This window comes from Corvus cornix, chromosome Z, assembly GCF_000738735.6.
Source record: "Corvus cornix cornix isolate S_Up_H32 chromosome Z, ASM73873v5, whole genome shotgun sequence".
Classification (NCBI taxonomy): domain Eukaryota; kingdom Metazoa; phylum Chordata; class Aves; order Passeriformes; family Corvidae; genus Corvus; species Corvus cornix.
In genome coordinates, this window is record NC_046357.1 from 10,658,047 (window position 1) to 10,708,883 (window position 50,837).

Below are 50,837 nucleotides of genomic sequence, written 5' to 3' on the forward strand. Positions count from 1 at the left end.
GGCTTTGCTTTTCTAGAAACTCAGAAACATGGACCCCATCTCCCAGTTTGCATTCAAGGTGCTGTGTTACTGGGTGATACCTGAATGAATTCCTTATTCCCAAGTTTCCAAGCCCTGCCTGCCTCAGTGCAGATCTGACTTGCTGTGGCCAAGAACACTGACACCAGCCAGGGTACGGCACTTTCACCTTTCTCTAGTGCTGTACTCATAAATCTGGCAGTCATGGAAACAAGTCATCAGAGATCTTGCAAAGGTTTTAGAGGGTTGGTTTCTTGATAAAAAATCACCACATTATTTTCCTGCAGTAATGGGAAGGTTTGCCCATGTTCATTAAACACTTGACCCAAAATCTGAACAAACTCCTTTTCCATTGTGTCATGTATCTGCAACCCCATAAAATACATCTCTGCTTTTCCTCCAATTATGTTGCAGTGTGTGAGACTGCACTGGTCAAGACCAGAGGACCAGCTGGCCCAGGGACAAAACAGGTCTCCGGGTGGGACCGTCCCCTTTGCACAAGGAGCCTTCCCACATCTTAATATATTAATATATGCTGTTCCAGTGTTTTGGATTGGCCCGCTGGCCTCCGCCCCTTTATACCTTATGTGGTCCCTATCTAGAAAGTTTCCTTCTCCTAGTTCTCCCACTGGTCTCTGCTCTCCTGCCCACCCCTCTCTCTTCCCCATTGGTTGTTGTACCTTTGTCCTGCCCTTACCCTGCCTCCTGGCCCTCAGTCCATTGGCTCTGGTTTCTTCCCACCCCTTCCAGCCCCATATAAAAGTTGTACCCTTGTCCTTCATCTTGTCATTTGTCCTTGGATCCTCTCTGTGTGGAATACGTTCTTGTTGCTGGAACCTCTTACAAGAGAACCTTCTCACCTCTTCTCCCCTGATCGCCGCATTGTGGATGTGTGAGTGGCTGCACTATCTCAGGTGTGTGTCTGCGCCTTCATTTGGCCCCAGCGCCGAAGCAGCTCCCTCCTGTTGGGTACGCTTTTGGAAGGCCACAGCACTTGACCACCTCACCACGCCGGCAGCACAATAACAGCATTGAAAAACAGAAAGTGTGAAAGCTGCTGGAAATACAACATTCCGGGTATACTTTTACCTTCTTTAGACTTTTTTACTCATATAGAGTCACTGCATGTGCCCGAAGTGGCCAATACATTTTAATAATCCCATTGGGATTGCATCAAGAAAAAGTGTCTGTTTTTGTATTTTAATTGAAATGAAATATGCAGTTAACAGTGAATACAAACAGAGAATGTCTGCAGTCTATTTTCCAGGTTATTGAGAAATGTGCATTTGTCATCTGTTGACCTTTCAATCCTCTACTGACTGTTACCATCAGCACTGAAATAAACTTTAAATAATGGAGAAATAAAATTCATTTGGTTTGACAGTCAAAAAAGCAAATCCCGGTAGGAATCATGGGGGAAAAAAAAGGAACAAAGTAAAGCACATCATCCAGGCATCATCAATACTGAGTGGAGTTTTGTTAGCCAGCATTAAGGAGCATGTGGCAGGCCTAAAAAGAGTCAGTGAGGGCAACAAGGATAAGCAAAGTTGCAACAAACTTCCAGCTCAGGAAAGATGAAGTCAGGACTCCTTGGACTGGAGATGACGCTGTAGGAGGAGGTGTCATAGCTGGCTATAAAAACACGAGTGGCATGGCTGCAAGTGGTGGCCCACAAGCAATGGGATGAGACATCACCTGAATCTTTCCAGAGGCATGTTCAGAGCAAACGTAAAGAGAGGATTGCACCTGCTGGGTAGTTATACCACAACACTTCTTGCCATGGGATGCTGGGATGGGTGTCAAATGTTTTCATCAGCCCAAAGGAACATTAGGCAGGTTCACAAAAAATAAACTTATTGAAGTTTGCTAATACAGAGACAGTGGATTCATCTCAGGGAATTCCTATGCTGTCAACAGTTTTGTGTGGGGGCGTGCTTAGGAGCAGTTGTTTCCTAACAGTAAGAAAAGATATTACTTTTGATAGTAAATAAAAAATAATCTTTCACAAAAATCAAAATCTGATTGCACTTTTCTAGTGATAAATAGAAAAAGTTAGTTCATGTTATATACATGTGAAGGTAAGCTCTGCTTGGATGCTCCCCCTTGAGCACCCTGCTGATTTGTTGTCATAGGGTCACAGATACTTCAGTTTCATTTATTTCCATGTTTAATCCTTCATAATACCCTTGACTAGACAGGATTATCAGGTGCTGAAAACATTTTCTGCGAGGAAGGGATCTTGTTGTGTCTTCATTCATCTATTTGATGTACTGATTTTCATAAGACTGCCTGGATATTCACATGGTCCGCATTTCTGTAACAGTATTTTTGTAGGCTAAATATTTGTGCATGTAATTTAGAGCAGAGTGGAGAGCCAGGAGTGCTGTATTAGCTGTAGTCACAGCTTGTACAGGGCCTGGTATCAAACCAACCCTCATGTCTCAGCTCCAGAGTCCAATCTAACAAGATACTGAGTCTTTCTGCCCCTGTTCAAGGAAACAAGGGCTACATTAGCCTTTTCCAGATGAAAAGCAAGCTTCCACCTGGAATGCTTTGGGGTGATTAACTACGTAGTTGTACAAACAGGTAATCATATCCATGATTCAGGGACTTGGGCAAAATAGCAGCGCTGCAATTAATCAAACACTTTAGAGATGAGTTTGTTGCCTACTTGAATTATTGCATCACTAAAGCTCTAACATGGTCAGATCAGGTGTTTTTTTGTAATATGAGGATTATTACTCTGTACATCTGTTTGTGCAGACAACGCAGTCTGCAAGAAAATCAGGTAATCTATATTCTCCTTACTTACACAGTTAAATGTGCAAGCTAAACTTGGCTGAACCTTTTTTTACATCTGCATAATTGGTCTGTGTGTAGTGGGGAAAGCAGGAGGAAGCTTTTTCAAAAAGCTTCTTGCAAAATCCGACATTACCACTGTAAGAACTGACCACGTAGTCTGAACTGTGATTTTAGCTTGCAAGCTCACAGCTGACAGAGAGGTACGGGCTAGGGCCATTAGCTGCCCCCTCGCTGAAAAGCAGCAAGGCCAAGCTTGTGTATGTCATGGCTCCTGGAAGCTAATGGGGGGTTACACCACATGTTGCTAGCAAGTGCTGAAGTACACTGGGTGTTTCAACAAGGACTAAGGCTCATTACATTTACTACAGAAGAGGAGCATGAAAAACCCAGCCAGCCATTACAGAGTACTTAAGAAACAAGAAATTTAGGCTTTTGGCTTTTATTGGCAATAATTTATTAAGAGCTGGTGCCCTGGGCTACCCATCCACTCTGTCCAGAGACAAGGAGATTGGGTAGGATCTCAGGTTTCTAAGGGTTCAGGTAAATGGTTCTAGCATTATAATATTTGGCTGCAGTTTAGCCTGATTAGGATGAATTAGTGACTTAAAATCAGAAAAATGAGCAGATGAAAGCAAATGCAAATCCATCCTTCTTGGGCTGTTTGCTGATGAAGGGAATAAACATTGCTGCTGCTGCTGCTGCTGCTGCTCTCAAATGTCTGTCATTTTCCCTCTGCTTTATTTTTAATTAAACCTGAGTCCTCAATTAGGGCTAAAAGGACTTGACAAAGATAAATGTAAATCAACAATTTACGATGAAGCTGCTTTTCAGCTTTCAGGGCTGTTCTTTCTGTACGTTTCAAGCATCAGTTGTGCAAAGGCTGCAGTTAACAAATACGTATGTGTAAAAGTGCTTTCATTTGCCTGTAATCATAATGTTTATCAAAGGAGAGCTCTGAGGAGATTTTTCTCTAATGTTCTCTTTGTGCAATAAAGATCTGCTTTTGGATTAAATAAATACAGCTCTTAGAGAAAAAAACCAGCTTAGTTTGAAAGACCAAGTTATTGATACTGAGAACTTACATATACTTTACTGAATTATTCAGTGAACCTCCTGCTACTTTTTTTTTAATTGGTCCTTTTCCCAGACATTCAGAAGAAATCTCTTGACCTTCAAGAAAAATTAAATAAATAGCTTAGAGAATTATGCTGACAATTTTTGTAACAACTTCTACTTCCATAGCATTGAGTAGAATAATAGACAATTGGATTGGAATATCTCACTTTGCATATCAAACAAAATTCTTGGACCTGCTACTGCTGTTAGTCACTCTTTTCTTCTCTTCCTTGGGCATGATGGACAAAACCAGGACAAAAACCTTATGCTGTTAACCAGTGGTGTGTCATGGCAATGTTTGGCAGCTCCTATTACAGACTTTTAGCATTGCCTAGGTCAAGTGAGTGCAGAAAAGTGTTCTAGTGGAATTCTGTGGGGCAAAATATCAGTATTAACTTCTGGTCTGTTTTATCTGATGGGACCCAGTGCATGCTCAGAAATAGTTTATTAATGAATATAAATGGGAATTATTTACAGGTTTTAGAAGCTCTCTCCTACTTAAAGGCAAGTGGTAAATAATGTAACATTAATGATCTGAGTGCCATTTTGATGCATTTGGAATTTATCCTACCGAGTTTTAGGAACTTTGTCAATTTTTTTTGAAAATCCATGTAAAGGAGCTGAACCAAACTGTATTTAAAAATATTTGTCAGTAAATACTTTTTAATTTTATTTTTTATATATTTTTACTGTCTCTGAAAAAAAGAAGCAGTGATTCTGCCCTGTAAGCATCATGCAGGCATAAGTGTGAGCACTTTCATGTGAGTATGCACTTAAAGGAGAGAGAGGACCTCCTTCAAAGAGGAATTGTCCTGTGTTTTTATAGTTTATAAGATTATGTATTAATTAATTGGGGTTTTTCTGTTTTGAAGCTTGTTTCCAGAAACATGTTTTTTCAACACGAAGTTGCTAATCTCTCTCATGTTAGACAAATATCTTTGTGGTGCAGGATCACTGGGCTTCAGCCCCAGGCAACTCCCCAGGAACAGGTCTATGTGCCAAGCTGGTCTGAAGCTCTTCCATTCTCTCCTCCTGGGGCTCTTGTGTTGCATAGAACACTGAAATACTGATGTGGAAAATAGAGTAACTTGATTTTAGTCCATACTCTCCTAAAAATTGGGTAAGCTGGAAGGGAACAAAATGGTTTGGGGACCTTCCTGTTGCTATTTTTGTGATTATGAAGGGGATGGGTAGCTTCAGATGAGTAAAGGAGAAGAGAGGACAAAACATGTTGGTCTACTGTTTTTTTCTCATACATCTTTCCTTGAATTACTGTACAAAACCTCTGGGGCAGATGGCTCAGAGCACCTTCCAAACAGAAAACCCTCTGCAAGCAGATGTTGATTCTGATATGTATTTGCATATATGCAGGTGTTTGGGGGTCATGTGGCATCATTTAACAGATACTTGTCTTGTGGTTGCCTCTTACAGCATTTCTGGTGTAGGGTTGTGCCCTGGTTATGCTCTTTTGCCTGTTCTTGGGTTTTTTTCTCCTCTGCCCTGGAGCTTGCCTCACAGGCATTTATACCTCTGCAAAGTGGATAGGTAATACGGGTGCTTGAATTTGCAAACACTTTGTATTCATTTGGAAAAAGCATTAAGCCTTGGGGATGGGAGTTTCTCTGTGGATGAAGTAGCTGGGACAAGAGTGGTGGAGGCTCGGGGTCCAGATGCCAGCTGCCCAAGGGTGAGACGAAACAGCCTTCCCATCTGCCAGCAGAGGCTTTGCATCATTTGCAAAGGATATTCCATTTTAAAGTAAAATATGACTGCCAGTTTCTAAGCCTTCAAGCTGTTTTCAAAAACAGCATTTTTGACTGTTGTATCTAAGCTATGTTATTTGAGATCCTGTTAATTGCTTTTTTATGCTTGATGGAGATGGCTCTTCCATTTCTTCACGGTGTCTCAAAGTTTGTCTTCACAGGTGCACCTGGCTCTCCTGTCTGGGTAACACCTGCCTGATAGTTCCTAGTCATGTCAGGATATAAGCATGGCTCCATAGCAAGCCCCTGTGTCGCTGCTGTGTGTTCAGATGGCAGATAGAATACTTCCTTTGAAACACTTTCTCCATGCTACATTGATCCTGTTGCTTTGAAGGTGATGAACTGTGCCATTCTGACCATAGTTGTGTGCCACTGAAAGAATTTTCAGGAAATTCAGGAGAGATGTCTGACTCTGTAATAAGCTCATTCTTCAGGCTAAACTGGGGTTGTGCAAATCTCAGCCTTTAAGGACCCACTTCTTGGTTATTACAAAATCCATGTTGCAGTTACTGAAGCAGCATATGTACTAGCTTATTGTCTGGGTCTCATCTGTGTTTATGTCTCACTTATGTTTAATCAAACTGAATCCATTACCCTGGGAATCAACAGTGGTTCAAAATACTCCTGGTCAGACTGAGCTTCATTTCCCATGGAAAGATTGTTTCACCAGTATTGATAGTTTTACAGGTATTTTGCAGTGGCTTGTTGTGAGCTGAGCTGTCCTCAGGCACATCTACTGGTTCTTCTGTTTTCAAATCCCAAGTTTAGCATGGACTTTTTCTTAGTGGGGGAAGGGAGAAGAAAACATCTACTTTCAGGACAGTGTCCCCTCCTTCCCCATCCTCTCCTGACCCAAAACTGTGCTCGTGAAACCTAAATGCACTGACTTCTGATAGCATTTAGAGGATCTGGGTTGCCTCAGTCTGTGATAATTCCTTTCCCAGTGTTGCTCAAGGATGAAATCGGGTGAAAAAGGGTTTTTGACAAAGAGTGTGTAATGTGGGCAGCCGTGAGACTGCAGGCACAATTTACCTTAGTGCCACCAGCCAGACATTGAAACGTGTTTGTGTGGTACTTTGAACAAATCAAGACTTAAATCAAGATGAGTTGGTGCTTTACAGCAGTCAGCAGCTGACAAAATCCTACATTAAGACTTGCTTGTCTTGTCCTGAAGTCCAGTGTTGCTCTGCAAGTGCTCACTGCATTATTTCCAGTGCCAGCCACTGTTCAGGGTTGCATGACTTGTTCTGTAAGTCTCTGGTGCTTGATTCAGCGGTGTTGTGACCTAAAAGTGATATTGCCATGACCTACAGGTAACTCTTATGCTCATCCATAAAGTCTGACCATGTGTTAGCCCTGGACTTAGCACTGTGTTTGCTTTCCTTTACAGGGAGCGATGGTGGGTCTGCAAATCACACTCCTGAGTGCTGATAACAAGGTTCTGCTGTGACTTCTTACATATCCGGCTTTCATGGTTATCCCCGACGACTTGAAAAAGATTTGTTGTTGTTCATATTTATAAATTCTTAAGTGAATAGTGCAGTGAGACTTCAAGTGACATTTAAGAAACTAAATCAATATTATAGTAGCACCTCTTCAGCATTCTTGTCTTGTGTTAGGCAGAAAAGAGTAAGCCTGGTTATAATAAACATGCATGCATTCTCAAGGCTATATTTGTATCAAGTAAGTTGTGATTCCTCTTGGGAGAATATTCAGCACAAGCTCCCTCTTGTACAGCACTGTGCTGAGTGTGTCTTAACATACTCACCATGTATACTTGGTGCTATCTTTATTTAAATCTGGTAGTCCTGAAACTCCTTCTGGATCACATAATCTTTCATTTTAGTCAGATTGTGAGGATTCTAGAAGGGACTGTCTATATGCATAGCTGCTATGAGGCATCAACTGGTTCACGTTTAATTAGATAGTTCATATTCTTTTTTTTTTTTATAGGCCATGGATCATCTCAGCTGTTTTCCTCAACTGTTCTAATTCTTCCACCAGGATTTTATGGTCATCAAAGCAGTAAAACCAAATTTCTGTCAGTAAAGCTGAATCTCAGCTAGTTCACTCATAAGGAAAAATGAAGCTGAGTTAATGTGGTGATACAAAACCCCTTTATTTACGTACCTTGTTCAAAAATAAATAAAATTCCTCTATGAGCTTGGTCATACAGAATGTGGTCCTCTTTGTTATCATATGCTTCTCCAAACTTCCTGCTCCTACTTGCTCTACTAATTCCTCCTCTTCATAGTTGTGTTACACTCACTGAATCTGTCTGGGAGACACAGAGAAGGTTCTAATTTGATTTTCTCTTATATTTTTAATAATAAAAAAAATCCAGCCAGTATGATCACAAATTACCAAAAACATTTTAAAATGAAGAGTCTTTTACTGTTCTTCCCAATGTCTGTTTATGACCTTTCTTGTAAGCATGACCTTTCTAAGCCTTGTCAGAAGGAACAGCCTGTTTATACCCAGAGATGGAACTGACCGTGGTCACAGCATTGCAGTTACACTGTGTCTATGCAAAATTCAGGTCACTGGCCATTTTCCTACCTCTGCAGAGCAGGATTAACACTACAGTGTCAGCTTGACATTAATGACTCAGATTGCCTTTAATGAAATGAAAGATATTTTGCATGACCTTGTTGGCCAGAGTGAATAGCAGAGAAAAGAAGGCAAATCTGTCATATATGTTGCCTCATTTGTTTCTACAGGTTCCCTTAGGCTAAATTACTGCAGTGATGCAGTCAGCTTTCTTCACCATCATTAACAGTGCTGAAAACCCTCTCATTATGACTGTCTTTATACTGCAAAGGTGGTGTTGAGCAAGTGTTCACGTAATGTTCTGTGTGCCTGGCAATTGCAGCATGCTGATGCTGCAGTAAGTGTTCAGCTTGTTCCAGGTTCTTTCACCAAGACTGACTTCAGATGTTGAAATGGGAACTTGTACAGCCAAACCCACCATCTTGGAACATCCTTTCATAAGTCACCATGAGGCCAACATGCAGTTTGTGGTGCCAAGTCTGTGGTGCCGTGATGGCAGTGTGGAGCAGCCTGTGAAGGAGAAACCATAGCAAGCCTCTGTGCAAATAGGATTGAGTGAGTGCATATAGTGCTGGCTGGCTGGCTGGAGAGAACGGGACTCATGGAGGACAGCGGCAGCAGGCCATTGCTGCGTTATCATCTGGACAAGGAAAGATGAGTGTTATGGCTGTGGTGGTTATGTACTGTGAATGCATAAAGAATCTGGGAGCAGGGTTGTCCATGCCCATACACTGGGAATAGGTGGATTTAGTGGAGGAGGTGTGGGTGGGAAGGCAAGGCTCGAAATGCCTGCAGTTAGCAGTGTTGATGCATCAGGGGGCCAAGTGTGCAGTATTAGTCATGAGACCTCTTTCTTGTGGAGTTAAATCCCGGAGGGCACTGTAGGCTTGAATCTTCACCAGCTTCTTCCATCAGCAGACTTCTTGCATCCTGCATCCCTGTGGTTCACAAGCAGAGAACAAAAGCCCTTCTGGTATATTCCCCTGTCCTGCACAACATTGTCTTCTCAGTTTCTTGTGTGAGTTCATACAGCTGAAGTGAGTGAAAAGGGAAGTCCAGGCTGTTCCAAAACATGTCATGAGAAGCAGGCCTGGCTGTCAGTGATGTCTTTATCCAAGAAAATTAGTAACTTGAAGATCATGTAGGGGACATAGAGATGAACAAATCCTTTTTTAAAGGAGGTGAATAAACCCCTGAGTCTAAAAATAGATGAAGGGCAAGAAAAGTGAGTGACTTGGCATAATCCATAGAAAAGGAGATGTGGGACCAGGTGTTGTAATTTCTAGTTCATAAACTGCTGTTTGGTTGTCTGACTACGCTTCCCTGTGCTGCCCTATCTTGAATTTCATTAATTTAATTACTTCAATGACAGTAGGAGCAAGACCTTAGACTAGGATTTTCAGGGACAGTGTGGGGAGTCAGAGACTCACTGCTGGTTTCCAGAACGATTTTATTGCTTTTGAAACCAATTAGAAAGGTCAAGATTTCAGTTACTTGTAAATGGTGGCTTAGGGGATTTGAAGTTCCTTTATTTGCCTCCTACTTCCTAAGCAGGAGGTCAGAAGAATTATGTGGACCCTGGTCAAGCTGTCAGTTGATTGTTGTGTTTGTTGGCACTTGCATATAACCACTGAGTTCCTTCATAAATATGTACATATACCTCCTGCAATACATTTTTAAGACAACTAAGAATAAATGTAAAACCAAGAATTGTGTGGTGGTAAGACAACAAAATCACAGTATGACCTACTGGATCCACGCCTTGAACACCTCAAAATGTGTCAATACAGGTAAGGCTGAAGATCAGACACTCAAAAATGACTCACTGAGGATCTACTGACACCTTGGGCAGGGGAAGGGACAGCCTGTGACTGCATGAATATTCACAGTGAGGGGCAAGGCAGAAGTTGGTTTTCCCTCTTCATCAGTCTAACTGTAGGGATTTCCACCCATGTCTGCTGCAGAGGAAATAGCTGCATGAGTAGATCATGCAGGCATACTATAGATCCCCCTTTATTTTCCTGTGTATGGAAGGCTTTACAGCACAGCTCAGATGTAGCCAAGCTGGGAGCTGGGTCAGCCTGAGGGTCTGCCTGAACCATAAGACGTATAATAGCGTATAATTTTCTCCCCGTCTTCATACAGGTGTTCAAGGAGTCATGCATGCAGTTATCCTTGCATAGAGGCATGCACATCAAACTTACACTGCCAGCTCCACTCTGCATGCAGGTCACATGCAGATAAATGCACATGCAGCAGGTTCAGAATGCAACTCTCCTTCAAGCATGCAATGTCAGTGTAAAGCATGAGAGTTAGGGACTCACAGCTGAAACCCTTGCCATTAGCATGCAAATGAGTTCCAGTATCATCAGAGTTCCCTGTGCTTTGTCTTACCATAAACAGATCATGAATAAAACATTCTGAGTCATGGAGAAGAGTGCAGCTCCCATAATTGCAGGTGGCTGATATAAAGGTGGCATGGCAACACCAGCAGCTCCATCCCACTGTAGGACATGAGAGTGACAGAGAAACAGTCATGGTGACTCCACAAGCAGACTTGCCTTGAGAGCCTGTCTGCCTGCACTGAGGCACGTGGACCTGCAACCATCCCAGCTCTGCTGGGGTGTTGGACTGGGAGTTTAGGTCCATCCCAAGACTTGTGTGGAGAGCTTAGAAAATGCCTTTCTAATGCAATTCCTCCATTGACATTTGGCTTTCATTGGAAAGTTCTGGCCAGCACTGAACAGATGTGCATCAACACAAAAATTCATACATGTAAACATTTATTCATGTTTGCAGAACTGCAACTAAAAAGGGGGCAAAGCTGACTTTGAGAAAAAGAATCCTTTCAGGATTTGTGGAAAGCTGTGGTCATTGACCACTTGCATTGTGCACAAGGCAAAGATGTTACTATCCAGCAGGATAGTAACATCTCTAAAGCTTTTCTACAGGGATAGGGACACTAATGGCAGAAGAAAGAGGTCATATTTAGTCCCAGGAAAAGAAAAGCAGAGCATAATTTCCAGATCTGCCCTTTGTATAGGGTTCACTCTATGAAGAAAAATCTGCTACTTAGAGGAACCTCTACTTCTGTTGTGGGTGACCTGTAAAACAGGCACACAAATACAGCATGCACACGCCTGTCATTCCAGCTGCAGTTCTCATTAGAACGATCTAACCACATACTTGTTCAAGTTATTTTCTAAACCCATCGTGATTGGTATTGTGTCATGTTTCTTGGAAGCAGCCTGCTTCAGGTCACAGAGTGTAATTAAAGGCAATTAATGCAATTACTCACAACTGCGCTACTGATAATGTTCCAGATGCCATTATAGCACTGTGCCTCCTGCTGCTGGTCCTCACAGGCTGTGCCTTTATGTTCTCTTAGTGTTGTCATTGTGGTTAAATCAGGGGGCTAAAAATGGGAATACAGTTTATTGCTCCCAACTCCCTTCTCTCTGAAAATTTCAAGTGTGCTAGGCAGAGCCTAAACCCGTTCGTTTATTCACTGACTGATGAAGAGTAAGAAAGAGAGAAGAGTGAAGACTGCCACTGAAAATTATCAGAGCTGAAAGGTTATAAAGAAAATATATGCAAAAGTGTTTTACAGTAGTCTGTTCTACAATTAAACATGTACTAAATGTGCTGATTTCTTGTAATGAGTTTTATAATTATGCAGTAACTTTTCAAAGGAACTATAACTTTAGGCAGTAAAATCTGAAAGACTTGAATTACCTGTGAACTTCAAACTTTTCCTTTGCAACCCAGCCCTGCCTTTCCCTTTTGTCTCAGTCTCTGCCAAGTAATTTACAGTTCAAGAAAGGCTAATGGAGCTATAAACAAAGCACAGATGCCTCTCACATTTCCTTTATTGTGCTGAGGTATGAAAGTAGCCACTGCTTCCAGAGAAGGGCACACGTGTAACTACAGAAATACCTCAAGTCTCCTGTTTTTCTGCAGAACAGGTACACCAAAAACCATCTTTCATCTTTGGTAGGGCTTGCTTAGGGGGCTGAAACCTACCTGAATTCACTCCCTGCCTTCTGGGTTTATTTTTGTAAAGTGAGTGTCGGTCTACTGGGATGATTGTTAAACTCATTAAGTCTCTAAAGAAGGATTGACTACTGTAAGCTTGATTTCAAAAGCTGTCTCAGATAGATAGTGGGATATCTTTGGATCCCCTTGTGAGCCTGTCAATCACTGCAAGCACATTAGAGTTTAACATTTCCCACTTACACCAGCATGAAACAAAAATATCTCAGCTGAGCTGAATGATGTTGAAACAGCTTTATAGCTATGCAGTTGTGACTGAGTTCATTAGTACCAGGTCAGGGCTACCTCCTGTTCTCCTGGGCCTTTCTCAAAATGCAGGTTCAGCAGTGCTGGAGCCTGGACAAACAGCACTGTCCTGCTGCAGCTGATGTCTACAAACACAGCCTGTCTCCAGGACCAGATCCTGCTGCTGCTGCTGGGACAGGGGAATGGGGTGGTCCAGGAAAGCCAAAAGCTGTGGCAGAGAGGGCTTAGTCCATCTTCCTTCTTCCCATGGGGATGATTGCAGTAAAGGGAAGTCTGTGTCCTCGGAAAAATGCAGTAGGATCCATATAATGCTTTGTTTGAAGAAGGCTGAGTATGAGCAGATGCTGGTAGCTGATGGTCAGAATCACTGGAAGCAGGGTTTTTGATGCATTGAGGGGTATTTCAGGACATGAGTGCAAATGAGCAGAGGTCAGCAGCCTGTGCATGCACCTGGGCAGTTCACTCCCCTGTTGGCTGAAGCTGTGTTTGCTGGCTCTGGGGCCTTGCAGGGCAGGCAGTGCTGTCAGACACAGATAGGCTCTGTGCAAAGCTGAAGCTGATCTTCAGCTCTTTAGTAGCTAGCAATGTCCTGCAATGTATAGGCTGGGTCACAGATGTACCAGCCAGAGCAAAATCTTTCCAGACCAACAGCATTCATGAGCCCTGATGTTAACCATTTTCATCTCAACCGACAAGAGCCATGGTTTGACTTTTAGATCTGCTCAGAAATATCCCTGGTGAAAGCACATCAGAGTTGCAACAGAGACCTTGGGACCCCTTACAGCTCAGGGCTCATTTCATGCACTCCTCCCTGACACCAAATTTTGACTGTTTGTTCCACTGAGAGTGTGGCTCACAAGCACTGTGGAGAGCAGACATTTAGATGGGTGGTATGAGTATAAAGGGAGGTCAGAAATCAGGATCCTAAGACAGGATTTAGTAGTTCTAATATTAAAAGGGAAGCATCTTCTACCAACATATGGCATTGTTTCATTTCTGCTTTGTACAGTCCATACAACGCCCAGAAACCCTCAAGGCTTTCACCCTCTGTATGATTTTTCCTATCCAGATTTGCAGAGTATCAAGCATAAATCAGGTGTGTACCTACTGTTCTCAGTTTAATTTGTCCTCAGCTGCCCAACTTCTTCTTCCGTTCCCATTTCCCTCAAACCCACAGTGCTCGGGTGGACTAAGGAGTCCTCAGCTGGGCATTGGCACCCCTGGCCAGCCCAGCAGCACCATGGCACTGAAGCTGTCCCTCTATATGGGATCAGGAATGTCACCTTAAGTGTCACTGCAATGTACAAGTGAGCAGAAGCTTTCCTACTGAGTTGAATTACACTTTCTCGTGATATTTAGAGCATATTCACTACAGTGATGTGACTGTTGGGAAGGACAAGGTAAGAAATAACATACCACTGATGAAGGTGAGAGCCTTAATCCAACTGCAAATCATGGTAGCCCATTGATGAATGCAGGCTAGTTTCTATGAAATAACCACTGCAGCTTCCATAAGAGTGCTCAGTGTGCCATCATCCACTGCATCAGGTCTGTAGAGCTCTGCATCATGCATCTTTTCACAGCTATGCCACAAGCATGTTTGTTTGGAGAACGTCCTTGCAGCCATGCCTCCAAACAGAGGAGATCCCCTATGAACAGTGGCTATAGAACAGCCTCCATTTGAACCTCCTCTGTTTTGTGGGAATTGGTGTGAGGTGTGCCAGGGTTGCATTTCAATTGGTGCACATCCTAGTTGTTGGGGAATATGAAGACTAGGAAGACCTGCAACTTGAGTGGTTCCTGAATCCTTGAATCATCAAGTCTAATCCCATCTTCTGGTGTCGGAAACTGAAGATGTGAAATATTACTTTTAACAATCAATTATATGCTTTGATCTCTATCCACAAAGCCATTTACTAGTCAAATTTCTGCTGAGTTGAGCCTTTGCCTTCATTTTGTTATTGTGAGGCTCCTGAACACCCTGGTGCAACCTGGCTGATGGAGCATACAGATAAAACCAGAACAGCCAGAGCAGTCTGACACATCCTTAATGTCACCTCACTCTGCACAGGCATTTACAGCAATGCTGATGTTTTTTGTCCAACTCTGAGAGAAAGAGAGTATAAGGAGGACTTGTGGTCCTAGCGAGAGGAAGGGGAACTGAAGGTGTACAGGTGAGCTGTTAACAACCGTCTCTGGTCAATCAGTTCTGCTGTGTGGACTGGGGTTTGAGCTACAGCTCTGAATTTTCTTTGTCTGCCTCTGAGTCACTGCCAAACACTGACAGGCACCTCTGATCTTGATTTGCCACAGAAAGAAACAAGCTGTTTGTTCTCTTGGCTCTGTAATGTATTTTGGATTTGACTTAGAAAGTTCATCTCTGGTACAGAAAGACTCCTTCATCGCCTAGTATTCGTGGGTTTTTTGTGATGATAAAGTTACCAATCATACAGAAACTTCAAAAAAATTATCCGTGAATTGCAGAGATGAATCAGCAGAGCTCTTGGTAGGTGTCAATTTACAGGCCTTGCCTAGTGATCAAATAAACTAAAATCTCTTGCCCCATTACTTCTGATTCATCTAGTTTCTCAGTGGGTAGTTATAAAAAATTGCAATTTAAAATATTTATTGTATCATTGTTAAATGCATTTTGTAGTTTATATTTTGTAGTTTGATTTCATCACAGAAAAGCTCTGAAAAACTTTGTCTGTTGGTGCTCCCTACTGGTGAAATCTGCCTTCGGTAGAGCTGGAGGAATTTTGCTAGTTATTGTGTGATTCCACATCTTAATTGAATTAAGTCACCCAAAAAGCCTCTTTGGAGGTGTAAGGTCATTCACACATTGCAGGTTTGCAGGATTAACATTCATATGGCACGGGGCCTTTATGATGTGAAAACTGTACATTGCAGGAAAGAAAATCCTTTTTCCCTCCTGGGCTTTGTTCATGTCTGCCCTTGGTGTTAATGTGCTACATGAACTGTCCTAAATAAGATGAGATATGCCATTCTTGCTCTTTTTCTCACTCTGTGTCTGACAGAAAGCCAGACACCAATGCAGTGTGCCTGGCTCCCTTTCCACAAGCGTGCCAGGCTGGGGACAAAGCACTTGTGGGAAGGACTTGTGCACGCCAACTCTTGCCTGCAAAACAGCTGTACACAGCCACGAACCACAGATCTGTGCCCCATGGAAACTTCTGCTAATCCTGGGCAAGGCTGACAGGTTCAAATTCTGCAGAGAAAGGAAATTTGTCCCATGAGAGGCCCTGGAGGAAACAGCAGAGACCGAGAAACACCACTTTCTGCATAGAGGCAGTGAGTTTGAGCTGGGAATGGGTACACTGGGGAAGGAGCACATGTTGGGGGTACACCCAGTTCCCTTCACCTCTTCCCAGTGAGGTGGCCTTCAGGTCCTGTTTTAATCAAACAAGGTGACTTACTTTGATTGATAATTATCAGACTTGTTTGTTAGTAGTTATCATTGTTTATCAAGGATCCTATTGCTTCGTACTGTTCCTTTTAAAGCTTTTTCTATCTTTTTTTTTTCTGTCAGGCAGGATCTTATCTTCCTATCTTCAGTGTTTTCAGCAACATGTTACCTCATTCAGGAAGCTGAGATCTACCAGCAAACTGTCTGGGAGTAAATTGAAATAAGCCTGTGGAACCCGTAAAGGAAAATTTCAATTTCTAGTAGTTGCCTTATGTACACACATTACTGGACCTTCCCTCCCCAGGCAAGAAAGCCCAGCACAGCAGATGGCTCCTGCAGTTGCCAAGTGTATTTCCAGTGGCCTCGAACAGAGCCTTTCTCCCATGCACTTTCCATGACTTGGGTCAGCTTCTGGGAGATGGTTCCCAGGGAGCATCCAAAGCCTGTAGGCAGGCAATACACACCCTGTATGCAGCTTCCTTGCTGCAGACAGATGTTGCTGATAATATTGGTGAAATCAGCTGTGGCACAAGCTGCTACCTCCTGAACTCTAGGTATGCTTGCAGGTACACCACCATCTGAACAGAGCAGAGCTGGTTGTATGAAATGACAGGTATTTTTTCCTGTCTTTTATCTAGAATAATTGTTCAGCTATGGGGTACAAATGCCTCACAGCTCTGTTGTCCCTCCTGTTTGACAGCACTCCAGAAGTAGCATTTCTCACATAACTAAGCACAGATGCAGTATCCAGCACATTTTGCTGGGCGATGTTTCAGCGATTCCAAATCTGGTCTTGTTCACAGTCTCAGACCTCAGCATCCATCTCTCACTCCAGTGCTCCAGTGCCTATAGGCACCAAGAGTTAATTTGCTGAATGACTTGAACAGTGGCGGGGAGTAATTTAGGTGGCAACTGCAAATGGGAGACTGTGGTCTCACACTGCCATGTGACAGACACCATCTGTAGGATAAAGTGGTGGTGCAAGCTCATGTGCAGTGATGCTCGTGGTCCAGCCATGAACCGTGAGCCAGGTTGATGAAGCAGAACAAGAGAATGTGGCCAAAACCCTGCCATCCCTCCCCTGCATTCACCCATCGGTGGTCTTCCAATGGTGGCTGCTGCAGGCTCCTTGCTGTGGTGCAGGTGGTGCTCTCTACTGCAGTCAGTACCACCAAGGATGAGTGGCTCCCTTCTGGGACAGACCAGCTCAAACTCTTCATTCAGATGGTGTTTCCTTCTCCCTTGGAGGCTGATTTGGAAAGCAGGGTGCTGTGCAAATGGTGGCTGCCTTCCCACCCACCCTTCATGATGAGGTGAGGTGGCTGAGCACTGAGTGAAGATGCCTGCATGCAGTGTTTCTGGTTGGTTCCAGTCCCCTCTTTTACTCATAAGGTGCTGCTCAAGCATGGAACCTGGGACTTAGTTCCTTCATAATTTTGGGTCTTCACTGTGTGATAGATGAAACCCACTTTTTGAGCATTCCAGGCCCTGGCAGAAGGGATTTTTTTTTTTCAGGGGAATGTGTTTATGCTGTGATTGTGCTGGGGCAGGCGTGTAGTCTGTCTGAGCCATTGCTGGGTACTCAGTGGGGATATCCATTGTGGCTTCTCAAAAGTGAAAAGCTTTAAGTTAATTTCCAGGTAACCTGTGGCTGAAGAAGTGATGAGGCCATGTCCTGAAAACGAAGGAAGGTGTTGAACTGGGGTTTCCCTCCTTGGCTCCAGCCCAACCATTACCATGAAGTGTGGTGGTGCAGGTAGCTCCGGCCACTCTGTCTCCTGAGGAGACCTCAGACAACCAGCTGTGGTAGTCAGCAACCCAAGTTTAGCATGTAACTTTGCAGTCATGCTGAAAACCCATGATTCCTTTGTTCTGCTGTTTCCATGTTTTCCCCTGATTGGTTAATGTTTTTCCCTTCTTGCTTTATATATGAGGTTGTGTATATTCATTTTCCAAGTTTAATATGTATCAGTTCTAGAAAGTTCTTTGTTCCTCGATGCCCCATTGGTTCCTTCCCTAAATCCCTCCTTTGTGTTATTTCCATTGGTTCCCTTGCACACAGCCCTGCCTCCTGTCAAGTATCCCATTTGCCGTATCCCTTATCCCCCACCTTTCCAATCCCCACTATAAAATCCCTGGACCCTTTTCAGATCGTTGGCTTTCCATCTCACGCCCCCATTGTCTCCTCTCAATAAACCTTCTGCGCAGAAATTACACGGAGAGTCCCCTCTCTCTTTTGTTTTTTGTCTCTGCCTGCGTGCCTTCACACCCTGTTCAGGGAAGGCTCCCTTGGGTGAGGAGCGCACCCTCATCTGCCTGCGCTTCTGTGTGTGTGTGCCTGCCGCAGGGCAGTCGGGTGCGGCTGGACCTCCGGCCTGTCCTTGAGCTAGCACGCAAAAACCTGACAATGGAGTACAAGCAAGAGGGCTGAAACTCAGCAAAAAAGGTTTGTGCTGAGTCTTCTTGGTGGTGCAAGCAGTGGATGTGCATTTCAGAGCTGAATACCCTGAACTGTGCCTAATCCAGGGCAAAACATCTTGAACATATTTTCAGAAGCAGTGGCTAGTTCTGCTTCCTGCTGCCCTGAAGTTGCCTTGATCGGACTTGCACAGACCCCCACACTCCCCAACCTGATGAAGTCCTTAGTCTTACTACTGATGCTCCAAATACTTCCTATTGTTAATTAAACTCAAGGAAACAGAAAATTCTGCATAACAGAAGTAATGCCTGACTTTGTTCATTCTAAAAAGCAGCTGGATCTGCTTGTCCAATCCTTGGACATAAATTGTTTTTCTCCACAGGTGCTGCTGTTTCACAGACTCGTCCATGCTCATACAACCCCTCTTCTCAAAGCCTTGACTCTGCTGTTCAATCCCATACCTCTTTCAGCTCTGCAGTGGCAGCCTGGGAGGAGGCAGGGGCCTGGGATCCATGGTGAAGCAGAGTACAAGCGACAGGTGCCTGGCTGTAAGTAGGGCTGCCTGCCACCACTGTGCTATGCCAGTGGCACTGCCACCCCTGTCCTCAGACAGCCCGGTGAGGGACAGCATATATAAGATGTTTTATGGTTCACTTTTCTTATTGCCACAGGATGTGTCAGAACAGCTCAGTATTGAAGCCATTCAGACTGCCTTTTGTGCTTACAGGTGTCTTCAATATCCCTTCTCATGGGGGGTGTATAGGGAGGAAAAACAACTCTCTGAATTATTAAATTAAGTTCAAGGTGTATTTTCCTCCCACTCCATCCTGATAGTAAATTTTCGTCTGCCATGTAGGGGTGAAAGATTTCTCCTGTGCTTTGTTTTCAGGAAGATTTTGAGGGGAAAAAATGCCTAGTGAATAGTACCACTTAAAGTTCTTAAAACTCCAGATTTCATCAGAACACAGACAGCTGAAGCTGTGTCTGTAAGATCAGTGTGAGATGAGGGATGCAGTGCATAAACTCTTGCTATTCATTATCTGAAGAACTGAAGGGTGGTGGTAATGATGCCATGAAGATTTTTGCCTTTTCTTTTCTATCCCTTTTATACCTTTTTACAACTTCTGTACTCTTAGTGCTTTTTGCCTACATTCTTGCACTTGTTTGTTCAGCTAAGAGACTAAACATTTTAGAAGCTTCGTAGCTAGGGATCAGTGTGCCCCAGACGCCAAGATCCTCTCCAGAACACGTTCTGTAAATGAAGATAGAACCAGCCAGGGGAAGGTTCCTTGGGGAGGGGGGGCTCATTCAAGCCTCTCACTGGGGAATTTTTGATAGATATGCTAATTAGTAAAACCTATAATGTTATACCAGATCTTTTGGGGGTGCATTGTGGTGTGCATTTCAGTGCATTCGACCTGGACGTGGTGCACCTAAGGATCCTTAAAATAAATACCAAGGTAAAATCCCTTTTTCCCTTCTAACCGTGTTTGACTCTTGATTTTAAGACCAAGAAAAGGCATCAGCGACAGTGCACAGCTACAAATTTTATGGAACAGCCTTTCCCATGTCTGTCCACAGGGAATATGGGAAACACAGTGGAATGCCATTTAAGTTGAAGAGCTGTTTTATTTCTGTTTTGCTCACCTCTCAGAAAATGTTGTGGTGTTGCCCCCTTCCTTCTGTTCTTTCCCCTTTGCAGCAGTTCTAGATTTTCTCCCTTGAGCAGAGGTTTACACAGAGAACATGGGCTGCTGTAAGAGGGGAATTAGAGGTTGGCTTGGGAGAATAATGAACTTTTTCTGAGTATGAGGAATTAGATACAGGGTGAAATAGATGAGACATGATCTTGTGAAACCCAGCTAGAAATCCTACAGTATCAGACAGAATACTCACTGAGTTTCTTTGAGGTAGCATTTCCACATTCTTTGAAAAATGATCTTTTGTACAGACATTGCAGCAGAGATGAAGAGATGTTATGTTTGTTTTGCTGGATAAGTATTTCTTGCAGAAATAATGAAACTGAGGCCATGAATATGTGCATAGACATTTCCAAAGCCTGGGGGCAGTAAAATGGCATCTACACACTGACCTCTTTGGGCTGTTCCCAGTTTCATTCCAGTGTTAGTGCTTTGGTCTTCAGGGAATAATGCTCCAAAACTTGAGACCGGAGACTCAGTAAGAGACAGCATTATATGAGAATATCTTTCCATGTTGATGCTTTTCCACGTGGAAATCAGTTGTAGAAGGTAACCTGATTTGCACAAGCCATCATTTGCCATGTTGCTGACTGAATTTCTAAGTGCTTGTATCTCCAGCTGACTGTCAGTACAGAAGGTGAACACAAACACTAGGGTATTGCCCAATGTTTAAGATGCCCTTGGACATCCTGTGGTGTAAGGGAAAGATGCACATATGCAAGTGCAAATCTCCATCCAGGGCAGAGTGAGTGAAACTGCTTTGAGGATATCCTGTAGACAAGACCTGTGAGATACAGGTATAAAATTGAGAGCAGTCCTTCAGTGGCAGGCAGTGAGCTGCCATGCTTGCAAAAAAATCCTTTCTTTATTCACCTTGGTGACAACATGGATGACCACTTTGTTGTTCTGGTCCAGACCCTTCATTCATCTGATCACCTTGCCAGCTTGCAGATGAGCTGACAGCCTCGTGGGGCACATCAACAGCTGCATGCAGCTTTGTCAGAAAGCGAGTTAGCCCAAGCAGGCTCTTTGCTGCTGTGGCCCATAAGTTTCAGGCAACTGAATTAAGTTCACATGAACTCTCATCTAAGCATTCAATATAGATGCAGTCTTGCTGTTCTCAAGCCCTGGTGAGAGGTCTACCAGTGCCCATCTCCACCTAATATTTCTGCTAATGCTAAGTGTGGTGCTTGTCTGTGAGCTTGTTCTCTAAGCATGAGTGGCTTTTTTGTAAGACTGCTTTTGTAAAAGACTGCTTTTGCTAATGACTGCTTTTACACCATGTGAAGCACTTTCCTTTGTAACCTTTTAAAATTTAAAAGCTCTTTAGTAACTCCTGTTTTTCTGATAAGAAAAAGTAAAAAACTAGTTTCTCAGCTAGAAGGTTTTAGCCATTTGCATTACATAATGTGAACACTGACTTGCAACTCACAGCTGTGGTTTGTTTCTGCAAGGCTGGAAGAAACCAGCATCTCCTCTTTGGGGTCTCATTGGGGCTGGAGGGGCTGCCCTCAGTGAGCTGTGAGTGCTGAGGTTTAGAAGATGCCCTCTGGAGGGTAGAACACAGTATTTTTCACATGACTTTAAAAATCCCACCCTGCAGCAATGATAGAGCCAGTGATGACTATTTTGATTTCCTGTGACAAGTTTACACAATGTCATAAGGATCTGGCAGAACATCACTTTGCTAATTGTGTGCTCAAGTTGTGTAACCACACTTCTTGCCCAAGCTCAGAATTTAAAAAATCTGCAAAAACAACTGGAAAATGAAGATATGCAGGAAGTTCTGAGGTTTGTTTTTTTTCAAGGATATAGATGACTCTGGATCCCCAAAAATTGGGAAATATGTTGTGAGGATTCTGACACCTTGACGTGTTTCTGCCAGTCCAATGGAGTCAAGGGGATTCAGTGCAGCATTGCTCTCTGGATGGAATGCATGCTGGGTATTTGGGGTGTCAGGGGTTCCATTCCATAATTTGATTATTTTTTTAGGGCACATTATTTCCTTGTTTTGTGCTTGCTATTGCTGTTCCTGTTCTGTATGAGTGTATTCTCACATTTTCTATTTTAATCCCTGCCTTGGCACATCAGTCATGAGGTGGTGCCCATGCTGAAGGACAGAGGCTTTCAGCAGTCCTTGTTTGCTGGCAGCACTTCCCCAGGGTCAGTGGACAGCTCTTGCCACCGAGGGCAAAAGGCAAAGGGCTGTAAATAACCTCAAATGTATTTGTACTTCTGTTTTCTCAGGGAGCTCCCCCATTTGTGGAGATGGTACAGCAGCAGACAGATATTTTGCCTTAGCCTGGACTCTGTCCCCTGTTTCCTTGTGAAAGCAGTAATGAATTACAACCATGAGCCTTCTTCCAAATTCTCGCTCTTGCTGTCAGGCTGAGAGCAGAGAGGTTGTGCAGCTCTCTTGGGCAGCACAAAGAGATCTGTAGTGCATTGAGCCACTATAGCCTAATGCAAATATACTTTGATTCCTCTTGGCTCATCCTGGGCAGCTGCATTTGTACAAAGAGGTGGTTCTCCACTCTTCTGTAGAACACATCTCCCTGGGGGTGCAGGTGCAGAGGCCGTTTTGTTCTGAGCACTCCTGCCATCAGATCAATCTGCCTTCATTAAAAGATAACCAAATCAAACAAAGCCTCTGGCCTTTCACTTGAAAGACTGCAGCAAACCACACCAGGGTCGCACCAGTCTGCAACGTAGACTGACTTTTCCAGTAACAGTCTTACAGTAAGTTAAAAAGGAAGATTTTTTTTTTTGGTTGGTTTCAATGCACACAGGTTACAAGACCTATGGAGAAGTGTTCTGTGGAGTTTGTTTTGTTCTATTTCTTTAAAATGTTGAATTACTCTCTCATGTGCTAATATTTGTATGGCTTCTGATGCACTGTTTGCTTGGTGTTTTGCTCACTGATCAGAATAAAGAGTGTTTTTGTATGTGCAGCACAGTGAAGGAATGAAGCAAGTAATTGTTCTGTAGGGCTTCATGTTTTTTCTAAGCCAGCATTGTTGGTGCAAGAAGCCAGGAACTCTTAAGGAAAAAGATGTAATATCTGTTCTCTTCTTGGTCCACTGGCAAGACTGCTACTTCCTCTGTCTTACCATATTTTTTATTTGATTATACTTAAATCTCTCTGAAAGACTTGTTCACTGACGGGCTTTCCATGTAAAAAGTGCTGCAAGTTCTCACTGCACAGCAGTGTGAAGACTTACTGTCTTTCCTTGCTAGGGGAGGAGGTAATGTTTTGATTTGATGCAATTCCCTTTTTTTCAGCAAAGTATACAAATCAAAATAGCACATGTGGCTAAAAACCTAAGCGAGAAAAGAATTGCACAATTAATTTCAAACTTTTTGAAATTAAGTATTTCAGGGTATTGTTTTGAAATAAATGCTTTGGGTTTTAAACTTCATATTTGGGTTTGGGTTTTATTTGGGGTTTTTTTTGAGGTAAACCCAATTTATAATGCTCTACTGTAACAGCCTGTCAAATTTAGTGTTGATTCAACCTCATGATAATGTTTACATTTTACAATTAATACATATTTTTCTGGAAGATGTTTGGGTGCTTTTTTTAGTTTGCCAAGTATTATTACTTCCTAAAGACTGCCTATAACCTTCTGTCTCAGCAAATAAAGTTTGATTGACCACTGGAGTGAGAAACAGGCTAGATGTTCTGTTTCTACTGCTGGTGGAAAATTCAGAGTAGCTTTGAATAGTGATAGTTTGCAGTTTCAACAAGCCAATCAAAACTTTGACAAGGGAGAATTCGCTGCAGTAAAATGCTTATGCAAAGGGGATTTATAGGCATGTGAAAATGAATTGGTTACAGGCTAATAGATGGAGTTGCTTAGTCTTAAGGTCTTGTTTGTTGTTTTACATACTGTATAGGAATAACTCACGTTATTGTATTTCTAGAAAATACTTTTGAGAATACTTCTAAGCAATGAAGAACAGTAGCAGATCTTTATTAGTCACATTCGAAATAATTTATAAGCAGCTTCTGAAACAGAAATAATGCACAGCTGTGGTTAGTACTCCTGATAAATAAGTGGCCATAAAACCCATTGTGACTTCTGGTCCTTAAAGTATTGACTGAATTACTGCTGTATCTATCATGCATGATTGCCCCTTTCTAGGTGCCCTGCTTAGCACCTTTGTATTTTGAAGCAGATTCACAGACTCTACATATTAGAAGAGACATCTCTGTAAGAACTCTGGCATAACTAAGTGGTAGTTTCTTGAGCTTTTGTTCCTCGTCTCTGTGATGTAGATGGACACCTTCATCATGGGCGTGACTGTACCAATGCACCTGGTCCTGCTGAGCCTGGTGATTGGGACCAGCCAGGGGTGCTACTGTGAGCATTACCCATGGGGGTCGTGGTCTGCCTGCTCACAGACTTGCAATTTCGGCACACAGACCAGGCACAGGTAGGACCAAGCCATCTCATTACTTCTGTGTTTCTTTTCTGTGAAAGTAACACTTCTGGAGAGGGGGGCATGTGTCCAAAGCTCCACCTTCCGTAATATATTGAGAAAAATTATCATGCTCAAGTGTTCATCAGATAAATAGATCATCTTTTAAGTACAAGACTTTAAAATTACAAAATTTTGTATATACAACATATATATTGTATATACAATACCATAGCCCTCTGTGAGGCAGGGAGGGAAGGGGAGGGTTGGAATTAAATGATCTTTAAGATACCTTCCAACTCAGACCATTCTAGTCCTATGATCCAGTGCCGCCAAACAAACCAATGTCTGCTGATAGATGTAGTGAGGAGGACAGCCAGGTCCTACAGTGTCCTTGCTGGCAGCATGCACTGAGCATTCAGCCTCTGTGGACACACGCAGCTGGTGTTCAGTGTCCCACCCTGGGAGCCCTGCACTGGGCACAATGCTGTGGGAGGGGGGAGCTCCAAATTTCCTCCCTGCACCATTAGTTTTATGGCAGCAGTTGAACTCAAATAAAGATTCAGCAGCATCAAATTTGATGCAGCTCTGTGGTATAATCTAAACTTGTGAGAAATCCCCTCTTTTCTTCCTGACTCGGCCTGTAACTATCCTCTGGGACATCTGAAGTGACATGAATCAAAAAGAATTGCTCTTTAAACTTAAGGCATATTTGGATTTTTCTTGTAATCAGCGTTCTGCTATTTTGTATTATCTCTCAGGGTTTCTTAGTTGGGTTCAAATCATTTTGTCAGGCTTCACCCACAGGTAGAGAACACCTACGATCTGTCTATTCTTTCCTAGCATAATTTTTTACATTTTTTCAGGCAAATAAGAATGGATGAATATTATAGCCAAAACTTCTGTGATCAGCTGTGCACAAAGCAAGAATCTCGAGCATGTAACCAGCAAACATGTCCTATCAACTGTCAGCTTGGAGACTTTGGCCCTTGGTCAGAATGTGACCCATGTGTTAAAAAACAAGTAGGTAGAAAATATATTATATGGGTTAAATGCAAGAAATTATGCTAAAGAGATCTCCTTGTTTCAACTTTACGGCAATTGATCTGGAAAATGACAGTTTAAGTTAACAAGGGAAATTGGTTATGAATTATACAGTAGGAGCTGGAGAGAACAAGTTAAAATAAGCAAACCAGAAAGGGATGATTTAGTAGAGTAAATCAATTTATGACATTGCTTGTGATGTTTATGATAAACTTGCTTCAAAGTTTCCACTGCCATAATTAAAGGTGAGTTTTTCACATAAAGAATAAACTAAACTGTAAAATGTACATGTCTGCTTAAGCAGGAGAAAGTCACAGAATCTTAGCTTATCCATAGCATTCTGTATGTTCTAAAGACAAGAAAAATAGGATCAAATAATCTCTTGAAAAGAGTCAACAAATCCTAAGTGCCAGTGGCTAGAAATTCTCAGGCTGTGTCTTGCACTGATAGGATCAGTTTGACATTGCTGTTAAGAAGTACAGAGCACCATTCCCTGAACCTTCACAGAATGCACAAAAAAAACCCTGACAGGTAGATGTGCTACTATCTGTGGGAAAAACCCCAGGATGGTGTTTCTTCCTCCTGGGCTTTTCTTTGTTGACAATGGTAGACTTAGAGGTGAGACAGCAGAGAGGGAAGAAATGAAAAGTCAGATTCAAGTGAATTTGACCTAAATAAACCAAGCCCTGAAAAATATAAGGTAGTAGAGGATAGAGGGGAGTGGACTGCTGATTGCTTGGGGTAGTTGTATGGCTGGTGGGTCTGAGCTTTGACACTGACCATGAGAGCAGCTCTGAGGTTCTGTGCAGACACAGCCTACATCCCTCTGTGTGTACCCCTTGGCTTCAGAAATTCATGCTTGAAAAACAGTCCTGAAAAACCTGTCAGACATCATAAGTATAGCTTTACGTTTACGTATAACTTTCTGATGCCCAAACAGGATGAGAAAGACATGAAAAAGCTGTTCTAGATGTGGAAGTGAACCAGGCTGTGGGGTTGCAACTATGGACAGTGTGAGAGCAGAGCAAGGAGAATCAGTGAGAGACTGGGAGGCAGAAACTTCAAGAGCTGAAAGGGAGTGTTCCTCTCGACTGATTTCAATACCTTCTTATATGTCTGAGTTTCTTACCTTACATCCATATATAAAATTGTTCATTTTTACTAATTTTAAATATTGATTTAACATATATGCTTCTTCAAGCAAAAAGGTACTTTTGTGGACTGTGGTCCATTTTCCCCTCCAAACTATAAAGATCATTGCCTGTGACCTTTATAAATAAGAACAACCTACAGAATGGAGGACCTGACTCACAATGTAAGAGTGAAGATCAGTGTAAGCAAGTTCACTGAGGGGGAGGGATAAACAAGTGGAAGCTCTCACAAATAATACAGCGAGTTTTAAGGAACTGAAATAGAGTGTAAAGAATGGTTCTCATTAGCTTGAAAACTTTCTGGTGTTGCTCTTTGCACTCTCCCTTCAGAGTCACTTGGTTACTGATTTTTACTAGAATCTTCCTGCATTATTTGTCTCCAGGGTCTGTCTACAGGGAGGGAAGTCTGCAGGCAACCATACTTTTCCAGTGGGAAAAATTCTTAGAGGAGAAACTGTTCAGTCACATGTGGACAGGTCTCACCAGAAGTCCTGTGGAGTGGAAAACATATCTGAAGTGCTTTATCTACAACCCTTCAACTTTACTGTTCTGTGTGGAGGGCACTGTCTTGGGGAAGAAAAACTCAATGAGCTCCCAGAAACTTTCAGGAAAAGCATTTTTGTCCCCTCAAGTCATCCAGTTCTCCTCAGACAAGAGGTCCCACATGTGGGAGGCAAGCTGGATGGGTTGTCACTGTCAGGGTATTTCTATTTCAATAGAGATGGCAAAGAATGGGAAAAATCTCTGTAAGCCTGGTGTCACACCATTTCCTACTGTACATTTAAAACTGGAGATAAAGGGACTGAATTTCTGATTCCTTCAGTGATGTAGACCAGGTTGTCTCAGTTTAATCATGCATGCTCCATCAGGACTAATGAAACTCTTGGATATCAGTTCCCTGCCTGCCTCACCTGGGATGATGGCATGGTAGAATGCAAGGACAAGAATGACTGATTATTTCCTTCAGGACTCTGGTTTCAATAAAGCTTCAGCAGCACTGAGGTGTGTGGCTCTGCCTGGGGTGGCACTTAACTACAAACACAGCTCACAAAAACAACCCAGGGTTTATTTCTTCTGCCTTTCAGTTCCGTACCCGGACACTCCTGCGACCATCCCAGTTTGGGGGTCAGGCCTGCACCGAGCCGCTGGTGGAGTCCCGTCCATGTTTCCCAGCTAAGCTCTGCAACATAGTGGAAGTTGACTGCAAGAATAAATTTCGGTGTGAGAGTGGTAATGATGATCCTCATTGCGTTACAACAGTATTACCAGTTAGTTAAAAGATTAGATACTGAGACAAAAGAGATCCATACATTCCATGCATAAATTCCAGGGGAAAGGGACCAGGGAGAAAAGTCTATGTGAGGATTTTATGTATATTACTAGCAGCTTATGTCTCCAGTTTCTTCTATAAGTAATTAAAATACAGTCTCTAGCCTGGGATGTCACTATGATAATGGTAGCTGGATGGTAGCGCTGTTCCAATAGCATTTCTTTGCACAAATTTTTAATTTACAAACATATCCATACAGCTTGTCTGAACATAAATTCTCACTGTTTTTATTAGGCTTGGGCCTATTTCTTGTTTGCTTCAATTTAAATATACCTGATTAGACTACATAATTTTATCCACATATCCTTTTGCCAAACTAAAATTAAGCCTTTGCAACTTTGAAATGAGGCAAAACTCGCAGAATTGAAACAGTCATTTCTTAATTGGGATAATCCCGGTTTTACACTAACTCAGCCTCAACATCTATGGCAACCTTTGCAAGTGAAAAAGACAAGACTGCCCTTTTCTGCATTCAGACATGATGAACCTTTGCGGCTGCTGTTTCTCTGGTGCAGGTCGCTGTATTTCAAAAACATTGGAATGTAATGGAGAAAATGACTGTGGGGACAACTCTGATGAAAGAAACTGTGGAAGGAAAAAGACTGTGTGTAATCGAAAGTATGAGAGCATCCCAGGTGTGCAATTAATAGGCAGTGGGTAAGCCAACTTTGCTAATTTTTTTCCTAAGCTTCAGTTGTTACCTCACTAGTTTACATAAACAAAATAATTCTCAGTTAGCATGTGAGAGCATTCATTAAAACATATAATCTCTCAAAACTGGTGAGAAATTATAAAAATACAATAAACCTATCAGGCTAGAACTTGCCTACTGCATCTTCCAGTCTTGCTCTGCACTGCTGGTAGACCAGATGTGTCAAGGAACACTGTCCCTGAGTGATTTTTCCTGTCTCACAGCAACCAGAGCGTCAGGTACGGGCAACTTCCAGCTCATGGAATTACTTGCCTGTACATTGTGCCAAGTGCTTCAGAAATTTTGAGGATGTTCCTCTACAGATGTCATTTGTCTGTGTGACACTTCACAGGGTACCAACTACTTCCAGGCTATTAATTAAAGCAATATAAAGCCTAAACATGGGATGCCTGTCCCAAGCAGGCTTGTATTTTTAAATTGAATTTTGATCTCAGTGTTGTCCAGTAACATCACTTATGGTAGAAATGGACAACCACTAGCTCATTTTCCTAGAACAATTTTTAGGTTCTCTGCTTAAGACTGCCTTATGCTGACATTGGGGTTATCAGTAAGATTAGGCACTGCTGGAAAGTAGGAAACTGGATTGATGCTACTGCATTTTTCAGGTGAATTCAGTGTGAATGAGAAGTAGTTGTAGAGTAATTTCTTTCAAAGTAGTAACATCACCCAGATGCTCATGCTCTCAGTCAAATCTACAATACCTCAGTGCAGCCATATATCATTACATGTTTCAAGTCCATATATCTTTCTGGAGTTGTTTAATCCCTGGAAATAATTTTTTTGTTAGATTTCACATTCTGGCAGGAGAGAGCCGAGGGGAAGTTCTTGGCAACTCATTCAATGGAGGACAATGTACAACAGTGAAGCACAACGAGACAAGGAAATTGTATCGTGTCCCTGCGAATCTGGAGGCTGTCAGCTTTCAGGTACTCTCAAGCAGCAGCTCCCAGCTGTAAAACCCTTGCTAAAATTACAATCCAAGTTAAGCACTCAAGTGTTAGGCAGTACCATATTTTTTAGAACAAGATTTGTCAACCTGGTGAGGCTTGAACATGCTTCAGTTGATGTGTGGAAAGCGGATAAGTTTTCTGGCTCCACTCATGCCTTTAAGATCTGTGTTAACTGAATGCATCATATATCAAAGTCAATATGATTGCTTTGAATTTCTCCTGCTTCCTTGTGGCTGTGGCCTTATGTTGTTCTGACTTTGTACCAAGGGCGTTCTCCTAGGCAGACATCACCTAGGCAGAGGCTTGTTCAACTCCAAATCTTATTCCAGCATCACTTCTGTATACTTGAAGTACCAATGGCTGCAGCTACTGACTCCAGCTCCCTTCCTGTCACCTGCAGCCTCGGAACACAGTTCCTCCCTGAGCCATTTCAACCCCTCAGTCCTGCCTGTTTCCTGTCCAGCCCCTCCACAGTGCAGCAAGGAAAGGAGGCAGGCACTGAGCCTGGGAAGCAGGAGGAAAAAAAATACAAAGACTGGAGAGGAGGCTTACAGGACAGGCCAAGGAATGGCCAAAATGAACAGGGAGTATATCTTATAGAAAATCTAGGAACCACTAATACCTTTTTGTATGACACTAGCATTTAGAAAATGCTTTGAATACTGTGGCTGGGGGACAACATCTGGTGGTGTACATATGCGCCAGTAGATGTTTGGTGTTTGAAGCCAGTAGATGCTGCATTGGGAAGGAAAGAATGCAGGATGTGAAGAAAGCTCAATTAATGGATGAAAACTGAACTGTTGATTTTTGCCACACATGTTGTGAGGTTTTAGAATTACTTTAACAGAAGCAACTGAAAAAAGGACACCCTGCTACATTCCACAGAGACTGAAATTGAATTGGCCATGACATGTAGGATTTGTCAACAACAGTGAAAAATTACTGTGTGCAGAAATATTCAGAGGGGAAAACCAACACTTGGTTTGCCCAGGTCTCTTTATAGCCTATAAGGTTCATTTAATTACTGATGTCTATTTGCAGAACTGTTAAGGGTTTGTGAAACTCATCTTTAGGAGTGCGTCTTATCTTTTAACATTTAGAGTAGCTTCTCATATAGAAGGGTCACTGGATCAGGCCTTCTTGGAACTCCAGTGTATTTTCCCACAAAGCCATATGACTTGTAAAATGGAAGTGGAGTGGGGGAATGGACCACCTCATCTCCCAAAATCCTTAGCAGCCCTATTAAACAGACAAGTCTAGAGGAGGGGAAAAAAAAATCTCAGTTTTCAAAAACCCACAGGGATTTTTCCAATTTTTGGGAAATAAGTAATTTCTGACCTGATGCTGAGGTTGTCTTGGTGCTTTGCTCAACACCACCACTGAGGTTTAGCAACTTGATCAGCAGGTTTGCTCACAATTCCTCTTCATCTGCCTTTAATCCATCATGTAGTGTAGGTGCTAACTGTCCAAGTATACTCTAAGACCCTCCTCTGGAAACCTGTTCATTCTTCCAGCTGGGAATTAAGAAAAAAGTTCTGGAAACATCAAACTCTGTCTTGTACAATACAGAAGCCATGGGGTTGGGAATTAGTCATAATGTGGACAGAACATACATGTCTGGAATTCTCTTAAAAGTATGTTGAAACTTGTTGAAAATTATTCCTGAGCTTTAGGGCACAGGGGTGCGAAGCTTTAGAAGAAAGTGTTACATGCTTTTTTGTCATTTTTGTATAAATGACTATTAGTAAGTCTGCTTCTTACCTTGTATTCATCTTGCCTATTAGCCTTTCTCAGTCTCATCTTTTGTGTTAAGAACAGTTTTGTAGCTTATTTTACCATCTGAAATAACCAGGCATATTTTTTCCATTAAAAAAATCAAGAAATCAAGGATTTTTTGCTTAATAGTTTTCTGTTTCAGATTATTATTTGTACAAATACATTTTGCTTTACTGAATTGCCAGGTAACAGATGAAGAGGATGATGTAACATCAGATTTCTACAAAGATTTAACTCCCCTGAGTGATAGTGCTTCTGACAGTAGATCATCCACTCATAGTAGTCGAGGTTCTTCTGGTATCCCATTTTTATTCTCAAAAAAGAAAAGGGTCCGAGTTACATCGTCTTCCTCCTTCAAGAAAGCTATTAAAGCCTCATATGAAAAGGTAATTGAATGTTGCCTTCAGTTTCTTTCTTTCGATTGATTTCTGTCTGCTCATTTTGGAACTGGGCTACCAAAGGCTACTTTCCTTATCAAGACATTGGACCACTAGAATTAGGGATTAAAAAAATCCTCTTCTGATACTACAAGATATTCCTGGTTGTAAAATACTTTTTGTAATGCAACATGATTTTCTGGGTTTAGTACAGAAACCATAGGCTTATTCCACTTTTTATTAAAAAGTGTAGATTTGACATTATCATACTGGCTAAGCCACTCCTTCCCCTATCCTATATATAGATTAAGAGGGCGTAATACCTAACAGTAGCAGACAACTCTAAAATAAAGGAAGTGCACTCAGGAATGTCATACATATGCATTTACTGGGTATTAATCTGCATTATTTTTTTATCTGGTAACTAACTTACATACTGCAGTCTCACGTCTGCCAAGGTGCACTTGGTTGTAAAGATATCTCAGGAATAACACATCCATAGAAAATTTTCTCAGAACTGAAAACATTTTTCCCATAAGATTCTGCATCTGTAATGCAAATGAATATTATAGGGTATAAAATACGTGTCTTTAAAGCTTAACGGCAGTAAATGACAGGCTATTGTTTGCACTTCTGCATGGGAAAGGCCACAGGACTGAATGAAGCTAAGGCCTGTTGAAACCCAAGAGTTCTAATGCGATTAGAGTGAAACTTCTGCGAAAATATTAGTCTTAAGATTTCCTGTGATGGAAGTTTGCTGCAGGCCTTGCTCACTTGTCCAAATGGTTAAGCAACTTGATTGCTTAAAGAGTCTATTGCTTCTAGTTTGAATGTAACTATCCTGAAGTTCCAACAGCTAGAAACCAGTTCACTTTCATGGCCACATAGATACCTGTACACAGATCAAGCTGCTCTCTTGTACAATTGGCAAGTTTTTTTTCTGGAACAGTGGCTTCTTATTGGTTTAAACCCAGACCAGTGATAATTATGGAAATGTTAGTTTAAATTAAACGTCCACCAGAAAGGTTCTTTTGCATACATTGGTTTTCAGCCTTGTTGTCATGGAAGTTGGTGATGTACAGGCACAGGTTGCCCCGACAAGCTGTGGATGCCCCATCCCTGGCAGTGTTCAAGGCCAGGTTGGATGGGGCTCTGAGCAACCTGGTCCAGTGGAAGTTGTTTCTGTCCACAGTACTGGGGTTGACACTAGACATCTTTAAGGTCCCTTCCAACCCAAACCATTCCGTGATTCTGTGAAATCCCCGAAACACGCCAATAACTTAGTCTGGTGTTGGCTAAAGATGATAGTTTAAAATCCTTTGTTAATGAATCCGCAGTAAGAGTTTTACCTTGGGTCTTCTTCGTGTTCTCTACTGTACCATACAGGAAGTCTCTATTTTTATCTCTATCTCTATAAATTGTATTAGTGGGTGTTTGTAGATAGATGTGTACTTGTGTATGTTTGAGAGACCTACAAGTAAATTTGCAACATTTCCTTAAACAGTGAAAAAAGAAGTTTATATTGATCACTTAAAAGGAGGGAGGAATTTTCCTGGGCTTTGGGAGGTCACATTCAGATCTATATGTTAAAATATGTATATCTATCTATCTATCTATCTATATCGATACACATTTATATGCACATATATATTTTTATATATCACATGCATATATTTTGCATATATGCATATAAATAAGCACATAAGGTATTAAGACTTCCCTTTTCTTATTTCTAGAATTCCAACTTTATCAGAGTCCATAAAGTAATTTCTGTTGCAAACTTCACAATGAAAGAGTCAGATCTGCAGCTTTCAGATGCCTTTCTAAAAGCACTTAACCACCTGCCCCTGGAGTACAACTATGCTTTATACAGCAGAATATTTGATGACTTTGGCACTCATTACTACACCTCTGGGAAGATGGGTGGTTCCTATGATATTCTTTACCAGTACAGCTCTGAGGAACTGCAGAACTCAGGTATGTAAAGAAAATATCATTATTTGTTTAACAGCTTTTCTTGTCCCCGTTTTAAGGTCTTACACCACATCGTAAGTTCTCCAACAGCAAAAAAACTTTTGACATTCACATACTCGGTAATTACTCACATTGCTTGCATATAGAGCAAGAAGAAATTTTTGCTTTACACTGTCTTTGAAAAGTTCAGGAGACTCCTTATTTGGTAAATGTCACTGTGTTCAGGGAAACCACTTAAGACCTTCAGACCAAGACCAGGTGCCACCAGGAAAAGGTGTTTGAGCATCCTACAGCATGGGACTGAGGTCTGAGAGGTATAAGTGGTACTTTTTGGGATACAGTCAGTAAAACTGATGGTTTGCATTAGAAATTACTTTAAAATTTTCCCATGACTACTAGACTGCCAAAATAAAAAGACAATAGCACAAAAATGGAAATCTAAAGTTAAAAGCTGTGATCTTTAATGTGGCTGCTGTAACTTGCATGGGAATGGGAGGGTAACTAAAGCATGACTCAGCTCTTTGTACCTGGGGAAGCAGGTGCCTGCTGTAGTGAAGTCTCCAGAGGTGGGTGAGGAGCAGGGGAACCTGCTGGCTCACCTCAGTGTGGGAGCCTGGGGCATGGTGCCTGCCATGTGTCATGGTTATGGTGATGAAGATGCTGCTCTCTGGTATTTCTAGGCCTGTCAGTTGATGAATCAACAGAGTGTGTCCGAACAGAAACAACCAAGCGTGTGTTCTTCAGGAAGAAAAAGAAAGTCAGTACCAGATGCACCACAAACAGGATGACTGTGACACATGAAGGTGACCATGATGAGAATAGGGCTCATGTCCTGTTACTTACCCTGAGAGTTATCATTTGCCTCAGCTGCCCCAGGTGACCTCTCAGCTTTGTTGAACTACAGATGCGCTTCCACCACTGTCAGAGGAGCTGGTGTTTCACTGTCTGCCTGTGACACAAGCACTGGGGTCATTCTCATTTGCAAAAGAAATTATTATGTAGGGGTGCTATTCTTCTGCTCTGGAGCACCATCATTGGGGATCTAGTGGCACTGGCTCTCCAGTTGGTCACAGATCTGTCAAAAATTACCCCTGTCCCTGGGTCCAGGGCCAAGCATGCTGAACTGGAAAATGAGCACAGCTAGAAATTTGTGTCCATGACTGAGTCCCGGGTCTTCTTTAAGAGTTGCTCAGAGCTCACTGAGAGAGCAATAACACACTCCCTGACTTTCCCTTCCCACCTTCCTCATGCCAAGCAGACATTTAGGTACCAGGATGCCAGAAATATATCTCAGACACTGCAGAAAGCTGGCACATTTTCCATGAGAATGGCAGGAGTCAGGCATCACTAAGAATAGGGATTTCATCACCTCTGCCATGTTTTTGTCCCCAATAGTTGATTAATTTCTGTTACTTGGGTGTTTACAGCCAGAACTAAAGATTCTCCTGCCGTGTTGTGTGTTCTAGAGGAGGCTGCTGCATCCTCTGCATTTTCCACAACTGTCTTACACTCTGAATGTCCCATGGCTCATGTCTCAAACACTTTCATTTGGAATATTATCACAGGCCGCTGTCATAGCAGGGATTGTTCTTCTGAGCTTTGACTTCATTTTTCCGAGGATAGTTTCAAAAAATTAATCTTAGTATATTCTTTAATATCCTCTTATACTTTTTCTTATAGTTCTGTTGGTATATCAACTGTCTTTGGAGGCCTTTGTCTGAAAATACTGTGATGAAATCATCTTTCAGGTTCCATTTTGGAGTCAGCTGAACGATCAGTCTCCCTGGTAAAAGGTGGCAGGTCAGAGTACGCAGCAGCTCTGGCCTGGGAGAAAAAGGGGGCTTTTCCAGGACACAGAGTCTTCACAGACTGGCTGGAATCAACAAAGGACAATCCTGTGGTGATTGACTTTGAGGTAAGAGAAGAACAAGAAAAACACTGAGACAGCAAAGGCTAACTGGTTAGCAGCTCTTCATAGATCTGTGCAGATACTTTTTCTTGTAAACAAGGATGATGCTGGGTGTGATATGAATGTACATAACTATGGGCATAACATAAACGTACAGAACTTTTATTAGGACAACTTCTTGTGCATTTTGGTTTATAAGGCACAGTGGTTTTGCATTGTCCATGGACAGTGGGAGTAAGAGCGAGGAATGTGAATGAATTGCTCCAGCACCAACAGGAGCTCAGGGGTAGCTGAGGGGTAGTTACCATACAGGAAAACAGTGCATGGTGCTGGGAACACTTTCTTCCCCTGGGATCATTCCCTTGTCAGGCCTGTGCTGCAAAGTATGTCACATAGCTAAACTGAAACAAAACAGTAACTCCCCCCATCTCCATCCTGCTCCTTTAATGCAGAGTGCTGGTGCTGCTGTGAGTGCACCGATCTGTCTCCCTCCCCAGCTGGTACAGCAGCTGCTCAGCAGCACTTGAGGCAAATAGCAAAACCTGCCTGAATGCAGCATCCACTGAGGTCTCTCCTGCTGCAGCTGCTGAACTCCTGAAGGCAGCATAGGGATGTCTGACATGGCAGGGACTGGATATAAGCAAACCCTACATCACATAGTGATGTGATGTGTAACAGAGAGTGTCCCGAATTTCAGGACATAGTATCCCACTTCGTTGATTTTCCCCTGGCTCATAGAGTCCTATACTGGGGAAATAAAAGCAGCATGAACAGGATAATATAGGTGTATAGCACTGCCATGCACCTTTAAAGCATCCATAATTCCTGTGTGACACAGCTTCATAGGTAGGCTGTAGCACCTTAAAAATCCTCCGGCTCCCCTGTGAGGGCCCTGCTGTGTTTCGGTTCCTGCTGACTGTCAGCTCTCTGCCAGGTGTCGCCCATCGTGGACCTGGTGAAGAATGTGCCATGCGCTGTGACCAAGCGCCGTCACCTGAGGAGAGCGCTGAGGGACCACGTGGGCAGGTTTGACCCATGCCAGTGTGCCCCCTGCCCCAACAACGGCAGGCCTGTGCTATCCGGGACAGAGTGCCTCTGCCTGTGCCAGGCCGGCACCTATGGCACCAACTGCGAGACGCGGGCTCCGGGTTTCACAGCAGGTATTTGGGGTGATGGCCTAGTCGTGCAAATATGGTCCTTCTGGTATCTCTTTGTCAGGGGTTAATCTGCCACAACCTCCCCTTACTAAATCCACAGCACGTCTAACCACATGGTGATGTCCAAAAAGCATAAGAATAAATGTAGGGATTAAAAACAAAAAAATCAAACTGAATAGCCATGATTCAAAAGAAAGTGTAAGATATGGTAAAATATTCCTTAGCTACATAATTAAGATCATATAACATGAGCTATTCAGCAATAAGGAGGAAATTCAGATCAAAGATAATTGATGCAAAAAATTAAGAAAGCCATTGCTTAGTTTCCCCTATAGGCTATTATGCTTAAGACTAAATGGCTAATGAAGATAAAAATTGTTGATTACAGTTTAGAAGGAAAACTCAGTTGTCATAAGGAGAGAGAACATAATCATCATTCTGGAGAACTTAAAAGAGCAATTTAATGCAAAACATTTTTGAATTAAATTGGCACTAGTGCCATACTGAAGGGAAACAAAAGAGATGTTACACATGTCTATATTCCACGACCAAAAGGGAACGTAAGGTAAAGTCACTTAGGCAGATACAGGTCTCATTATCTGACCCTGAGAGAGGAATATTTTGAAAGAAATAAACAACTGAGGACAAAGATGGATACAGAAAGTCCATAGCATGCACAAAAGAAAGGGTGTGTAATAAAAAAATTTTATGCATGTTTCATGGTGGTACAGATAAAACATGCCAGGGGTTAAGAGAAGGCAGTAGTAGTAATGTTTTAATTTAACTAGCATGGGATGTAGATTTGGGGTTTAGACATGGTGTTAGATTTATTTAAAAACTCATTAAATAATGACCTATCTAAGAAACTTGTCAGTACCATGAAAACTCACACATCTGTGTGTGCAATAAAAGTATAAAATATGCTGCTCCGGGTTTTAATGTTACTTACAATCAAAACTGGAAAGGTAAATGTATTTTAGGGTTTTATGAAGCAGCTGGAATTTGGCTGGCCACCTTTTGGAAAACTTAATATTCTAGATGCAATCTACTCCCTTAACAGTAACAATTTTAAATCTTCTTAAAATGGCTATTTTGAATTTACCATTGTCCCTGTCATATGTGTCCTTAAAATAAATACTGTGTATGGTACTTGTCTGCCAAAAGACGGTGTTTCTTTTACTCCTTGCAGTTGCTGTCGATGGCCGATGGGGTTGCTGGTCTGAATGGAGTCCATGCGATGCTTCCTTCAAAACCAGAAGGACGCGGGAATGCAATAACCCCTCCCCAATGAACGGCGGGAAGCCGTGTGAAGGGCAGAGGGAAGAAGAGGAGGACTGCTATGTCTCTGTGTTCACAGACAGGTAAGAAGACCAAAAGATCTCCATAGTCACGGGATAGTTAAGGAGCCCTCCATAGTGGCTCTGTAACTATCAAGGAGAAGTAGCACACAGCTTTCCCCTCAGAATTAATTCAGTGGAGCAGAGAGAAGGAAAAGTCTCAAAATCTCTTAAATTTGCTTCACATTTGGATTTATTAATTGTTTATTCCTAGAAAATTGCTGATGAATTGCACACTAAAGTATGCCTGTAGATCTTCTATGCTGCTTTGCACGGCTTCTTTTCCAAAGACATGGAGAAATCTTTTGCTTCTCTTTGTTGGAGTTCACAGTTTCTGGTTTTTTTTGGTATCACATCCTCTTTTCTTAGAGGTTTAGATCTGAAAGTCTCACAGAGAGTTCAGATGAAGTTACCAAGTTTCTCATATTCCCACTTTACGTATGCCTGATGTACCATTTTAGCATGGTTTCAACTTCAAATCCTAACTCCAAACTGACTCAGTTTTTTTCATCTTCAAGCCCAAGTCTTCATTTTTTTCCTCTGGGACCAGGAGCTGAAACAGGATTTTCACTATGCCTGCTATAGTGACTGCACAGGGGATTCCAGAGTGAATAGGAGAGGATTACAAGCAGTGGTTCCACAGTTCTTTGTTACTCAGGTAGACACCATGGGCTGTACAGTTCCGTACTCACAGAGACCAGCCACCTATAACTACTGCCTGGTTGCAGCAGAATTACATGGATTATTTAGAGACTTCCTGCTATGTTGCTTTTTCTGCCTCTTTTTCTTGCTGTATAAAGATATTTAATTAATTATGTTGCTAGATGCATTTAGCACTTTTTACTGCTCTCACGTTCTCCCCCCTGTCAACCTGATGCTTTGTCCACCATCTTTTATTTAACAGAATGAAATTATGGAGGGAGGATGACAGGACACACTTGCAGCTCTCCTGACATTCTGCCATTGTTATTTGGTGACATGAATGCTTAAGATACATCCTTACAGCAAATTTTTGCTTTTCAGAGGTGCTCCTTGTATAAATGATGATGAAGCCAGGAGAGAAGAGAATGTCTTGATTGGTGAACCTGAGTCTGGATGTTCTAAGCCAGACCCACCAGAATATGGCTTTATCAGGGTGAGCATGAAAAATGATACAGAAGCAAAGTATAGCAGTTGCAGAGACTGGAAATTTTACAGCTTCTCTGCTGTATGTGTCTGATACTCAATCTAGCTACTGTGCTAGTGAGAGTGGTGCTGTCTTCAAGGAATGCTGTGGGACTCTAGCCCACCACACTACACCAGCAACTGAAGAAAAGTCAAGGTAAAATTCATTTTCAAGTGGTCCTTGAATCCTTGTTTTGTAGCCATGACATCAGTTACTGCTACTGGACAAACTTATTATATCGGTGAGTGGATGACTCATATTTCAGAGCAGGAAAAGCATGCATTTATTACATCTTATCAGGATTTTGCTATTGTTTCCTTTGACAATGCCCAATCTTGTTACCATAGATTCTTGCAGAGGATTTTGGTTTGGGTTTTTTAATTTTTTGTTTCGTTTTGTTTTGTTGTTGTTTTTTTTTTAAAGAACGAAAAGAACCAGTATGCTGTGGGGGAGGAAGTTGAAATTGCCTGTGTGAGTGGTCATAGCCTCATTGGCTATCAATACCTTCGGTGTCTGCCAGATCAAGTCTGGACACAGCAACATGTTGAGTGCCAACGTAAGCAAGAGGAAACAAACAAATTGCACAGCAACAAAATAGAAATGGAGGAAAAAGACACAAAAAAGATTTTAATACAGGTTTTTTAAAAAAGAATCTGTAAGATATCTGAAAAGATAACATTTTAAGAAGGTAGTTAAGGTAGACATGGCAAAAACATCATGAGTCACTACATCACTCCTCTTTTAATTCAGAAGCATTGCTATTATGTGCTTTATAAGGATATTGTAATATCCAGTGCATAAGAAAATCCTCAGATGGATGCTGTGAGATCCTTCTCTTTTATAGTTTTAAATACCTTTAACAAAAGGACTCACCTTTTGTTTTCAGACTTACAGAGATATCTTTAAGTTGATACAGTTATGAAGAAGAAATCATTCTTACAGAAATTTGTCTACTATCCTTTATATTAAATGGATGATGTGTTTCTAACCACAAGCTCTCAGGCTGCCTTGAAAATCTCTACCATAAATCAATGCTTTGAAGGAATTATAGGTCAGTTAAGAATTAAGAATCAGAATTGGTCTGTTTGCTAACAAGAGAGATTTCAGTAATTTTCTAAAACTTGGTGTGATTTAATTACTTAGTCTTCATTTTAACAAAAAAACCCCATGCCTGAATATACTTGTGGGCTTTCTATTGCCATTGACTTTGTTTAATTTACAAAAGAAAAATTAAAATATGCTGTTAAATGCTATTCTTACTATTTTTAAACAGCAAAATTAAATTACTTATATTGGTATACATTAGAAACATATTGTCATTATTTAGTTATTACTTGAAAAATATTTTAAAGACTATGACAATGTACAGAAAATTTCTAGACTTAATTGTGTTAAATTTTTATTGGTTTTGAATGTCAGACAAATGTTCAGTGTCATTGAGTGTCTTTATATGGTTCTTCAGATAAAGCATTATGACTTTCTGTAAATATCCACACAGCATTAAACCAACAAGAATTATACTTTTTTTTATTGTTTGTTACAGCCTCAGTATGCCTCAGGCCACCAATATCTGACAGTGTCACAATTTCCCCATTTAAGCAACAGTACAACATTGGTGAAACAATGAAGCTGAGCTGCCAAGCTGGATTTATAGTCACTGGTCACACAAAATATACCTGTGGGAAAGACCTGTCCTGGATACCTCCTATTCGGAGGTCTATTACATGTGAAAAAGGTTAGTATGCCTGCAGATACTTTACTGTTTCCACATGGCTGGTATTAACAGTACTGTTTATTTCAGCTAGCTAGAACTAGGAGGCTGATGACTGGGTTTAAGACATATAGCAGCTGTTAATTAATTTTGGTTTTACTTTGTGCTTCCCATGGTGACAGAATTTCAGCTCTAAACTTCTGCATTAAGTTCAGAATTTTTGGATGCAGTGTACTGTAAACTTTAATAATGAAGTTGAGACACTGCAACTGTTTGCTTAAAACCAAAACCAAACAAAACAAAACCCCAGCTGTATTAACAAGGCTTTATGAAAGCAAAGTAGGAAAATTCATTTTATTGAAACTTCAGCTTCTCTTGTTAAACAGGATTTTCCAGTGATTTTTGCAAAGACTGATGAAAATACTTGTTGCATGCCAACCAGTGAGCTTTTGAAGAGAGAAACTTAGGACAAATAGAAATAAAAACATTTTAGCTTTTATGGTAGGAGAGTAAGATATTTCTGTTCACTCTTTAATAGTTACAGTAGTTTTCACTCCGTTGTTTCAGATGTGCAAACTAAAATTAGAGGTATTTGCAATCCAGGACAAAAGCAAGTTGGATCTCAGTGTGTTTGTATGTCTCCAGAAGAAGATTGTGGGTAAGTACTGTAATTAGAAGTCAAAGTTTCTCTAATGATAGACCAAGAGGCCGTTGTGATACCAAACAGGAAGAGCAGGAAGACGACTGCAAATCAAGACTACTCTCTGTTCAGATATTAACTAGCTATTCCTCTGTATCCAAATGACATCTCTGTTTATAGCCTATGAAATAAATGAACAGTCATAGGATTACAGAATGAGTCAGGGTGGAATGGTCCCCAGTGGTCACCTGGTCCACCCTCCCTGCTCAAGCAGGGCCTCCCCAGAGCACATGGCGCAGGATTGTGTTCAGATGATGCTTGGATATCTTCAGTGAGAGAGACTCCACAGCCTCTCTGAGCAACCTATTCCCCTCACAGTAATCCAGTTCTTCCTCATATTCATATTTCCTGCGCATCACTTATTGGCCACTGCCTCTTTTTCTATTGCTCAGCACCACTGAGCAGAGCCTGGTCCCTCCTCTCACCCCTCCCTGCAGATACTGACAGACATTGATGATGTCCCCTCTCAGTCACCTCTTCCTGAGACTGAACAGGCCCAGCTCCCACAGCCTTTTCTCATAATAGAGATACTCCGGTCCCTTGATCATCTTTGTTACCCTCCACTGGACCTGCTCCAGGAGTTCCACGTCTCTGTTGTGCTGAGGAGTCCAGCACTGGACTCAGCTCTCCATGTGTGCCTGACATGGAGATACGCAAGGTCACCTCCTGTAACCTGCCAACATTTACATTACCCAATTACATTAATGTAATGAGACACCACAGCACATCTTTCTAATCTACACTGCTCTCTGCTACTGGAGCCCGCAACTCTTCCTTTTTTTCTCATCATTTCTCCAACGTCACTACCATGCACAAGGAGCATGCAAGGTTGGAACTATGATCTCTAAAGTTTCTTGCAATCCAAACCATTCCTTCCAATTCCAACCATTCTATGATTTTATGGTCCTCTTTTTGGGAAATGACTAAGCTCCACAAAATAATGCTGCTTGGAAATGCATGCACCTTCTAGGAATGAATTCACTCAGTAACCAGAGCAATACAGAAAAAAGGAAACTGCAAGCAGCATGACTGTTTTCGCCTGCCTTTGGTCCCATGATAACTGTGCGTCAGAGACAGACTTGCACACACAGCTGCAGGGATGCATTAACTCAAAAAAGCCACCCCAGGGGCTGTGGAAATTTCACATCCTCATGGAGATAACAGCATCTCCTTTTTCCTGTACAGGCACATGTCCTTTACCTCCCAGCTGTTGGACAGGACCAAAGCTTCCCCAGCTCATAGTGCTTGTTTAATCAGGTCCAGGTCCTGCTGGGGCAGCCTTAGGTCCTTAGATCCAGCCTGTCCATAGCTTTGCTGTGTTTCATGTGATGCTGATGGACTGTTTAAAAGCATGGACTTGTTCCACAGCCTGCTAAAATAATTTTTCTTTTCTTCCTTTGGGCAGCCACAACTCAGAAGACATCTGCGTGCTACATGCTGTTTCTGAACAGAATGTGACCAAGCCCAGCTGTCAGTACTCAGCTGAAATGTGCCTTGGAGTAAAGTCATTTCATTTCTTGCATGCTGGCCCTTGCCATGGTAATTCCAACCTAGACTGGGCTATTGAGAGGGCAAAACTCTCTGCGAATAGCTTGAAGAAAGTGCCCTGTGGCTATGACACCTGCTATGACTGGGAGGATTGTCAAGGTATGACTTCTGAATGGTGAGATTTAGCCATTCCTTTGGATCTAAAAGTAAAATCTGCTGACTCTTTCACTGCTACAAGAACAGGATTTACAGGCATTGTGGTTCCTCTGGGCACGAGGAGTGTGAAAGTGTGGTCAGTCCTGTGTCCCTGCTACCTAGTGTTACACTTAGATAAATGCCTTTTCCCTTTACTCACAACCTGTGTAGTGTTGTTACTTCCAATTACAAAGGCACAAGAGGAACTTGGAGATAAAGGGAACTTTTCCAGGAGAATTAACATTTGAATCTTTAATCACAAAAATGTAGTTGGTAATATTTTCACCCATTCCTTGTGAGGCTACTAGCCCCTAATTTGTACTTCAGGATTTAATTTGGGCCACACCCTCTATGGCATATAATTAAATTGTGAAATTAAATCATGATACTACTTCAAAAGCAAGACTGGGGCCATCAGGCTTAATGGGATTTTAATGGTAAAATTTGCAAATACTCGTATGTGAAAACTGTGTTTATTAAGAGTTTTAATGAACTAGCTAAGCTGGTAAAATCCCTAAGAGGATTATTCTCTAAACACTCTCGTGCAACTTGGCTATTTACCGTGTAACCAGGTGATAAGAGCAGCAGGTTTTCCTGTAAATGTCTGCAGTGCTGACTGGCTCCAGGCACATCAAGTGCTTGCCAGGTAAAGGCTGAGTGACAGACACACTCACTCCATCCCTTGCTGCCAGAGACAAATCTGATTCTTATCGCACCTGGTCTACTTAACAATAAATAAAGCAACAGCAGCAATCCTAAGCCCCTGTTTTGAAGATGCAAGATTTCTGCAGCATAGAATTTGAAGTAGGTGGCTGTAAAATTACTGCATGAGATGTTGTTCCTTGTGGGCTCAAGCAGAAGGCATGACCAGGTGTGTCCATCAATGGACATGCTCTGGTGGAACCTCTAGGCACCTTGTGCTCCTGGGAAAAAGGTGACAGTTTTCCAAAAATTACTTATTCCAGAGCCTCTAAGAAGCCTAGCTCTGCTTCCCCCATGCAAGTGTCTTCAAGCTGTGCCAGCACTTCAGTGTTTTTTCTCTCAAAAGCCTACAGGGGCTGTTCAGAAAAAAAAAGAGAGAGGGGAGAAAAATACATTAAATAAGATTAGTTGTCAGTGTGGTGTTCAAGAGATTAGAACTGGACTCTTCACCATCTCCAGAGAAGCCCACTTTTCATGAGTGTGCGCAAACATTTAGGAAATGAAAGTTCTGTTTTTCCTGAGAGTGAGTAGTTGGTATCAATTCAGGGACAGAAGATACTGCAGAGAAGATACTGCAGTACCATGAAAGAAGCTAAATGGAGGAAAGCACACATTTTTCATGTTTTAGGAAACTGAAGGCAGAAACTCTGCCTAGGGAGTTTCTGGGAAAGAATATAAAGAGTCAGAACCTGATTAGATCAGAAATAGGTAATGAAATAACCAGCAGGACTGAGCTTTACCACAGGCCAGCAGTAGGTAGCTTAGCATTCATAAAGAAAGCTTTAATGAAATAGGAGCTGACACAATATGGACCTTAAGACTCCATTTCATAGCAAGATTGTGTTCAAGGATAATTGGGAATAGAAAGTCAACTTAATATATCTTTGTTTAGAAGAAAAGTCAGGGAAAGCCAGTGGATAAAAATAGTTAGATCAATTGTGCTTTTGTATGGGCCACTGCTGCAAAAACTGTTATTTAAAGCTGATTATGTCTCTATTCCTAATATCCAGCCATCTAGTGTATGCACTACAGGCTTTTTGTAACTAATATATTGCAAACGTCCAAGAGTGTTTTTCCCTGTTGGACTTTGAAATGTCATCAAAGTATAAAATTTGGTTTTAGTCATCACATTTGCTGCTAAATTTCCACACATTCATTCCCAGAGACACAGACCCAGTGCTCCTGCCTGATGCCTTACCAGTGCCCCAAAGAAGAGATCCGCCCTCACTGCATCCAAATGGAGACAACAGGGAGGAGGAAGATAGTCAGTCATTGCATGCTGGCAGCCATGAAGTGTGCTGGCATCAAACTGAAGGTGCTGGAGCAGGGGAGCTGCCTGCCATAACCCATTACCTCTCTGCAGACACCATGATCATCGCATCGAACGCAGACTGAGCCACCCACAGAAAAACTTGGTTTATAATGAAAGGATAAATGGATCAAAACAAAAGGATGAGAAAAAAAATACAGCTTGTTTAACAGCTTTCTGGGAGAAGGGTGGCAGTGGCTTTTTCTGTCTGAAAATGACCTGGGTTTGGGGGGTATACAGATGGGTTGTCTTGCTGGCAGCTCTGGAGATGTGCACAGGAAGGGAGGGGAACAATGGGAAGGGAGAAAAAGAAGCACTGCCTTTGGTGTCTCCTAAAGCTGGATGAGACTTTTCCTTTCCTCAGCCATTTGTTGCTTTGTCCTTGTGCTTGTGACTGCTCTGCACTCTTGTCTCACTGGCTGAGTTCACCTGCTGCATCATGCAGGCAGAGCAGGCACTTCAGCACCACTTCTGACATCAAACGGGAAACGGGTAGCAAGAGGCTACCTGCACTCATGGTACAAATGGAAGGAGCAATATAAAACACTGAAAACCACAATTATGCAATGATCGAACAAAGTCTTCAAAACGATGTGATTTTTAATTGGAGTGGCTGAACAGAGGAGGTGTTTGCTTTCTGTGTTTGTTTGCTGGGGTTGATCTTTAGGCACTGTCAGGGACTTTTATGATATCCCTCAAGGTGAATTAAGTAAGAAATTACATTTGTACGTAAATATAAAAGAAATGTTTAATGAACAATGCACTGGGCAGAGTCCTACTGCAATATGTGTCTCTTCTTGGAGGGGTTCGACTTGGAGTCTCCAGAAATACATCACAATCAGATTCCTTGTATACACCTCCACCAGCATCAAACCTGAGAGCAATTGCATGGGGCACCTCAGCTTAGCCATGGGTCCATGCCCCCAGCATTTCTTGGTCACAAATCATCATTTCTGAGCAGTTGCAACTAGAATTTTCCCTTCAGCACTCAGAATTTTACAAATCTGAGGAGTATAAACCTGCCTTTTAAGAAGGGGAAAACTGAAAGTACTTTTTTTTTTTTTACCAACAGACATCAGAACAATGACAATCAGGAAAAAACCCCCATAGAATCATTGAAAAGAATCGTTGAATTTGCTGAGTTGGAAAGGACCCACACAAATCATCAAAGTCTAGCTCCTGGCCCTGAACAGGACACCCCAAGAATCACACCATGTTCCTGAGAGCATTGTCCAAATGCTTCTTGGACTCTGTCAGGCTGGAGCTGTGACCACTTCCTTCAGGAGCCTGTTCCAGTGCCCAACCACCCTCTGGGTGAAAAACCTTCTTCTAATATCCAACCTAAACCTCCCCTGACTCAGCTTCAGGCCATTCCCTTGGGTCCTGTCACTGGTCACCACAGAGCAGAGATCAGTGCCTGCCCCTCTACTTTCTCCTCACAAGGAAGTTGTAACTGCAATGAGCTCTCTCCTCAGTCTCCTCCAGGCTGAACAGACCAAGTGACCTCAGACCTTGCACTGCTTCCCCTCCAGACCCTTCACCATCCTTGTGACCCTACTTTGGACACTCTCTAATAGCTTAATATCTTTTTTCCCTTTGGCACCCAAAGCTGCCCCAGCACTGGAGGTGAGGCCGCCCCAGAGCAGAGCAGAGGGGACAATCCCCTCCCTTGCCTGGCTGGCGATGCTGTGCCTGATGCCCCCCAGGACAGGGTTGGCCCTCCTGGCTGCCAGGGCACTGCTGCCTCATGTTCAACTTGCCATCAACCACGACCCACAAGTCCCTTTCCATGGCACTGCTTTCCAGCATCTCATTTCTCAGTCTGTCCAGACATCCAGGATTGGCCTGTTCCAGGTGCAAAGTCCAGCATTTTTCCTCGTTGAACTTCATAATGTTGATGATTGCCCAGCCCTCTCATCAAGTGTCTCTCTGCAGGTTCTCTCTGCCTTGGAGGGAGATAACAGCTCCTCCCAAATCAGTATTGTCTGCAGACGTAGTATGCTTTCCAGTCCTGCATCCAAAGTTATTTATGAAGATGCACAGGGCCCATAATGGAGCCCTGCAGAACTCCACACATGATGAGTTGCCAGTCTGATGTCACCCCATTCACTGCAACCCTTTATGTCTGAAACATCAGGCAGTTGCTCACCCATTGCATGATGCATGAGGAACGTCCATTACTGAACAACCTGCCCTATGTATAAGTGTCACACCTTGCCGGAGGCTGGGCAAAGTCATCTGGGAGCTGGGAGTGGGCTGGATGTGAAATGGCCATCTTTCCCTACAAAGAAACATATTTGGGATGTTGTCAAGCTCCCTAGAACAGCAGCTAGTCTCAACTTGATGGAGATCAAGAAAAAGAAGAAATTAATCCTGCTGCTAAATACAATAAATGGATGCTTTCTTGCTTAAAATGTATAGTAAAATTTATTATAAAAGCCTGAGATAGGCTTTCTTTTGTAATTCTATATCTCTTTCCTCCAACTGAAGATCTACAGTAATATGCTAGTGGTGATCTAGGAGTGAATTGCAGATTCGATTGGTTTTAGATTTGTTTTTAGTGTTGTTTCTTCTTTCTGGTTGCATTCTGTGGGGGAAGGATGGTTGTGTATGCTTTCTGCACTGTCAACAAACAATGAAGATTTCTTGATCCTGATCCTCTAACCTTAATACTAGCTTTTCATTACAGGCCTCTGATTCCAGTGTAACTGTCTAGCAAAGCTTCCGATAAAGGGAATTTTTTATCCCTGACACTTTTCACCATGATAAATTGCGAGAAGAAGTTATTTCCTGGTAAACAGAAGGCAGCCAAGTGCTCCCTGACTGCCCCCATTTCTCCAGCATCTCTGGTCTCAGAGTGGCTGTGCAAGTGCTCGCAGTAAGACTTGTTTCATTCTCTCTTGCTGATGGGGATCATTTCTGTAGTTTCTGTTTTGCAGTTGAATATTACAGCACAGAATGGAGACATCATCTGCCACTCATTAATAAGGTGGTGATTCTGCCATAAACTGAATCCAGTGGAAATCTTCAGCATGCCGAAATCAGTGGGATTTTTACTGTTGCTTCAGTAGGGTCTGGATTGCTCTTTGCAAGGACTTTTGGTTTGCTCCTGTGCTCTGTCACAGGGGTCCCCAACTCTTAGATCAAGGACTGAAGTTCTTTAATATTTCCTGCAACATCTGTCTTTTTCTTAGAAGTGATGACTTATATTAGGTAACGATAGTTTTCCTGTTCACTGTGGGCAGGAAATGCCATCCCTCCTTTGCCATTGTAAGCTCCGAGTAACATACCTGGCTTGATGGACCATTGCCTTGGGCCATAACTTATAATTGGAGAAGATACAGGAAACATTAAGTGAATCTGTCAGGGTAACCTAGGTCACCTAGTTCTCAAAGAACAGCCTTCTCGGTAATGCACCTTTTCTACTGCACAGAAAAAAACCCCATCTATTTGGTCTTAACATCAGAGAGGAAGCATCATCCAAAATAAGTATACCAAGCCTTTCCACACAAATTTCCATACAAATTCCAACATATCTAACTTTTCACTAGCACAGGAGTATGTGTAATGTATATACTGTACACTTACCAGAGACAGAGACAGCTGGGGCATGATTCAATGGCTGGATAACTAGCACCTGCTGATGTGGGCTTCTCACCATGGCTTCTGTATAAATACTTATTGTAATGTAGAATGTAAAATTTGAGAAATATAGAAGAGAACTGAATAGTGTCTGTTACAATGTTTATCCTTATGCAACCTCAGAAAGGGGTAATCCAGAGTTTTCTTCAGGGGTTTGAAGGTAAATCAGATATATAGATTTAAATATCAACTGCCGAACTTTTGCTGATGAGCCACTGCTTAGTAATAGCAATTACTGTTCCTTCTTAAAAATATGAAAACATCTGGTATTAAATGTTTGAGTCCTGGTGTCTTTATATTTCAGATGCTGTGAGAGTGGTAATTATCTCTTGATTTGAGATTTTGGTGCAAAATAAGACTACTAAATGCAAAATTGCTAGACACAGTAAACACAGTAGAAAATAGCTACCAGTGGTTTTGCTAGTAACAATTTCCCAGTGACTGATAAAACAGAGACCATCTTAGCCAGTGTTTTTCCCGTAAGTTCTGTCAGAGCCCACTGCTGTCCAGTGCACTCTTGAGTTTGCACTCCAGAAAGGGCAGGGAAGCATCTCTAGCAGCAGTATAAATTGTGACATTCATGATAGTTCCAGCTTAACATATTCAGTTGTGTATTCAGAGGGAGAAGTCCATCACATTTCTCCTCACCCAGACATCCTTGAGCAACAGGCTTTGGCAATTTTTTTCAGAAAAGGGAGGCTTCAACTGTGTCTGTAACAGAAACAACTCCGTTTCACTGATTGAGGGTGATGTGATAAGGATGCCACAAATAACATGTTTTTAAAACCAAAACGTAACTAAATTAATGAAACCTGTGCTCACAGATGTCAATTTTGCTATAAGGAGGTCTTTCAACAGCTCCCACGGCTGTGTGTTCATATGTGGGTTGGCATGAAGGTTTCCAATGCAGATAGATTTGGGCAAGCTGATCTTCATTCCTTGATTACTGCAAATGACATGCTCCTAAAGGTGTATGGCTGCATCCAAGATAATAATCTTTGGCTGTGCTTTTACTCAATTGAGGAGAGAAACAGACCCTTAGAAGACAGAATTTCTGTCTTCTTATATAGACATCTCAAAGCAAGCTGGGTGAGTTGTGCCCTGGTGGTGCCTGTCTTCCTGTGCTGACTTTGAAGGAAGGTAGGGGGTGACTAGGACAAACACAAGTATTTATGCTATAGATATCCAAAACTGGATTAAACTTTCCTACTTCTGTTTTTAAAAAAAGAATATGTTTAAGTTTAACTTACATTTAATTTCAGCACCAAATGATTTGTCTTCCAGATCAGCACTATTTGTATTGCCACTTCTTTTCAGAAATAACTGGCTCCATCCACAAAAGACCAAAGCTGTTGTAGGGTTCAGCACTGTGGTAACTCAAGACTGTCTCCTGAAAGGGTGCTGAGCACCAAACGAGGTGCCTGTGCCTCCTTCCCATTGCATGTTCTGTCAACCAGAAAACATGCAGAGTTATTCACATGTGGGTGGAAGAGACGAGTGTCTGTATGAGACACAGCCATCAGCAGAACAGGGATGGGTGGGTGTTGTGCATCATGCCCTGCGAATTACCCAGAGAGCCCAGTTGTTCTTGGACCTGCAATAACCAAACCCAGAAAAGACAGGACTTGATATTAACTCAACTGTTGTTCATTCTTAAATTAAACCTTGTTGCTAAAATTCCCATTTTATCTT

General features: G+C 42.1%; 1 protein-coding gene and 1 long non-coding RNA gene across 2 annotated transcripts; both read left to right on the forward strand.

The window, feature by feature from the left end:
- The first annotated feature begins 824 nt into the window (after nucleotides 1-824).
- LOC109144063 lies at nucleotides 825-7,845 on the forward strand. The gene is made up of 3 exons (XR_002044551.1): nucleotides 825-1,095; nucleotides 7,090-7,137; nucleotides 7,653-7,845. It is a non-coding gene; the product is annotated as an uncharacterized LOC109144063 (long non-coding RNA).
- Nucleotides 7,846-22,564: 14,719 nt separating this feature from the next.
- Nucleotides 22,565-46,287, forward strand: C6 (complement C6). Its single transcript, XM_010395205.4, has 18 exons — nucleotides 22,565-22,833; nucleotides 24,374-24,531; nucleotides 25,383-25,539; nucleotides 27,797-27,941; nucleotides 28,557-28,698; nucleotides 29,541-29,679; nucleotides 31,665-31,865; nucleotides 33,593-33,833; nucleotides 34,511-34,633; nucleotides 35,579-35,745; nucleotides 36,674-36,899; nucleotides 38,086-38,257; nucleotides 39,257-39,368; nucleotides 39,822-39,954; nucleotides 40,942-41,133; nucleotides 41,677-41,767; nucleotides 43,215-43,456; nucleotides 45,358-46,287. The coding sequence occupies exons 2-18, from the start codon at nucleotides 24,374-24,376 to the stop codon at nucleotides 45,537-45,539; spliced, it is 2,823 nt and encodes a 940-aa protein (XP_010393507.2). The 5' UTR covers nucleotides 22,565-22,833; the 3' UTR covers nucleotides 45,540-46,287.
- Nucleotides 46,288-50,837: the final 4,550 nt, after the last annotated feature.

Coding starts and splice junctions, on each gene's coding strand:
- C6 (XM_010395205.4), top strand. CDS start 24,374: ATGGACACCTTCATCATGGGCGTGACTGTACCAATGCACCTGGTCCTG. Junction 29,680..31,664: donor TGGAGGCTGTCAGCTTTCAG/GTACTCTCAAGC, acceptor CTGAATTGCCAG/GTAACAGATGAAGAGGATGA. Junction 36,900..38,085: donor GGCTCCGGGTTTCACAGCAG/GTATTTGGGGTG, acceptor TACTCCTTGCAG/TTGCTGTCGATGGCCGATGG.